The sequence below is a fragment of the Haliotis rubra genome, unplaced genomic scaffold (assembly GCF_003918875.1).
Source record: "Haliotis rubra isolate DU_JTF1 unplaced genomic scaffold, ASM391887v1 Scf141, whole genome shotgun sequence".
NCBI lineage: Eukaryota > Metazoa > Mollusca > Gastropoda > Lepetellida > Haliotidae > Haliotis > Haliotis rubra.
This window is the reverse complement of record NW_025765348.1, coordinates 1,217,838-1,289,926: the sequence shown is the minus strand read 5'-3', so window position 1 is coordinate 1,289,926 and position 72,089 is coordinate 1,217,838. Positions and strand designations below refer to the sequence as shown.

The following is a 72,089-nucleotide window of genomic DNA, read 5'->3' as shown; positions in this document are numbered from 1 at the left end:
AACTGAGAAAGTGACTCGGTAAGAAGAACGTGTGGTGAAATAGACAAATGAAATTATATAAACAGTTAAATCGGTAATCTACTGTAATAACATATAAAAAGCTTGCGCCTGTGAAATATCAACAAAACATTAGAAAAATAGCTCACACCAAAGCCTTCACCGAATATTCACCGGACAACCCGCTTCCAAGCTCCGCGAACCTATTTCATTACGCATGTGCTATGAGCGCAGCCCAGCTGTTGAAACCACTTCAATTCCCCCAAGCTCTGGGGGAAAGTTAGTGAATCATTTGAACTATGATTTCGCGCTCGCGTTATTTTTCAACTTTATAAGTTGAATTTGCATTTTTGATGATTTGTTTCATATGGATTTTGTCCATAACGAAAGGTATCAGAATCTGCAAAGTTGTGTTTTACGTTGCATGCGACCTTTAAGTGTCACTGGCCCACACTGATCAAAATCCATCAAATGACAAAAGTTTACAGTAAAACATAAAAGTTATGAATATTTATGGGCTGAAATCATCACACATTGTTAATAGTGTTACTAAACAATTGTTTACACCTGTATGTTGTTGTATGTTTCATTCAGCAACAAGCCACATGTGATGATGGCTCTGTAAATATTCACATTTAGAGCACACAATCCTATGATCAGGGTGCCGTTGTACAAAGTGACCTTAGCGCTAAGGTGACCGTAACTCCCATAGCTTAGCATAAACTTAGGTAGCCAGAGTGCTAAGATTGTTTTGTACAACGGCACCCTGGTGATTGCTATCATGAACATTGATCTACACAATGAGATTCATCAACCATTCCCCACTTCTTTCTTCCGCAGATTAACAGGTAACGCAACTTGGTTTGACCCTACATATTGTTATTAATTTTGGAGCTTTAAGTTACTTTTGTGAGTTCTCTAGTAATTGTTGTGTTAGGTTTTGTAATAATTTTAGTGTACCATGCCGTCATATGATTCCGTGGTACTTATATTATTTGGGATGGGGGAACGGGAGGAACTCTTACCCCAAGATCTTAAATATTTTGTATCTGCAATGGAAATAAGTCAATATCATTTACATACTTTGTTTGGTCCTTTGTCCGAAATTTGGGAAACATTATGAGGATCGATGGGGAACGCGCAAGATCTGTCATTCTGTGAAGCATCCGAGCCCACTGTCGACAGACTATGCTTATTGATGGTATATATTTATAAGCTGCAACCAACTGTATTGTTGCTTTAACCAATATCAGACTTAAATCTTACCAATTCCATTTGTGCACGCGTTAATGATTCCAGTAAACATGTGTCAGGCTGCAAAATGCAGAGAGCTCTCGGCCGAGGTGGTTGGGTACAGTACAGTTTACTTCACAGGCTCATCTGAAACGAAAATGGATTTCCGCGTATATCGTTTGAAATTAGCTTGCGGACATTGGTTTTAGATCAATGTGTTTTGTTTACTTAAGAGGGCTTTAGATATCCGATGCGGGATAGTTTTTAATGATCGATACAAATAATGGATAATTTGGTATAAATGTTGTGGCGTCTCAACCTCTTGTCAAAATATATTTTTCGTCACAAGCTCCCCACAACGATTAATGTTAAGCGCTGGGATGGAGCTTGGTTTCGCCAGGCTACGATCTTAAGAGTTCCCTCCCTTGTCCGTAATTGCGCAACGCCCCATGTCAACACATATTTGTCCATTTTTTCAATCGAAACCAGTTAATTTGCCAGTGAATTCGATGTTTGGATATATTCAAATAATATTGCACCTTGATCACAGTTAAAAAGATCTATGTCTGTTATACTCTCGATCTATTTGGTACACAGTTTTTTCTATTGTGTTCAGGTATGTTAAGTTAGGCTATTACAGGACAAACATTTAGTCCCAGATATACATATTAAAGGTCACATGCAACGTAAAACACAACTTTGCAGATTCTGATACCTTTCGGTATGGACTTACCGAAACAAAGCGTCAAAAATGCTAATTCAACTTATAAAGTTGAAAAATAACGCGATGAAAAAAACGCGCGAAATCGGAGTTCAAACGTTTCACTAATTTTCCCCCGACTTTTCTGGGGAAAACGGGTTTCAACAGCTGGGCTGCGCTCATAGCACGTGCGTAAGTAAATAGGTTCGCGCAGCTTGCATGGAAGCGGGTTGTCGGGTGAATACTTGGTGAAGGCTTTGGTGTGAGCTATTTTTCTAATGTTTTGTTGATATCTCACAGGCGCGAGCTTTTTATATGTTATGACAGTAAATTAACTGTTTATATAATTTCATTTGTCTATTTCACCACACGTTCTTCTTACCGAGACTCTTTCTCAGTTCGATACTTAAAAGCAATGTCATTATTTAGCGTTGACAGAATTTCTAACTGTGATATAGATATGCCGTTGTCACAGACAAAACTCAATGTCTTGTTTTATTGACACCTGTGTGTCTGCCTGCCTGTCTGCTAATGACAATATTCAATACACAGCTGCTATCACTGACCACATGCAATTTGAACTTAACACCAATCAGGCTATACACCATAAACAAAATGCATTGATTTATGGCCCGAGTTCGGTCTCTGTCACATTATGTAATTACACAGACAGGCAGGTGTGATACTTGAACACATGACATGTTATGATGTCTGTTGATTGCAAAATGTTATACACAAAAAATGAGCATGTATTTACAAAACACAACATCTCTATATATACACACACAATTAGCCGTGAGGGCATCTGCAAATGAACCAGCCGTTACACTTGAGTGCACACCCACCCGCTCTGACTGGGTTCGGTATCCCGGCTGCTTCGTTTCTTGGGAAGTAAACCCAAGTACACAATTTTGCACTTTTGATTTGCGATTGTACGCTTATAATTTTGTTTATATGTTTTTTTATAACCAGCAATGTATATTATATGTCATGAATAAGTGATAATTGTGTTTTAATTATGTTTGATTTTTTGGTTGCATGTGACCTTTAACCTTTTTTTTAAAAAAAAGATATTGACAAAATGACTTTTTAAATAATAACCTAAATGGTGCACAAAACAATGCTTGATAAATTCTAGGGCTGGAGCAATTTACACTTACCGAATCATTCTTGGCTTCAGTTACACTGTACATAACATATGTTAGATATGGGATTACACTTTCTTAGTAAAGTACAGATTCTAGTTCTTTTGTTGAGTTGAGTCCCATGCGGGATCCGAACCCACACCCTCAGTGTCAGGCACCTAATCGCCAGCACACAAAGTCAGCCGCCTAACCCGCCCAGCCACCGCGGCTTCCAGCCTGTACTATACTAATACCCCCTTCGCACTTGAAGCGGAATGCTGTCGGAATGAAAATTCCCGGAGATTACTGCATTCCGAATGCATTCCAACTATTCGGGTCAATTCTTGTAACATGCCCGAATGTTTTGAACATGTTCAAGACTTTCGAGGTACATTCGAAGTGGAAAAATATCGAAAGGCATTTGAAGTGCATTCTAACTGCATTCTAAGTATTTTTTAATAGTACTGTATCGTTGCTACAAGACATTCCTTGTCGTAAGAGGCGACTAACGGGATCGGGTGGTCAGGCTCGCTGATTTTGTTGACACATGTCATCGTATCCCAATTGCGTAGATCGATGCTCATGCTGTTGATCACTGGATTGTCCGGTACAGATTTGATTATTTACAGACCACCGTCATATAGCTGGAATATTGCTGGGTGCGACGAAAAACTAAACTCACTCACATGCTAAGGTTTGAGAGAGGATACGGACTAGATTCAGCACATCAACCACTTCAACAAATTACAATATGTTGGCAAAGTTCGGCAATGTCTCGATCTCTTTTCATAAATTGCTTGCACGTTGCAACCCCCAACCCCTCTTCCGCCAACAGACACAGATACACAACACAGACACACACACACACACACACACACACACACACACACACACACACACACACACACACACATTTCAAGAGTGCAGCTTGACACTGCTCAGTTCGAACATAGCTCTTCGCAGGCTAGATCTACGCGGTCAAGAGAAGTTTTGTGCTCCTGAATACTGCGAAGTACGTACCGTTGATCATCATGGACATGAGTTTGCAAACAGCTCCATAATTGGTTAGTGTCTATGTAGTGTATACGCGAAGTTGAGGGGGAACCCATCATTTGTTACCTGTCAACGTACACGAACCGAAGAATGGTAACGATGGTGATCCACAGGACCAAGATCTCTCGCCTTAGGGGCATCATACAAATCATGGTAAGCAATGACATGTACTGAACGTACACACGAGGATTGGATATGCCATCGATATGCTTTTTGTGCAGCTTTTTTAGAATAAGCTCATTTTTGCTGACGATGTAGTTCATTTGGTACAATAAATTTACGTGCATATATTTCATAAATGTGATTCCAACAGAAAATAAGTTTTCAATTTGTTGTACGTGACATCATCAGTAACAGTAATAAATGGTTGAAATGTATAACTGTTGGAAATGTGTAATGAATGAATTTTCTTATGTATCATGAATGAATGAAGGATATGTCATAAGGAATGAAGGTCTGAAATCTATAATGAATGAATGCTGACAATGCACAATGGCTCAATTCTCGAAATGCATATTGAATGAATGTTTAAAGTGTAAACAACATACAGAATCAGTGTTAAACCTTTACTACCGTAAATGAAATGTTACATGGTAAAGACAAACGATTCAAGGTACGGTAACGATCAACAGTCCATAACACCGTCAAAGGTCGATGTAAGTCCTGGGGAAGATCCTGCAGGTGTTATCCCAACCCAGATCACGAGGCCCCCACCTCCAAAGGATCCCCGTGCAGAACACGGGCCTGATGTAACGTCCACCAATGTGGCTGTAGACACGTGTCCTGCCGCCAGCTCGATTAATAGAATTCTTCTCCACTGACGCTGCCCATCGCATGTGTTGTCTGCTCCTATGGATGTCCTGGCGTCAGAACTGGCCGATGGTCTGGCGACTTGCACGGACGCAATAGACGCGTGGACATTATCGAACTGTTCCCGCCGACAGTTGCCAGGTATGATACAGACTGTAGGGGCTGCTTGCTGGAAAATGTGTCAGAGTTACGTGGTTCGAATCCATAGGTCTTGGATCGTGGGATCAGTACTGGTGAGCAATGTGGCAACGATCTGTAACTTGCTTGTTTTGCTGAAAACGCCACCATAAATATCAAATGGTGGATGAACGTTGAGTCCACGAACAAGGTAACAGACTGAAGCATACATACAGCTCTCCATCTGCCATCCCGGATATCAATTCTGTAGCTGGACCAACCAAATACGATTGTCTAATTGATTAGGGCGGATATTTTTTTAACACCTCTAAACGATGTGGCTCCTCTCAGAAAAATATTTGCATTAACATGTTTACCGTATTACTATTCATTACTTCATGTTTATGATAAACTCTGACTGATACGTTATTTCTGTATCACAACCTAGTGAGCGCCAAAACCATTACACGTTTCTTAGATCAAATTATTGTACAGCTGCTATAAGACACGCTTCGTCTTACACTTGATAACATGCCTCTGTACCCATCTATGTGATAACCATGGCAACAACAAGCTTCACTTTGGGATGAAGCGATGTACCAAATATATAAGATACGTATTGTCATACACAGGCCACAATACGATATACACGTCACGATCGCACTTATTCATGTCAAATCACATTGGAAAATTTTCACGAGATGTATTTCAGAGCAGGTTCCAGGGGAATAGCTGCTGTATACGAATATTTTGGCAAAAATATCGATACAGAAAAAGAACTCCCTGAATACATTAAAACCGTATTCTTTGACATGTCTGCTTTGTCACGTGTATTCAACAAAGAATTGTTTTGTAAAACAGGAACGACTTTCACACTCTTTCTAACAGTTTACTTCCCTTTTCTAGCACTGGTTCTACTTTTTGAGTGTTTGGTCATAGCAGTTTTGGTGATGATATTCTTTGCAGGGGATGCACAGACGTAAGCTGGTCCTCGTATTTGGTGGGCCCGCAGACCAGAAGAAGCAGCAAATGCCTTTTCACACACTTGACACTTGTATGGCTTCTCCCCTGTGTGTCTGCGAATATGTATCTTTATGTTGTCCTGTTTGTCGAACTGCTTGTTACAGAAGCTGCAAGAAAATGCCTTTACATGTTTCAAAAACACTTTACAAGTTTTAGAATGCTTGTTGAGGTCAGAAAACAGCTTGAACATCTTGTGACACTTGCTGCACTTGTACACATCACCACCCAAATGTTCAGTGTAGTGGGAATTCATCAACTCGTGGGTCTCAAAGGACCTGTTACAGACGTTGCACCTGACTTGAAAGGATTTGTTGGTGGGTGCCCTGTGTTCATTGTCATGCTCCATCTCATGCTCCTTCGGGTGTTGAAGAGAAGAGCATGTGAACCTGTATAGTGGACAGGGAAATACCTTTGGTCCTGTAAACCAGAGAACATTATCACATAATTTTCAATTTCCAACTTGTATCACAACCAAAATAATACAGGGATTTATTTCTGTTCCTACAGCAAATAACAGGGAAAAATCATTACGTTTTGTTATATACCACTCAAAAGAACTTAAGGAACATACACACAAAAGGCTAGGTACTGCATTGTCCACCAGCCATGGCTGATTAAATATAGTCACTTGGTGTTCTAATTGGTGTTCTCTGATTTGAGTTGCATGAAGTGGGATCTTAAAAATTTCCCATTTGCGTAGATCGATACTTATGCTGTTGATCACTGGACTGTCTGGTCCCCGATGCGATTATTTACAGATCGCCACCATATAGCTGGAATATTTTTGAGTGCAGCGTTAAAAACAACAAACAAACAAAACAAAAACAAGAAGAAGTGGTAAGTTGTCAAAGTGACAGACATGGCGATAGGTCCTGGGAATTAATTTATCATTTTATGATAGTTGTCAAATGCATGATATACATGATGGAGAGGAAATACGAAACTCTGGTATTATGACTGTTGACTTGCATTTATTAATTGTGAACCAAGATACACTACACTATTGGAATATTGCCAAAGAGCCGAATAAAACTAGGCGTACCTAAAATATCAGGTAAAATATCTAGTGTACTTATCCTTCAGACTGGATGTATGGTATATCCTAAAGTCTAGACTGGATATATGGTATATCCTAAAGTCTACAGATATGGTATATCCTAAAGTCTACAGACTTACCCTTATGTTCCAGCAGATGCAGTATCATGGTGGAGAAGGATCTGAAGGTCTCCTCACAGGATGTGCAGCTGTTTGTGGTCTTCTGCTTGTACCATTCCTTGGTCTGCTCTCCATCTGTCTCAGAAACAGCTTCTGCACCATCTACATCATCCACTACACCATCCAATTTATCATATGATTCATCCAAATCTTCCATCTCTTGAGAATCAAATATTTGTTGGTCCTCATCCTCAATATCAGAGCCAGGTGGACTGCATGTGATCTCAAAACCTTCACAGGTGACTGTGACCTCTGGCTTCTCTCTCTGTTGTTCACCTCTGTTCCTTCACAGTTCCCACTGTGAATTTGATAAAGGCGATCATTGGAGAAAGCTCTGTTACAATTGGGGCACTGGTGCTCATGGGTTTTCATATGTTCATGCAGTGATTCCTTGGACTTCCACTCCAACTGGCAGACATCACATGGGTAGGTAGGCAAATACTCTTTGTCAGAAGGCATCAATTTGCCATGCAGAGCCAGTTTCCGTCCCTTCAGATCTGATACCAACTTGTCGGGTTTGTCATAAACATCACCCTGGGGCAGCTTCTCATCCATGTGAGTCATTATGTGCTTATGATGAGCATCATAATGAGCAAAACGTTTGTTACATGTCCTACATTTATAAGGTTTCTCACCGGTGTGAATACGGATGTGTTTCTTCAGCCCAATCCGACTAGACAAAATCTTTGGGCAAAGTGGACAGCGAACATCATATTTTCTGGCTCTCCTGGTTGTCACAGCTTCAGGCTGAATGTCATCCTTCTGCTCTGATCCATTATTCTTTTGTTTCCTCATCGGTACATTAAAAACATGTTTGGGCTTCTTGGGGATTTTGGTCAATGTTTTTAGCTGATTTGCATGCTTTATCACAGGTGTATTGGAAACTTCTTTGGAGCCCAGACAGTAGGTATTTGCCTCCATGGAAATATCCCCCTCAGCTCTTCCTGTCCTTGCCAATATCATCTTTGTTCTTCCCTAACTTGGAAATGTCCTTTGTGTTCTTCCCCTCTTTGGCAGCATTTGTAATGATATCAGGAGTCTGTTGGTGATGTGACTTGTAACAGTTACCCTTGTCCATTCCTTTATAGCAGTTTCCTGGTGTTCTGTTTCTTCCATGGTATTTCAGTCCAGCTAATGCTGTGAACCTCTTATCACAGATTCTGCATTTAAAAGGTTTTTCACCAGTGTGTGTCCGAACATGTGACTTTAAGTTGTATGACTTAGCAAATAACCTGCCACAATATTGACACTCATACTTTTTCTTCTTCTTCGTGAGTTTTACAGTGTACTTGCAAGTCAGCTTCATACATGAAACCAAGGCCACATTGTACACACCCAAATAGAGATTCTTTGGGATGAAGATTTTGATGTGTTCTTATTGTCTCCTTAGTGGTAGACTTTAAATTACAAATGATACATGAAAAATACATCTGAATGTCCTTCATTATTTTCCACAACTTATTTTCCTCTTCAGGCATGGTGAAACTGTGTTTTGCAGGCTTCAAAGTGTCGCAGATTTTGCTGACAGCAACAGCTGAGACATTGCCTGCAATTTGTCCAGAACTGACACTGTCCATTGAAATCACAAAATCATTATAAACGTTGGAACAAGACTCGGCAGGTTCAGTCATTTCATTGTTTTTGTTGTTGACCTTAGTTCCAAAACATCTGGGTTTAGGGATCTTCCTTTTATTCCTCCATACTGATGTGCTATCACGTATGGGTGTGTCTTGTACAGGGGCTGTGGATGGACCATTTATATTCCGGTAAGGATTACTAGGGGAACACTCTCCACAGTGGCCAATGGTAGCATGAAAGGTGCCTGGCTACTACTCTTCGTCTGTTCAGAAAGAACATGCAGGGCAGCAGCCTCTGACCCTCCTTGTTGCTCTGCATCTGTTAGAGTCTGCATCACAAGAATATCATCTGGATCTCCATATTCCATCTTTATCTTTCTCACTGTTACAGGAGAGTTCCTGTGAGCTTCCTCAGATAACTTACTTAGTCCTCTGGGGCCAACTTCATTAGCTTCATTGGCAGAAACATTACCAATATCAACAATACTTGTATCTGAATTCTCCATCTTATTGCTAAGATTACCATTGACATCTGTGTTCACTTTGTTCAGTTTCACATAGGAGTGTTTGCTTTTCATGTGAAACTTCAGCCTACTGCTGGTGATGAATCTCTTTGCGCACAGAGTACAGGAATAGGCACATTCCCCAGTGGGTCTTCATATGGTTCTTCCAATTGACCTTTCTCATGAATGTTCTTGCACAAACACTACATGTGTATTTGGCCACATTCATATGTCCAGGTTTATTTGTCTGTTCACTGCAGTGCATCTCAAGTTCAGAAACTGAACTGACAATCTTGTCACAAGATAGGCAAGTAAATGCTGATGAGTCAGAAGGTAACTCATCATCATATTGTTCATCCATCATGTCAGTTACTTCAGTAACATTTTCAGTTGTAACATGTGCTTGTTTGTCTGCTAACAGATTAATAGATGTTTCACATCCCACAATGTTTAATGACTGTCTTTCTGGAGATGATTCAGATCCTAAAGACAGAGCCATCTTCTTCTTGATAGCTTGATGTTTCTTCATATGGCGTTCCAATACAGCTTCGTCTTTAAACATGTTGCCACACACTTCACATTCCAAAGTAACATCACTGCTGCATTGTTTTTCAACATTAGTGATATCATCAGCTGGGAGGGTCATCAGGTGGAGGTCTCTTTCAGAGGAGCTCTCTTGGTGGCAGTGTCCACATACAAATGACCTCTTGAACTGGTGATTGACTCGATGCTTCTGGAGAAATTACTGAGAGACAAACTGTCGATCACACTGGTCAAAAGACAAAAGTGGTTTATTTGAGATTTCAAATGTTTCTAGACAAGCTGGTACAAATCTCTCTGATTTCTTTTCTGAATCATTCTCGCTGGTGTCTGGAGTGGGTTCATAGTCTGGATTGATGAAGATTTCTATGTTCATGGAGGCCAGGTTGCATCAGCTGCATCTGATTTCACATTTCACAACATTTCATTGCACAAGACAATCAGGCATTCCCAACAACTTGACTTGACTCTGAGAAATCATTTGCATGACAAAATATGTATTCTTCAATTTTGTCATTTTAATACAGACTTTAATTTCCAAACTGTATTAACATTGGAACTCTGTTCATATCATATATTTCATAATGTAACTGAAACAGAAGTGTATCTAGTTTTGAAAGTGAATTCTGAACATTTTCACTTGTCCTTGCAAAGCTGCATTCAAGAAATGGCTATGGCAAGACCAATGAGTAAAGATAACTCTTGGATATTTAAGGCAGATTCACATTCTAATTTGCACTTGACACACACTTTCATGACCAAAAACATGACCAAATTAACACATATCCTGTTATATAGGATTCCCCCTATATTGTCTGCAAAACAAGCATTGTTGTCTGCAAATATAGAGAATGACTGTATGATATCATGATGAAGTTGTGTTCCTCATTGTTTCTAACACATACTGACTAGGAAAATCTTATTGCATAGTTTCAAACACAAAAAGTCTCAAATATGTACATTCATTGTGTTTGGATGACTTGACTTATAAGGCTAGTAGTTGACAAGCAATAGTATGATATTCCAGCTGAATTGTGTCCTATGGACCTGGATCAATGAATCATATTGTGATATCATATGCTTGCCGCTATTGGGGATTAATTCTAACATCAAAACTTCTTGGAGTACTGCTACTAATATGATAAAGATTCTTATTGGTTACTGGATATCACACTCTAGACAGTTAAAGGACCATGTTGCATGCATATATTTACATTGATCACATATATACTGTGTTGATGGTTATCATACCCATGGAGATCTGGGTTAGAAGTGATGCTGGCAGAAAAGGCAACAAACAGGATCAAGTGGTCAGGCTTACGAACTTGGTTGATGCATGCTATCATAGCCTAATCAACACTTATGTCAGTATCACTTGATTGTGTGGTCTAACCTTGAATGTTTATAGGCTGCAGCCATATAGATGGAATGTTGCTGAGTTCAGCATTAAACAACGCATCATGCTCATTAAATGACGTGAGTAAAATGAGTAAATGGATACAAGTGGTTCCAAAAGACACATGACATCGGTGGGACAGGACACGCTCACCTTTTCGTGAGCACCTGGTATCATTACGGTTTCATAGTGCTTCATAAACACATGCTCTGTCATCGTATCGCATGGTGGTTGTCTGGTCCAGACACTAGGGCTGGGACGGGACCAAATTTTCTACCCGGGGACCCCACACCCTATTACCCTACCCTACCCGGATACCCGTTATGCTAATTCCTGACATCAAATTTGTAAGAAATGGCAATATATTCTTCTGCTCGAAGACTAAAAATTTTGAGTTTTTCATTATGTTAACCATGTTTTATATTCAAAAGAAGTGACTGTAATTATGTTTAAATCTTCAAAGACAATGCAACCTTTTAATCATCAAAGGATAAAATATTACATTTTCTAATCTATTAGTCACATGATCATAATGGGTCCGGGTATTGTGGACGGGTACCCGAGTCCAACTCATTACCCACCCGTCCCGGGTATATGGGTTTCCCGTCCCAGCCTTACCAGACACGATTGTTTACAGACATGAGCTGTAATACTACTAAAACAAGTACATACTCATGATATAGTCTTCAATGATTGATTTAGAAAGGAACTGGTGATTGAATGGAAATCCTTTTCTTATTGTGAAACAAGAATTTGAAACAGACTGCCACTGCATCTAAAGATTTCTCTGTTTCGTAATTTGGACTAAAGACATATGCCTACTTCAAAATTTTCAGCAATCTGAGTGAACTTTCAGTGGCACTATATACATAATATATCTCGGGTTTTTACCCTCATCTGTTGTGTATCATTATGAGAAAGCTCTTGGTTAACAGAATGGAGCACTTAATAAACAGTTATTTGTAGTATATTGCTCAGGCTACCATGGTCAGCCTGCTTGACTTGATCAGTGTAACTGCTAGTTCCAGCCTGATAGACCTCCGGGACTGTTATAAGTCATAAGTTATGTCATACCTTATGGCTAGGGAATGTGATGATGATTTTTATGGAGAAGCATGTACAATGTGAATGACACCCTCGTAAAACATAGCGATAAGTGACAACAAAATAATGATTGTTTGTTAAACAACTTTTTATTTTGGTGTCCAAAATTGTGAGACAAATCATCAGAGTTGGTCTGTCGATTTCCTGTGACTGTGCAAAATATTGTTTTGTTGCAAATATTAGATTTTGTGTTCGTTAGCAATTCATCAGTCTCAAATGAAATCAAACGGACTGTACAAGCAATTCAAATTTGGGGTACTGTAATAATATATCCATATGCTGGTTTAAATAGGTTGGAATTTAAATGTCATACTTTCTTTTCAATCCTGTTTATAAATATGGCTATAATATTTGCATTTGCAAAAATATTCTTGCAGGTGAACTTATTTTCTGACCTGTATCAGCACTATAATTTATGTAATATATAACGTCAATGGCAGTGTAACCAGTCTCTCCAAAACAGTTTAAATTAGGCGTAAAAGTCAAATAGTGACAAATGAATGAATGCATCACTGAAAATCAGTGATGGGACAGAGTGGTCTGGCAGCACTACACACTCAACTTGCACACGTGTGTTTGTTGCCTGATCCTGCACAGCAGTACTCCTGCCTTGCAAGTAAATCATGAGAAAACATAAGGACCCTTTGGTGTTTCACAAGATTACCTGGTATAACAATTGTTGCCTATGGCAATAATTGCCTTCACCTTTATCACTTATGCATGTATCTATTAATCCACTTATGCATGTATCTATTAATCCAATCCTAATTTCAAAACTGGTCCATAACAATAATTACCATCACTTACTCAATATCATTACTGAAAAAAAGACCTGTTTCATCCAGGGTTTAACATTAAAGGGGCAAATATGCACTACATACAGAATGGATGCAGGCAAAAATATATATTGTTTCATCAGACAAGCGCAATAATATCCATTGTACCAGTACTTCTTGACCAGAAATATAAAATGCCTGCAATTTAATGAAATCTTACATTTCAGTACACAGCACCATATGATTACCTTATCGTAATACCCTGTTCACGTATCATGAACCGTATTGTAGTGGCACGTGGTCCTGTGCATAGAGCTCAGGTCACATCAGGTGAAGTTAAGCAACGGTTGGTGCGAACTGTGCTTTGATGGGTGACCGTGCTTGGCAGCTTGACTCCTGAGAGTTTCTAGGACTTTAGTCCTGCCCTACAACAAAGCACATGTGATACATGTTGTCTCACCTTAGGCAAGTGAGTTTGTTCAACAACGTGGCGTTTGCACATGCGTGACTCGGGTCTGCAGGGGCTAATTTCTTCAGGGCTATTTCCTGTCATAAACCACGTGTCGTGCATTCAATACAATGCCCCTTCATTGTAAATTAATTTCCGTGTCAATAACTCATTATGCATCCTCAAGTAAATTATATAAAAACAGCATTTTTTTTATTCAAATAGTTTATTTTGAAATTGTAAAATTTGACAAAAGTGATCATGTAAATAAATATATCTTCATGTAAAATATGTGCAAATGTAAAAAAGTGCTTGCATGAAATGAAAGACATGATTGTATGAAACAAATATGTTTCAGTATTGACAGATAACCCGGAGGTGATAGTAAGAATCTGTAAGAAACATGAACAGTATGACATTAACCAAACCTGTAATCAACATCTACATTGTAACAGCAACTGTGTACTCGAACAACCCAGGCCTCTGTCCCTCACAGACGCCTTGGTTCCAGGTTCCTTGTTGTCTGACACCCGGGAACCATACAGGTATACAGATTTACCTCACATATACACAATACCCATACTAAAACTTATAACTTGCGTCAAATCAGAAAGATAAATGCCTTATCTGACTGGTAAAGGTAAATCATGTATTTTTTAAAATTACTTAACATCAGTGATGAATGACCAGTGTCAGTCTCTGAACCTGAAGAAGTGATGCGGTAACCTATCCCCCAAAAACATACCATCACCGGGCTTAAAGAACCAATAAACTTTGTTTTTTGTTACTCTTTTAACCATTACATATGACAGATTTGTGGTTAGTCTTATGCGGAACACCAAATTTATTCTTTAAAAACTTGTGGTTAATTAATACCGAGCGATTAAAAGTGGCCAAAAAGTCGCCTGCTTCCCTCTCGCCCGCCAACGAAACCACAGACAGGTTACGTAACTCTGTCGCCAGAGCACTGCAGTGACGTCATATGAGGAACGATTTTCAGTTAGTCGTATAGAAAGTGTGTAGCACGCTCATCATTTTGATGATTTCTTGACATCAACGACGACATGCCGAATCGTTGCTTTGTCGTCAATTGCTCCTAGGGGTCGGGCGATGGTGTCACCATGCACAGATTTCCACAGGACCCCGCAGTTCGTGCTAAATGGGTTATGTTTGTGAGTGCGAAGCGAGCGTTGTGGAAGCCTGAAACGATATCTTACTTGTGTTCAGATCGCTTCACTGAATTTAAAGAACCAAAACTACTAACTAGTTGTAGTAAAATATGTATATGATTGATGACCATAAAGATTTTCCATGACACAACTTGTAACATCACGATTTCTTCCTCGGAAGTGAGGTTGTGGTCGAAGTGACAATAATATTGTAAGTAGTATTATATTGACACCCACCTCGCTGCCCGGATAGAAATTGTTATGTTATACGCTATGTCATGCAAAATCCTATTGGCCATCAATCAAATACATATTTTACTACCAGGACAAAGTAGTTTTGATTTTGTAACTCGGTGAAAACAAACCTAAATAGCATTTATCCTCAAACTGGCGGATGTTCCCGACAGGGCGCAGCCATTTTTGAAAATCGTAAAGTCTGTTAGAATTAATGAGATTATACATGTAGTTTGTTTTCATCAAGTTAGAAAATCGAAACTACTTTCTACTCGTAGTTAAATATGTATTGGAATCATAACCAAACGGATTTTGCATGACACAACTTGTAACATCACGATTTCTTCCTCGGAAGTGAGGTTGTGGTCGAAGTGACAATAATATTGTAAGTAGTATTATATTGACACCCACCTTGCTGCCCGGATAGAAATTGTTATGTTATACACTATGTCATGCAAAATCCTATTGGCCATCAATCAAATACATATTTTACTACCAGGACAAAGTAGTTTTGATTTTGTAACTCGGTGAAAACAAACCTAAATAGCATTTATCCTCAAACTGGCGGATGTTCCCGACAGGGCGCCGCCATTTTTGAAAATCGTAAAGTCTGTTAGAATTAATGAGATTATACATGTAGTTTGTTTTCATCAAGTTAGAAAATCAAAACTACTTTCTACTCGTAGTTAAATATGTATTGGAATCATAACCAAACGGATTTTGCATGACACAACTTATAACATAACAATGATTCTGTTGAATGCTACGACAAATGAATAAAAACAAAATGCAAATATTGATTGATTAAAGTTATAGGAACAATATCAGGCTATTACCTTGTTCGAGGAATGTATCCATCAATATCCACAAAACTGTTCCAAATGGTGTGTCTTTTAACAGTTTAATATACGAAAAAGTGATAAATCTTTTCAGGTATTTGTGTATAGTCTCGCTGGTCACCCAAGATAGCACACCTGGCAACTAATTGCATAATGTCCGCCTTTCTTTTAAAACAGTAATTTAGTTAGCCAATAATGGGCAATCAATCAATGTATTGCCGATTAATCCTTTGAAAGAAGGACGTTTTTTTTACGCAGACACCGACACGACAGAGTGTATACAGTATAGATTAGTAAATCTACATACATAAACACTACCTTTTGACAATTCCGCTGTGTAAGATAAAAGTAATTAATCAATCAGCGTGTTATCGGTTAATCCTTTGATCGATGTTTATAATGTTGAATATTTACTCCAGACACAAGAAATGCCAAATGGGAACCTTTGTCGGGTAATCCACTAATTATTCTTGTTATAAATTCATTAACTGACCATCAAGTGAATGATGACAAATAACATGTGTAGGTTTATACCACCTAACACGGGTTACAACAAGGGAGTATTAATTGCTGTATTGCACGTGAAAACTTATGGGCCGACACTGTTTTGAGAATACAAACAGATTTTTATTTGACATGATTAAATATCGAGGTAAAAAAACACAGAAATGGGATCAATTTGGATCAGTCATTATACAAATAGGGCCTAACGACACCAAGCGATTTTGTCAGAATCGTCTATGAAAACAAGTTGTAACTCGGAAACTGGGCAAAGCAGGAGATAAAGTTAAATGACAGTAGATTGTGAGAACATATAGCTTTCATTTTCCACAACAATTGTCACGATTTCAGGTTTATACAAGCTTGTAAACAAGATAATTTTCCCCCCTAAAATGTAGATGGATTCTGCATCGGCCCTCAAAGCTATTCCTCATATGACGTCACAGAGACGCCCCGCTCTGATTGGTTGAAATTTCGTTTGCGGGTGAGAATTGTGCACTGTTGTCAAAAAGGTCGATTTAAGTCAATTAAAGGTCGAAATGAGTAGTTTTAATGACGGGGTTTCATTTATAACGATGCCAGTTAGTGATTTATGTATTTGTACCCCCTAGGGTTTATGTGATCTTTAAAGGATTTTAAAAAAGGTTAAACACTATGCATTTTTATTACATAATGCCATTCAAACATGAATATATACCACATCTGCACCCTCCATTTACGAAAACAAGTCGAAAATTTATAAATATGTACCAAAACTAAAACCACTTTAGCCCCGCCCACTCGTATGCATATTTTTATTTTTAGCGGTCTGCCGTCTGTGGGTGTGACGTCATACCCGAGAGTCCGCTCAATGTGTTGACATTTCAGTAGTGTATACGCCATCGAGTTGAAAGTGACACGAAGCGCAATATTTCGAATGGAGCGTTGTTGTGATTATGTATTGAAAACTGACAACTGCACTTCGAGTTTTGATGATTATCCAACTGCGTAAACAACACAGATGTACATTTCCTGAAAAATTCTATTTGACAAGAGGAAGGGCATAGATTGTTTACTCTCGTGGTGCTAATTTTGTGAACCCCTCCACGCACGGTCATCTGTGTTCGTTACACTTTTCAAAGAAGTGCTATGAAAGAGACCTAACCTCTTGCGAAAGATGGATACGAATAGGCAAAGCTTGAACTTTATAAGGATGCTGTATATCGGGCATTCCTTTCGACATTCCAAACAAACACAGAGGCCGAAATGTCAACTTGGGACTGAGATCGAGAGAGTTGCATTCTGGACGCGACGTTGGTTGCAGGTGAGTTTTAAGATGTAGTTGTTTTGGAGCAACATAAACACTCCAGTACTAGCTAGCTGTATAAAGAAATAGTTGATGGAAAAGTACGTCATAATTTGCGCTCATGTCCTATTTTCGATCAGAGATATATTTTCACAGCCACTGTTACTGTTACCCAGTAGGGCCAAGTCATCTATTTCCCGAGACGGTATGCTGGGTGTTTTGTGGTGTGAGTGTGTGTGGAGGGATTGGGATGGGGGTGGGCATGGACAAATGAGAACTTCCAACATATGAGTGCGGTGGTGAGAGAGAGCACATCATTATTAAAACATAATAAAAAATAAGTCATATCAGATAATTATCCACCAGGGACTGGTCCCCTACCATGTTAAAATAGTATGTGAATTGTGTGTGTGTGCGTGTGTGTGTGCACGTGTGTTTGGGCATGATTAAAATGTTGAATCTCACTCTTTCTCTCTTTAAGGCAATGTACAATAAATAAAATGAAAATGACTGCTCTGCACTGGCATGAAACTTAGGTATCTATAATATGGACCCGTTGTAAAAACATGGCAGCTGTATATATATGTAACTTTTAACCCACTTTCAAAAATGGGAAATCAGGGAAATATGTTCATTATAATGTATTTCTTTGTGGGTTTTGTTTTGGCAAATGTAAAAATGCTACTTTAATGCTATTTTTAGGATGTACATGGCAGCATTTCACATAAATGAAAACAACCTAAATACCCTAGAAGTGACCAAGACTGGAGAACCCACCTGGGCAATCAGCTACCCCTAAGCCTAAACCAAGAGGCCAAGCCAGTGAACAAGAAACCAACACATGGTAAATATAATTCAGACAATCATTAATCTTTTGTTGAACTGGTGCACTCCAGTTTGAAAAAACCCACACTGTTCCTATTACTGCATGTTTTTCCCTAACTAATGAGTCAACACTAAGTCTTATTTGCAAAGACACTGGTTTTTAATCATGTCTATTTTCCCTCTCAGCAAGACAAAAGTACTTACTTTTTTAGTGCAGATTTCAAAGAAAATTATTATTATGGTTGCCAAAACAAAAAATATATATTGTGTTACAAAATGTCTCTAATTTATTCACAGAGTTTGTGGAATTCCTATTCAGGGCCATTCTCGAGAGAAGAAACATGTTTACTTCCTACAGCCTTGCATGACACAACAGCCTATTTTTCCTGGATATTCTGCCAGACACTTTCATTAAAACTAGTAAACAGGAACTGGTGAATTCACTGACATTAAGATATAAAATGAAATCATGTTATGTGTCTAGGGTGTGAACTGAAACCAGTTGTGCCTGATGTCTTAAGGTCTATTGTATTCGTCTGTTTGAATCCTGGGACTTGTTCAGGGCCTCCTTTCACAAAGCACTAAGATGATCGTAAGTCACTAAGGTAACCTTAGTACAATGTTAAAGAATGGGAGATAAGGTTAACCTTAGTAAAGGTTGCTTCGTGAAAGGAGCCCCAGATGGTAAATGTTTCCCAATTGCAGTCACCACTGTGTCACATGGTGTTATTGGAGATCAATCTTGTTTTCTTAGGTTTTTACAAGTCCATCCAGTTAATTATAATTTACACGCAAGTCTTTGCCTTCATGATGTTGGTGTACACACTGTATTCATTAATTTGTCATAAACAGTTTGTATGCAAATAAATTATTTGCTTTAATTTTTGTGTGCTGCTTTCTTGATTTGATCGATCGTCTTTCTTTGGGACTGATCACACTTTACGCATTACTACTAGAACACAATGAAGAATTTTCTTTTTCACTAGCTGACAGTTAAAGAGATAGATAAAGATTTGTCAGTTCTATTTTTTCATCTATATATATTTATTATATCTATTATCAGCTGTTAAGGGGGTTACAGGTCTTTATCATTTTATGTATATTTTGCAGATTTATATGACTAAGTATCACGACAAATAACCGATGCTTTACACGTGAATGGAAATCGAAAATGTAATAAACCTGATGTTTGATGCACCATATCAGAGACGATACACCGACTTCTCCGAAAACATATACTGACGAATTTAGGGTACTTCTGTACTGTATACAGTAGTGAGATTGAACTTATCGACTTCCGTAACGGTACGTATTTCATCACCATACTTAATCCTTTACGGACAAATTTAGCAGAAGACGCATTTTATGAAATAAAGCTGAAAGTTACTTAATAACCTTCATAAAATCATGAACCTTGAACGTACCTATTTCAGTGTTTACCTTCCCATACTGATGTATACCGGAAGACAGGCTCAACACATTGATCGAACATTGCCGTTATCATGACTGCAAATGTTACCGTGACCGCGGAAACATTAATTCATTATCTATCAGTTTTCCATGAACATGTGATAGGCAAGTGGCTTGCATACCAGTCTGCAGTAGCTCTATTCAAAACATAGTCATGGTCGGGATCGTCCCACGGCTGTATGTTGTCAACTGGTGGAATCGTCGTTAATATTCCTCTCGGTCTTGCCGCTAGAAATACTTTGAAATTGAAAATGTTGCATGTATGTGATATTATCTGTATCTATTTTCTTTGAGAGGCATTTTAGAAGTTGTGAAGATGAAGGGAAACTGATTTGTATGGATAGTCAACTTCTTTATTGCAATGAGTGCGACGTTTCGGTGTAGGTACTAACACCGTTATCAAGCAAGTGATACAACAACTGAAGCAAGGAGAATATATACATAGCTGTATAGTGAGTATATACAATTAACTAGGTTGATGCACATTGGATATCTGATAAGTGATTACAGCAGAGGAGGTTGATGTACAGAGTGATTGATTGTGATTAGAGTTGAGTTTATACAATTGATGAGTTGACGTACAATAGTTGTGATTACAAACACAAAGGAGGGAGCATGGAAGCCAGATGGACAAAGGAGGTAGGGAAGGATTACTGGTGGTGGTCTATGCCCGCGCTACCATTAAAATACACAAAGACCCCATCAAGGCCCGCCTACTAGTCTGCTCCAGAAACACCGTCCACTACAACACCGCCCAACACAGTGCCCGTCTCCTCGCCCCCCTTGGTAAATCAGCCACATCCTTTGTCTCCGACTCCGCCGAATTCTGCACCAAGATCAGCTCAATCACCCAGCCTGGCAAACTAATTAGCTATGACGTCGTAGACCCAGAGAGGAAGCCCTTACCATTATTCGGAAAAGACTCCAAGACCTCCACCCTGACCTAGACACCCACCTCAGCATTGATAGTATAATCCGCCTCATCAACTCCTGCATCAGCTCAACCTACTTTACCTGGTCAGATAAGATTTACCAGGCTACCCATGGGTTCTCCTCTCTCCCCTATCATCACTGAGATATACATGACGGAACTAGAAGACAAGGCCCTGCTGACATCACCCATTGCACCAATTTGCTGGTATAGAAAAGTAGATGACACCTTTGTAGTTCTCAACCCCAACGACAACCCTGAACACCTCCTCAACCACCTGAATTCCCAACATCCCCGTATGCAGTTCACAATGGAAGAAGAATCTGACAACAAGCTCCCTTTCCTCGACGTCCTAGTAAAGAAAGAAGACAACAAGCTCTCCACTACTGTCTAGAGGAAACCCACCCATACCGACCAATACCTTCACTTTACCTCCAACCACCCGCTACAGGTTAAGAAAGGCATCATATCCACTCTCACCCGGAGAGCTAAGAACATCTGCTCGACAACGGAAGCCCTAGAAACCGAACTTAACCACATCCGCCATGTCTTCGTCCGTTATAACCAGTACCCCCAGAAACTAGTCAACAATATCATCACAACCACCCTCAACCCAAGAGATAAACCACCCCGCCGGCAATCAGCACCCTTTGTAATAAGCATCCCGTATGTCCCAGCAGTCAGCCACCAGATAAGACGACTCCTTCAGCAGCAAGCAAGCATAGACGTCCTGTTCCAAAAAGGCAAATCTATCCAGAACCTCCTCCAAGCCACAGGCAAACCACCGTCAACAACAAAAGATGACCCCTCGGGAGTAGTCTACCAGATTCGTTGTCAATGCGGAGACTTCTATATTGGTGAAACATCCCGCCCGCTCCCACTACGAATCAAGGAACATAAAGCGTCAGTCCAGAAAAACGACTCCAAATCCGCCATAGCTGACCACACCCAAGCCAACCCTGACCATGCCATCCTATGGAACAACATCGATATCCTAGAAACCAACCGACAAGACTACAAAATTAGGAAACTCCTTGAAGCCATAAACATCCAACGCCACAACCCCACCATGAATCGAGATCAAGGTTATTTCATCTCGTCAGCCTATCACCACCTAATCAAAGACCACCACCAGTAATCCTTCCCTACCTCCTTTGTCCATCTGGCTTCCATGCTCCCTCCTTTGTGCTTGTAATCACAGCTATTGTACGTCAACTCATCAATTGTATAAACTCAACTCTAATCACAATCAATCACTCTGTACATCAACCTCCTCTACTGTAATCACTTATCAAATATCCAATGTACATCAACCTAGTTAATTGTATATACTCACTATACAGCTATGTATATATTCTCCTTGCTTCAGTTGTCGTATCACTTGCTTGATAACGGTGTTAGTACCTACACCGAAACGTCGCACTCATTGCAATAAAGAAGTTGACTATCCATACAAATCAGTTTCCCTTTATCTGTATCTAGTATGCCATCCAAATCTAGGTTTGACTTCGTGGATTGATTTAATTGCTAAACTAGAAGCAGATCTCAGTAAGCGAACAGGGTCTGCACCACTGTATTTTCCGTGTGTTGATGTAGCGACTCTCGGGTATGACGTCACGCGACCACGTGACCAGCTACCTCATTATCTTGCGTAATCGCAAAATGCTTTCCAGGGAGGTGCGTTTTAGATTCCTAATACAAGCTGTATAATGAAATATTACCGTTTTTACTGTATTTTGTGAATATTATATATACCCAGGGATTAATTAAGACCGAAAATAGACAATGTGAAGTGACCTTTTCAAAATTCCTTTAATCTTGTACGATACATCAGTATATATGTTATTGCAGGGCGTGTCACAAACGATAAATACTTTTGTTATAGTGGTCGTTGGACACAATTAACAAAGTACCCTTTCAACTTGTAAATAAAAGGACCATATTGCCTTGCATAGATGTTATTGCCGAAATGTGTTTGCGCATAGCTTCCCGCAAACCTTAAAGACACAAATCGACACACAGTGACAACGTAAATATCTGAGCAGTATTCATTAATGAATTGTTGTAGATGGTTAAACAATAATAAGGATGATGTATGTATAGACAGCTAATAAGAATGATGTATGTATATACAGTTTTGTGGTTATATCACAAGACAAGTAGAGACATGATGTGATTATGATCACTGATAATCATTTTTGTCTCTCTTGTTTTTGTTGCTTTGTGACGCCGGTCGAAATTGGATTGGACATTCCAGTGGTTGACGTCATGAGCACCGCTATACTCAACTAGGATACAGTTACACGCCTCAACAAAGTCAGCGGACCTGATGAGCTGATCCCGTTACTCGCCTTTTACGACAAGATTGGGTTGCTGAAAACTAACAATAAACCGGAACATTAGCATGAAATGCCTCTCCCCTTGATACATATTTGTTATGAGAGATAAATACAACCATAACTATTACTTAAACCTGTTTGTGATGGACATTGCGTTTCAATAAGTTCAATCTATGTACAGTTCCACTTTGAATTCACTCACGAGTATCTTAATAATTCTTAATCTACAGCATGAAGACTGTTCTGAGTATGTTACTCCTATAACCAAGAATCTGACCCTTTCTGATGCCACAGCCGCTGTGTAACTGAAATATTGCTGAACGCAGCATAAAACTCAACTCACTCACTCAAACGGGACTTTAATAACAATGTTTTGGCCTTGTCTGGAAACAGGCACGAGACATTACGTCATAGTTACTCTTTAACAATAATCAGCATCAGTAAACAATCCTATTTACAGTGGTAAAATAACATATGATTCACATTCATCATTAACATATGATTCAGGCCATGAACGTTCATTTGTAATCCGAATATGATTGTCACTGCAGTGATAGTCCTCCCACCCATCAGCCACCATTACAATAAAACAACAACTCTCACAACAACTGAGAAATAAATAATAATGTCGTGTTTAAGGTTACACAAACGGATGGTGATTTCACACAATGTAAGCATGGTTGGTATATTCCTCGCGTGGACTGCTTCTCCCAATGCTTCGATATAAGTCTTGACGCCTTTGGAAGGCATAGTCTCTATAATTACGCGACACAGTTGGTATCTGAGGTCTTGGATGGTATCGCGTATTGTGATTAAAATGTCTTCGAACAGTTCTAAAATTCCTCTGAAAGTTCCTTTCATACTGGGACACATGGGGAGCAGGTTCATCGTCATCACTTGGGTAATCTGGTTCCTCCGCACCTGCTAACGACTCTCTCCTGGAGTTCACGGAGAAATCGTAGTCATCATCATCGTCGTCGTAGTCCGGCAGTAGGTCATCAGCACCCACAAAAGGTGTCTGAAGCTTCTGAACCTCCTTAATAGCTTCAACGGCTTTGCGTTCATCATCATTTGCCCTGAACCAATTGATTCTTGTGCTGGCAATCAGATGCAGGAATGTTCCCCACTGATGGGCGACGGAGCCGGTGAACTGGATCAAGAGCAGGAGGGTGAAGGAGCTGAGGAAAACCACAGACACGGGCTCATATTTCCCATCGATGAAGAATGTCTCCTTGAGAAGATCCTGCTTAAGTTGAAGCTGGAGGATGACCAGAGTAAACATCAAGTTGAGGAGGAAGTAGGCGAACACAACATTGTTCCTTGCAGAAAGAAGATCAGCCTTTATCTTCTCCTGTTGTTCTTTATTGGACTTCATGGGAAGAAGAAATTCGTTGATGATATTTTTCCAAAAACGAACTTCATTTTCGTCAAGGTATTTCGGTTCACTTTTCTTGGAGTCAACATCCAGTGCTTTTATCCAGTATGTTGGGTCCTGAATGACCTTTTTCTCCTTTTCCTTCTTCACCGGTCGCGATGGCCTTGCTGCCTCAATTTTGTTCAGGTTGGTTGTTGATGTCTGTGGTGTGAGACCTTGCAAAGGAGTTGCCCTCTCATTTTTTGAACCAATGATTTGAAACATGAAGGATTTCACGTCTTCTATAAGTGATGCAATGCCCAATGAATCGAGGAACTTTCTGATCTTTCCTTTCTTAGCCTCTTGCAGCTGGAGCTCTTCTTCCACTGGGTCCACCTTCTTAGGTCCTTCTCGTGTGCCCCAGGAGACAACATTCAGATTGCACAAGAAAAACACAGTCAAGAAGACAAATGTTGAAGGCACTGTCAGATAATACAGGATACCATGGAACAGGCACATGAACTCCTTAGGATGAATAATACCAGTGATGACAAACACAACTGACAGTCCGACCATGAAAAGAACATTGGGCGTGAAGAAGTTTTCGTTGACTATGTTGATAAGAGTTCCAACTGTGACTATCATCATGACGATAGCATAGAGGGCAGACATCACTGCGGCCACTTGAACCTGAGTGCTGGTCTTTGCCTTGAGACAGAGGAGAATATAGGCAAGCACTGGAAGAACTGACATCAGATAGCCTTGCCACATATTCACACCCAAAACAGCGTTGTAAGATCCAGCTATCATGAAGACCACTGTGCCAGGGGCGACGATGCTTGAGGCCATCAGGAAGAATTGGTAGCCCATGAAGAGTGTGCTGATGTTGTCGTTCATCTGAACTGTTGTCCGCCAGGAGCCCAGCAGATCCATGATGTTGGCCATTGTGGAGGGAGACCAACGTCGACGCTGGATGTAGAAGTCGTTGAAGGTTTCAGGGGCGTATGTGAAGGCGTCTGAACCAGCACAATAGTCAATTTTCCATCCTTGTTGAAGAAGGAGAGTACACAGCCACCTGTCCTCACCTGTGTAATGTAATTTGTCAGAAATAACTTACTTTTTCGTAAACTAACCCTACATCAGATATCAATGATCATTCTCATTATCAAAATTACTGTTATCACCACTTTCATCATCATCTTTCTGGTGTCCTCCGCCATGATATTGCTGGAATATTGCTAAAAGCGGCGTAAAGCTAAACTCAGTCAGTCAGTCAGTTCATCATCATCATCATCATCATCATCATCATACTCAAACCACCACAGCAACCCACCCTGCTCGTACTGAACGTTACCTTGCTTCCGTGTGTTTCGTAGTATACACAACCCCTACCTCTGATAATAATGATAATTCTCATTATATCTATTACATGTACCATCATAACCATTTTCACCCCCCCCCACCCCGTCATCATCACACACAAACCACTACAGCAACCTACCCTGCTCGTACTGAACTTAGTGCCTTGCTTCCGTGGGCTCCGTAACACAAACGGTCTTTCCCCTTCTCCCACCATGATAGTTGTCATTATTACAATTACAATCATCAGTGCATTCATCTTCATCATCAACCATCATCATCATCATCATCATCATCATCATCATCTATCCACTACAGCAACCTACCCTGCTCGTACTGAACGTAGTGCCTTGCTTCAGTAGGCTCGGTAACATAAACAATCCCTCCCCTCCTCCCACCATGATAGTTATCAATTACCATCATCACTGCCTTCATCATAATCATCAGTCATCATCATCATCATCATCATCATCAATCATCATCATCTGGCCACCACAGAAACCCACCTTGCTCGTACTGGACGTAGTGCCTTGCCTCCGTGGGCTCTGTGGCATACATCCTCATCACGTTGTCATCCATAAGGGCGGAGCCACGGAACAGACTGAAGCATCCTGGACAACACATGACACACCCAAACACGTGTTCCGCTGCCTTTTGGAGCCAGTGACCCACTGAATACTCAAACTGTTGGTACCACACCATGGGACCGTCGCCAATTGGGTGGATTCGACCACAAACTGCTGCAACCTTTTTGTTCTTCTTCATCCGCTCGATGAGCAGGCGGACGGCGTCTGGCCGGAAGTCAACATCACCATCTAGTGTCATTATGAAGACATTTTCCGCCTGAAATGAATATGCGACATTTCCAATGTACAAATAGGAGGAGACATAATTACTACGATCAGCATGGCCATTGCATGACGCGTGTATCAGCACCATACAGTTACTGGTCGCTTCCGCCATATAGCTGGGATATTGCTGAGTGTGGCGTAAAACTAAACTCACTCACTCACTTACGTAAATGGTAAACGTACGTTAGAAGAGGAAGCCAAAACGTTTGTTTAATACCATAACAAGAGAGTTATCTCATCAATGACACCTGAACATCGACGAAAAACAATTCCTGCATTGTGACCAGATGTAGAGAATGAGAAGGACTCACGTAAACTGATCTTGCATGTTTCAGATACAATAATAATAATAATAATAATAATAATAATAATAACGTGTCCATTTATATAGCGCCAAACTCCACACTCCACGCTCATAGCGGTGATAACCTGACTTTGAAAGGCATGAAATAGCACATGCGTACGAGGAATACCAACAAAAGAGAACTGGATTGTAGCTAAGATTGCGGCTACAATGACTTAAGGTAAGAGCGGGGTGGAAATATAATGTATTCGTTCATCATTGCATATTTCAAATGATCGAAACTGTGAATTGAAATACTAACGAAACCATTTCCTTCTATTTCCCCACCGTAATATGACCACAAAGAAAATTGCATAATCATATCTGGATATACTGAAACTACCAAATATTTTCTGCACGTATTGCAGTACAGTCTTTAAAAACGAGGGCTTCCTCCAGTGTATACGAAGGTATTCCCTTACCTCAAGAAATCATGAAATCAAATTATTCAAGAGAATGCTCCTGCACAAGAAGCTTTGCATATGCTACTAGACAGTGATTAATGAAACAGCAAGTCATCCTTGTCATTGATTTAATGTTAAAAGGATTAAGGCGTCCATTCTAATGATATTGAAGGGGACCATTGTACTATTGTAAGGAGAATCTGATCGGTGAACACTGAATAGAGAGGATTCAGTATGTAAAACTCCTACGCATGGTCAATAGTAATTAACATTATCGGTTCCGCATACCGATTTTCCGATATGATAATATTTTTAACTGATCCCTTGAACTTTGTAATGTTGCGAACATAAGGTATATCATATGTCCGAAGTTGTGTGACCACGGTGATTATGCTGGAGTCATTTTAAGGAAATGTACAACGGCTTGGAGAGCACCCTGCGGAATGTACATATGTGTGAGAGAGAGAGAGAGAGAGTTGAGTAAATTTGTTGTAACATCTTACCTCGTTATAAATTTAATTTCTCATTTTAAAACATACTCCCACATTTCTATGGAACAATAAATGGTCACCTTTTGGTCAATGTGAGACTTCCTTTCTCGTGTTAGCCATACCACACTCTTATACAAAACCCTTTGATAACGGTTATATTGTAGGAGAAGTTGGCCAGTCATTGACCAAATTAAATGACAAGCGTGAGTATTAATCGTAACATGACGATCGTGAGTTTGTTGTGTACACCGTAAACCTGAGGGTCAAGAAACCATTTCCTGTAGCAAGGAAGCAATTTTTCACAATGTTGTTATTGGCACTAAATTAAGATAAAAAAGCAAATAAAACTAAAACGCAACCAAATCGTAATTTCGTCACTGTAAGAAGCACAAAGTCTACGATTTAAGCAACTAAAAAAACCCATCTTGACATATGCCAAGCAAATGTCACACCCTACGAATATGAGATGTTTCACCGTGTAAAGTTATCGACAGATTGTTTACCAAAGCTTAACATATTGACCCTTTAATACATTTGTTACACACAATCATTATACCCAGGTCAGACTGTAGCATCTGTGGCACCTCAAAGACCGTTTAGTTACGATTCAAATGCACAAATCAATCTTTTCGCGATCGCTACGACCGTGAGTATGAAGTAGTGTCAGATAGTACGTTACTCGCAAGCTGGGAGATGTACCTTTCCTGGTGGAAGTTAAAATATTCTACGCACCTTACGAACGACTTCGTCGGGGAGGTTGTTGAGCAATGACGTGAACGGCCGAACACGAAGCGTGTTCCTCTTCTTCCGTTCCTTTGCCTGGGCTTTGCTGGAGGTAAGTTTGTCCTTGATGAGATCTTCCACTGTGCTATATCCCTGCCCTACTAACTTGTGCCCGAGCAGGTAGTACAGATACATTATCTGGTGAAATCAGAAATACATATAGTGGTAGTCAATTAAAATAAAAATAATTTATTATCCATATGGTGGAACAGCAGTCATGTCATATTTTCAATACGTCATGTTTCTGTATTTCGTCGTCTGTGACGTCATTAAACAATTGAACGTGACGTCAATGAACAGGACCGTCACACTTGCTTACTGTGTTTTACTATACAAATGTACATACATAAAATGGATAATAAAGAAATTATTACGCTCGCAAGGGTGCCATACGACTTAAACGAAACTCGTGCGAAAGTATGTATTGCCCGAGCGAGAGCCAAATTTCACACTCATTTCGTATAAGTCGTATGACACACTTGCTCGTGTAATAATCTCTATATATGTTAAGTCCTCTGTATTGGTTTATTCAATATTTTATGCAAATAGTTAAAAAATGGTTATGGATGTTTGACATTTACACATTTACAAATATTCAGGATTAAACTGTTAGTCATGGCGAAAATTGCTAACTTTGTTTATAGTCTTTGTTATCCCTTTATTGATTAGCTGGTTCACATATTGTGACCTAACTCTCATATAGTTTTGTGATTTCGCTCATTCACCTATGACCATCTGCTGCGATTCCGTTGGCTCGATCGTGACCATATTTTTGTGATGTGGTCAGCTTGCCTGTGACAATCCCTTTTTGTGATTTTCTATCTGACCCACCACCATACCTTTAGTGATTTTGGTAGTTCAACCCAGACTATATTTTGTGATTTAGTTAGCTCACCTGTGACCATCTCTTTTTGTGTCGTATTTTTTCCTTGTCCTTCATATGGACATGAAACATCGTTCCCCCGGGCATCTCGAAGGTCAGACGCCCGCCGTACGGGGTAATGATGTTGTCAAAAGGGTTCAGTTCCATACGCCCTTTGGCCACAGACCTGAAACCATGACAAGTACTATGCAATGGTAGTTTTCTGAGCTGATGCTGATGGGGTTAATACTTTTCACTGTAAATTTCTTCAACTCTCGCGAAACAGATCCCGATTGTGGAACACTGTGTCGAGATAAGCCTGCTATTGGTCAGTAGTTTTTCCTTACTGGGCAGCCTGGGGCAGAACGTCCAACAGTTGCTGTACATAGGAGTTGACCACACGCTGTTTGCTTTCCGGATCCGTTAGGAATGCGTCATCAAAGATGATGTGAACTGCAATTAACATAGTATACGTCTAACTCTGAGGACAAAGGAAGGTGGTTTTCTTTGTTAAAGTCATATTTGTTTCATTACTCTTCATAGTTAAAGTCATATTTGTTTCACTACTCTTCTTTGATAAAGTCATATTTATTTCCCTACTCTACTTTGTTAAAGTCATATTTCTTTCCCCACTCTTCATAGTTAAAGTCATAATTGTTTCGCTACTCTTCTTTGATGAAGTCATAATTGTTTCCCTACTCTTCTTTGTTACAGTTATATTTGTTTCACTACTTTTCTTTGTGAAAGTCATAATTGTTTCCCTACTCTTCTTCGATAAAGTTTTTTTCCAGTATTCCAGTAAAAACATACTTTTTTAACAGTTATATTTGTTTCCCTACTGTACATTGTTAAAGTCATAATTGTTTCGGTACTCTTCTTTGATAAAGTCATAATTGTTTCACTACTCTTCATAGTTAAAGTCATATTTGTTTCCCTACTCTACTTTGTTAAAGTCATATTTCTTTCCCCATTCTTCATAGTTAAAGTCATAATTGTTTCGGTACTCTTCTTTGATAAAGTCATAATTGTTTCCCTTCTCCTTTTTGTTAAAGTCACATTTGTTTCCCTACTCTTCATAGTTAAAGTTATAATTCTTTCCCTACTCTTCTTTCATAAAGTCATATTTGTTTTGGTACTCTTCTTTCATAAAGTCAAATTTGTTTCCCTACTCTACTTTGTTAAAGAATGGGAGTTCAGGTTAACCTTAGTAAAGGTTGCTTCGTGAAAGGAGCCCCTGGTGTGCATTGCATGTTTCAACAATCATACATAACAACGTTGTAGCGTGTTAATCTGGAATCACGTGAGAACAACTGGGCAAACCGAACTTGTTTAAGTGGGCAGAGTAACTGTACACAGCACAAACACACATACACACGCACGCACGGACGCACCCACGCACATGCAGAGATCTTTCATAGGGGCACAACCTTGCACAACCTCGTTCTGGATTCGCCAATGCGTATCATGCATCTTTCAGGGAATCCACGGTAAGAAATATCAGAGAGAAAAGCATATGTCAAACATGTTCCCTTCATGTATGAGGTGGGTTAAATTTGTTGTAACATCATACCTCGACATAATTTCATTTCTCATTTTAAAACAAACTCCCACATTTGAATGGCACAATATATGGTCACCTTTTGGTCAGTGTGAGACTGCCTTTCTCGTATTTAGCCATATCGCTCTTCGGATGGACTAATATAAAAAAGCCTTTGAAAACGGTTATATTGTAGGACAAGTTGGCCAGTCATTGATAAAATTAATTGACAAGCGTGAGTATTAATCGTGACGTGATGATCATGAATTTGTACACTGTAAACGTGAGGGTCACGCAACCATTTCCTGTAGCAAGGAAGCCATTTTACACAATATTGTTATTGGCACTAAATTAAGGTAAGGTGAGGTGAATTGGGTTTATCGTCGTGCTTGAGAATATTTCGCTCATATGACGACGTGCATGCGTGTGTATGTGTATGTGCGGCTGCTTGTACTAGCCGGTTTTATAGTGCTAGCCCACTGAGATACCATGCCGCAGTGAAGCAGGAATACCCCACTCAGACACATTATACTGACTCCGAGCCGACCAGTCCTTGTTGTACCCATTAATGCCGAGCGCCAGGCAGGGACCAACAAGTACTATATTTTAACGCCTTTTTGTCGGGGATCGAACCCGCGACCTTCCACTCTCCGGGCGGACGCTCTAACCACTACACCACGGAGGCGGTTAAATTAAGATAAAAATGCAAATAAAACTAAAGCGCAACCAAATCGTAGTTTCGTCACTGTAAGAAGCACAAAGGCTACGATTTAAGCAACTAAAAAAACATCTTGACACATGCCAATCAAATGTCACACCCTACGAATATGAGATGTTTCACCGGGTAGAGTTATCGACAGATTGTTTACCAAAGCTTAACATATTAACCCTTTAATACATTTGTTACACACAATCATTATACCCAGGTCAGACTGTAGCAACTATGGCACCTCAAAGACCGTTTAATTACGATTCAAATGCACAAATCAATCTTTTCGCGATCGCTACGACCGTGAGTATGAAGCAGTATCAGATAAGGTACGTTACTCGCAAGATGCAAGATGTTCCTTTCCTGATGGAAGTTAAAATGATCTACGTACCTTACGAACGACTTCGTCGGGTAGGTTGTTGAGCAACGACGTGAACGGCCGAACACGAAGCGTGTTCCTCTTCTTCCGTTCCTTTGCCTGGGCTTTGTTGGAGGTAAGTTTGTCCTTGATGAGATCTTCCACTGTGCTATATCCCTGTCCTACCAACTTGTGTCCGAGCAGGTAGTACAGATACATTATCTGGTGAAATCAGGAATACATATAGTGGTAGTCAATTAAAATTGAAATAATATATGTTAAGTTCCTCTGTATTGGTATATTAAACATTTTATGCAAATAGTTACAAAAAAGATGATGGGTGTTTGGCATTTACACACACGGTAATGCTCTTTAATATACATAGGGTAAGGTTCTACGTGAATACATCTAAAATATCATGTCGCATACATATACAAATCAATGTAAACCCTCTACTCTTTACTTCCCGTTCTCACTATATTCTATTCGGTATCATGCGCAATGTCTCACATACTGTGAGTGAAATATGTTAAACCATGGCAAATTATTCAGGATTAAACTGTTAGTCATGATGGAAATTGCTAACGTTGTTCAGTCTTTGTTATCTCTTTTTAGATTAGCTGGCTCGCATATTGTGACTTAACTCTCATATTCTCGTGATTTCGCTCACTCACCTATGAGTCTTGCTGCGATTTCATTGGCTAGATCGTGACCATATATTTGTGATGTGGTCAGCTCACCTGTGACAATCTCTCTTTGTGATTTTGGTAGTTCAACCCAGACCATATTTTTGTGATTTAGTTAGCTCACCTGTGACCATCTCTTTTTGTGTCGTATTTTTTCCTTGTCCTTCATATGAACATGAAACATCGTTCCCCCGGGCATCTCGAAGGTCAGACGCCCGCCGTACGGGGTAATGATCTTGTCAAAGGGGTTCAGTTCCATACGCCCTTTGGCCACAGACCTGAAACCATGACAAGTGCTATGCAATAGTAGTTTCGTGAGCTGATGTGGTTAATACTTTTCACTGTAAATTTCGTTCAACTCTAATAGATCCCGATTGTGGAACACTGTGTCCAGTTAACCCTGCTATTGGTCAGTAGTTTTCACTTACTGGGCAGCCTGGGGCAGAACGTCCAACAGTTGCTGTACATAGGAGTTGACCACACGCTGTTTGCTGTCCGAATCCGTCAGGAATGCGTCATCAAAGATGATGTGAACTGCAATTAACACAGTATACGTCTAACTCTGATGACAAAGGAAGGTGCTCTCTTCTTTATTAAAATCATATTTGTTTTGCAACTATTCTTTGATAAAGTCATCTTTGTTTCGCTACTCTTCTTTGCTTACTCTTCTTTGTTAAAGTCATATTTGTTTCGCTACTCTTCTTTGTTAAAGTCATATTTGTTTTCTTTGTTACTCTTCTTTGTTAAAGTCATAATTGTTTCTCTTCTTTGATAAAGCTTGTTTCCCTCTCTTCTTTGTTAAAGTCATATTTGTTTCCCTACTCTTCATAGTTAAAGTTATAATTCTTTCCCTACTCTTCTTTCATAAAGTCATATTTGTTTTGGTACTCTTCTTTCATAAAGTCATAATTTGTTTCGTTACTCTTCTTTGTTAAAGTCATATTTGTTTCTACTCTTCTTTCTTAAAGTCATATTTGTTTCGTTACTCTTCTTTGTTAAAGTCATAATTGTTTCGCTACTCTTCTTTGTTAAAGTCATAATTGTTTCGCTACTCTTCTTTGTTAAAGTCATATTTGTTTCGTTACTCTTCTTTGTTAAAGTTTTTTTCCACAACAATAGACTCAGTGTTCCAGTAAAAATATACTTTTCTAACATTTATATTTAAAATTGACCTGTTCAAAGAATCGTTCCCAGTGGGATAAACGCGTATATTCCAAATGTACTTTCTTCTCATCTGAAATATTTTAATAACTGAAATTATGGACCTAAATATAGATATATAGAAATATATATTTAACTCCATGATTGGGTCTGCGTGGGTCTGCTGAATAGTCTAAGTGTCACGCAGTTAAGTCAGACCAGTGTGTATGTACACGAAGACATCTTGTCCAGTATGGATCTCCTACTTACTCTCTGCATCGTAGTTGTCCTTCAACATGGCGTTATTATCCGCAGCGAATTTCTGAGTGGCTATCCTTCTGGCGCAGTTGTCAAAATCTAGTCTGTGAGGGAAGAACAATATATTTAAATATTAAACACATGCAATAGATATTTCTGGTAATAACAAAACTACTATGAGAAAGTTGTCCTTCTAATTAGTATAATACGAAAACAGACAGAAAATAAACTACAGCGTTCTTATAAGAGGCTTTTTAAAATGTTATTGTGGGTCACGGCTTCGAATAACAGAATATTTTTGTTTTTGGCTGCAGTTGTACAAATATCCAGTCTCCATACAAAACCCCAGTCTCCCCTCAGAATATCAGATTGTCAATTCCACTGAACGCTTCATTAGGTAAAGGCCTCAATGTTGTTGTTAACATTTATAGGTTTGAAACATTGACAAAGTTAACCCTGGAGAGATGGTACAACGACTTACCTGAAGAGTGACTTGAGCAGCTGCACCATCTCCTGCCTTGTCTCATGCCACATCGTTGCGCAGATGTGCACCAGAGGGCGCTCTGTCTCCTCCTCTTCCTCCTTCTTCACCTTGTGCAGTCTTTCTTTCTTCACCTCACTGTCCTGCCGTCTTAGCATTGCTAGACTCTGGTAGGGGAAGATGGCATCGCGGTAGTTGAAGACGAATAACCTGAAAAACACATCCCGACTTACTTATACACACTCATGACCAGGTGCAGATTACTTCGGCAGTTTCGACTGAGTCAGTGAGTTTAGCTTTACGCACTTTTTAGGAATATTCCAGCAATATCTTGGCGGGGGACACCAGAAATGGGCTTCGCCCAGTGTACTCATGTGGGTAATCGAACCCGGGTCTTGGCTTTAACAACTAGGCTACCCCACCGCAGTTTAGAAGTGACGGTGGTGCACCGAAGTAATGAATAATAAAATAACGCCGAAAGTAGATAGTCATACAAAGAAACAATAAATAAAACGAAATAAACAATGTACGACCAAACGATTACGAATTGCCTTTGCTTTCATTGAATGCCGGAAGAAGTAGTTTATAAAATTAATGATATTTTAGACAAAACAAATATCAACAATAAATCAGTTATAATTAATACATCAGTAAATTTGAAAGATGAGTACAAATAATTGAATTAACTACACATGTTGGTGTTGAAAACAGAATGAGTTAGACTGAGTGTGGTTTTACGCCGCTTTTAGCAATATTCCAGCAATATCACGGCGGGGGACACCAGAAATGGGCTTCACACATTGTACCCATGTGGAGAATCAAACCCGGGTCTTCAGCGTGACGAGTGAACGCTTTAACCATTAGGCTACCCCACCGCCCCGAAAACAGAATGAACTGGGATTGATGAATAATATTGTAAGAAATACTCACCTGTCAAGTTTAGCCATTCGTTCGCAGTCTGGTTGCCAAATGTGGTTGGAAAATATGAGGTAAGACATCCATAAGGCTATACCAATAGCACACATGAAGTACATATCTTGTCCGAACTGGAGAGAGCTTGGGTCGCAGATGTCAGGGTTGGACCAGAACTGGTGTTTATCGGTTGGTTTGCACATTCCCGCAATCACACCCGAAGCGACGGGGATTATAAGCAAGCGGAAGAGCGAAAGCGAACTTCTGTACAAGAAGTCTACAGGCTACACTGGAACTGTAAGTACAGATAAATGTGCAGACAATATTAATGTACAGAATACCAAATTTGGAGAAGTGAAGTATCATGTAATTCTCTCGGTACCACATGATACGGTAGTCTATAAACATCTGCTCCAACACTGAGAACACATCCACTGGTTCCGAGATCCACACTTGCGGTAGGACGGTGATCAGCACGATTTGCAGGAGCCCGGAATAAATAAAAGTGGTTTCCCTCACACGGTGAATATTCCTCCGGAATCGTCCTGCATGTACATCTCTATTCCCAAAGATAAATACGCCGTAAACATAATTTTCCCACCAGCCAACTGTTGTCAATGCAGCAAAAGCGAACACTGGCCAAATGTCTGCAGGCGTTCTGTATTTGCTTGTTTGGGATTCCGTAATGCTGTCCCTAAACACCAGCACTGGGATCGCTCCCAACTGAACAAGAAAAGCGGCTGTGTAAATTATTAAGATAAACGCAGATTTCACTTGTTTCCTTCTTTTAGTTTTCAAGTCATCCACGTGCGCTTTCCCTTTCTGGAAACAGTGAGTCATTATTTTGAAAAACCCGGGCACTTGTAATACTGCCATGCTGAGAATGACCCCCCTCGAGGGAAGACATGCCCGGTAATACCCTATACAGGAAGAGAGACCTCCCCACGCACTGAAGGGCGTCCACGAAACATATCTGTAACACAAAAATAATATCTGTGAATAGATTGTTTGGGGACATAAACTGGCAAGACAAATTAGATTTTTCAGAAAAAACCCGCCAGAGTTATCTGTATTGATTATCTGGAGAAACATATGCATATTCCCCAGCAAACGGTAACATAGTGGCATGGTTTGAAGTTGGATTACAAAGGGAACCCGAATAATTAATTTCAATTTCAAATATGATGGATTTGTAAAGTAATGTAGTTTAATGTTTAAAGTTTAATGTGGTGTATTCTGTGCCTATTCTATTCGTGTGAGCTCTGTGGACGCACATTTCTGTAATCCTGTACTGGTAAATAATAAACAAATGGATCATTGAAAATCTATGGTGTTATCACCGTTATCAAACATGTGACGTTTCGGTGTATATACAAACAAGAACGCGATACAGTTATCTGCACTGAAAGTCCTCTGACGTTGACGCTTTCTATCCACAACACTACCTTTCAGGTCGAGTCTAGAAAGATCCTGCAAACTGCTGTTTATTGCAAGCAGTGACTGAATATGATCGGATGGGGACGCTCGTTGATTTAGTTGTTGTCATCATGACTGAAGGCATCCGAAGAATGGAGATGAGAACAACTGGTTTGGTCCAAGTCTAGAGTTTCTGGAATATTCCTGATAACGGCATAAAAGCTTACCCCAATGATGGCGCGGATCGTGGGCCACTCCTTCCTTCCGAAACAAGACTTGATGAAACAGGAGATCCACATGACGATGACGGGGAACAGCTGACACAGCATTGTCATGGTGCCATTGTAAGACTTGTCCTCTCCCTGGAGTCAACAAACAAATATACCAATGGATCACATGAAAAAAGGACAATCTCGCAGAACAGGAACAGCTGGGAAAAGGGGCACCGCATATAAATACCGTGCTCTGTGCAATATGAAGTGTGCAATATTGCTAAGACAAACCCTCAGATGACATGTGTAGTTAATGGATTAGTCGTAGGTAATGTCACTTTCAGCAATACTCCAGTAATATCAAGGAAGGGGACACCAGAAATATGCATCACACATCTGGGGAATCGAACCCTGGGCCGTGAAGAGCGACCGCTTTAACCACTATGCTACCCATCGCCCCAAATGATATTAAGCTGCTATTACAAGATGAAACACGGGTATTTGATGACTGACAGAGTGGCATGATGACATCCTGAAGTTAGAGGATGATGCAGCTGATATTGAACTACTCATATAGGTGTCTCCGTCCAGGAGTCCTGGAGAATCCATGAATATATGGAAGGAATATACGTAAGAACCTGTGTCAAGGAAGCACCGTTACAGGGATGACAATTTAGACCCACCGGAAGTTAATAAATGTTAAGGTTATTCCCTAGTTAAAGATGAACACGAAGCCCAATGCAGGATCCAAAAACGTTTCACTTTAAAACGGTTCTCATGTTACCTTTGCATCTGCCTGAGCTATCCAGATAGCGCTGATGACAGTGGCGATGCCAGTGGTCAGTATGGTGCTGGACAAGATGATGTACAGGATGAATCGACACGCTCGCCTCACTTTCATCTCGAAGTCATTATTGTGCTCAAAGTCCCTCTCAGTCATTCGGAACGCCATGTATGATCTGAAAATGACGAAAGCCACAATGTTCATAAAGTCATGCGACTGGTAACATACTTTCTCGCTTGGAAAATCAGAGTTCCATTTTACCTTGGTTTGTAAAGACAATAGTGCACTGACATAGTAAATATTTAACGTTGGAAGACAAAGCAGACGTTATGGAGATGGCAAATATTTACAACTATTAAAGGTACATACGGTTGATCTTTGAGATTGTCTTCAGATGAGGCTTTTTTCAATTCATTATTCTCCTCTTCTTCCTCTTCTTCTTCTTCCATGATGTCACCTAGACTGTCTTGGGTAGTGGATTCAGTGCCTACACCTGATTCTGAGAAGGTGTCGTGCATAGTGCTTCCCTTAAAAGAGCCATACACGGAGGTGTCCATGTCGGTAGATTGACCACTAGGTGTCCGTTGGGCATTTCTGGCCCTCTTCTCCTCTTCGCGCCTTCTTCTCTCCTCCTCTTTCGCGGCCTTTGCTGCAGCCTCTTTTTCGGCTTTCTGTAAATATTTGTATTCCATTTAAGGAGGAAGTTCGACTCAGGCAATTGGCAGTCCAAAAAAGTTTACAACAAGCTATAAAAACCTATTTTTGCTTCCGCTTTCTGAAAGTGCATGAAATATGTCTATCTAACAATAACTAACCTAATTATTAAGAAATGTCTTGGTTGACAAACAAGGCACAAGACTTAAAGTATCCGGGGGTTAAACCTTTTTAGCCGGTTAAATACTGATTTGATTTTCTATTGTAAAACGTCACAAGACATATTTAGAAATTACGTCAAAGTTCATTAGATGATTAAGGCGCTTACTAAAAGTTCTTAATATTTGTTGATATGTAATGATGTCTAATATAAGAAGATACCGAGAGTTTGAAGAGAGATTGAAATACTTTTGCTAAAAAATGGCATTGCACAAATTCTTCTTGATCATACGATAAACCTCTCGTCCATGGCAACAAAGTATCAGGCTGTGATATTTACCTTCTGAGCGACTATTCTCTCAAGGTCATCCTTGTGGTACATCTTGAGGAACATCTGGAGTGAAGGCATATGAAACATTGATAAAGACAAACACAGGTGATTTAAAGCAGTTATACCGTTATATCTACTATACATATGAACAAAATATCCTTCTTTAGAAGCTGAATAGTGAGCTAGTGCACACCTTAGTCTTGCCGAACTGATGGTCTGTAATCCTGGCTTTATCAACAATGGCCTTCGACTGATGCATGGCACCCCCTTCTATCTTCATGTCCTCGATGACAACCGCATACCTGTTGACATATAACCATGGCAACTATTTACACTGTATTGACAAGCAGCATATGATTATTTGAATCAGCTACACTTTTAGTTTCAGCTAAGGTTTTGAGCAGCAAATGAATGAGTCAAATTTCTGCAAATTTCAAATTGCCATTTCGATGTTATGCAAGAGACTGACCTTTCAGCGAAGTCGATGTATGGGATCCTGATAGGATAACCTGCCTTCCGGACAGTGGCCACCTCCAGGAGCCCACTACACTGCAGCTGATCCCGGACAAGCCCACTGTCAAACTTGTTGGGTTTCAGCGCCAGGTTAGGTTTAATACATCTGCATCATACAGGATACAACATCGATATTTGTCATTCCAAATTCATGTTCATTATAACGTACAAAAAAACACATAAACGAATAAATTTATGTGAATACAAACAGTTTAAAGAAATTCAGTTTGGTCATGGTAATGTTTAAGAAAGTATTTCTCTGTGAAAGTTACAGATTTCCGTAATGAAATAATCATCGTATACATGTTTACGTTATTGACATGTCGGGATAACGGTATACTACTGTAAACATTGACAAGAAACTGACTAAATATTGTTTCAAAACAAAATGTCCGAGAAAATGCCTGAGTAAGTAATTACGCTTGGTCAAACATTTGTCTGCCACAAACCTATTTATTGTTGCAATATGATTCAGAAAACTGCCCCTTTAATCCCCATTCTATTATCACTACAGTGTTATCAACTAGAGAGCAGAGAGATGAAATACTTGTCTTTCCTATAAATTTGTCTTTCCTGCTGTAAATTCAAACCCTTTCAATACGATAACTACACATCTACAAGCAGATAGAAATACATATATGTTACATTCCACGCTGACATGTGTCAATGCGAGATTACATCTCATTGTAGAAACATAATACCTGATCAGTTTTCAATAGGACTTTATATGGGAGTGGTAGCAATTATACTGTAAGGCTTTATAAACTCCCTCGGAGGTCTCAACAGGTGTTCAAAATATAATCCTTATCCGAAATCTGTATGGGAAGTCATCAGACATCATTTATCTGTTGAAATACTGAGAGCTCTCTCCTAGTGTCAGATTACCGCCCACGTACTGTTAAAATCCCGGTGGTACCCTGCGAGGAGTTTTGTGTTGTACTCCATACGGATATGAATATGAACTATGTTTAAACTGGCATATGTCAAATATGATGATTCATGTATATATGTCGTTCAACTTACCTCACGAACACTGGCTTGGCTGTACTCAGCTTCGTCATCATATGGTCCAGGGATGTCTGGAACAGAGGAATCGTTTATTTTTTAAAAACATTAAAAGTTTCAAAATTATTCTACGACACTATAAACAGTTCGAGTTTTTCTTTTGGAAATATCTATCATTGGAAACTCGTTAAAACAGACTCCTTTAGTCCGGCACCTACCCCCGATGATTACAGTTGGATTTACCAAAGGATATTTACTCTTTATAAAGATCCGTTAATCTGGAAGTTCATTTATCTAGTTTAGAAGGGCAAACTTATTGTCCGGATTTACAGCTAGGTTTTTACTGTAATTGATACTGTTAAATTAAATATTGTTTAATATACCATATTTAATATTAATGTTTTGGCACCAAAATGATTTAAGAGAGACAGGAATATAATGTGTAAACGTGTAAGAAATCAGGTTAACATAAAGATAAAGAAACAATTGCCCATCTTTGCAGTAGAAGAAATGATCTGTACATTGTTTTTATGGGAAGGGATGTACAACAAAACTGTTAAAACTTTGTAGTTCATTGTGAAATATGTTTGGTTTTTAGAAAACTTTATTTCGATGGGGTGTTCTCGGAAATTCGATCGCAACGAGGGCACGGTGTCCTCTGTACGTGGATTAGATTGAAGATTACCACAAAAGGAAATAGTAACAGTGGATTTCCTATTTTCAATATTGCAGGTGTTTGTAATCGTTATAGACAACGAATCACGCCCTCTACAAACACCCATTGAAGGACATACCACTAAAGAAATAACCGAAGAAACATAATCTAAACCTGGATTAATTCAGTGTCGTGTGTAAAGGTGTATTACTCATACCAAACATTACAGGTTATTTATTCGGGGTGATATTACGTGAAGTTAGATTTTAAGCGTCATACATTGATCATATTGAACTATTATGAAGATTCAGTGTATTGAACTATTATGAAGATACTGTCTTGGATTTTCAACCCAGTTACTTAAATTTTCAAGGCAGCAACTTTCAATACCAAAACGGATAATAGTTTCGACTTCCCAGCTTGAATAGTATCTTGAATATTCTAGATAAAGAGAGTGGTATGGCCGTTGTATAACAACAATATTTATATTATATATGACGGATCTGATAATCTACCCATGGATCTGAGTGGCCAACATATGAACCAAAACTGGGCTACCGCCCTTCTTTAGAACTATTTTGTAAGAGGTATATGCGGTAATATTGTCAATAATAAGTTATCTCTCGGCTCTCCGAGGAATTGTAGGTGTGTATTGCCAAAGACAGCTTGAAACGGCACTATTGCGATGCATCGCGAACCTTAAAAATGAAGCATTATTATAAATTACCAACCTTGAAGTGTTCCGTCACCCGGCCTGTCAAGCGCCCTGTACTACTGCCAGAACTGGGGTTGGTAAACCTAGAATCATACGTTCACGTAAAGAAACTGTGTATGTAACATAGAGCAAGTTTGCGAATATAAGAGAAAGCTCTGATGTATAAACTGCCGGTTAAAGGAACGAACAAAAAACAACAACAAACAAACAGAAAAAAACAACATCTATGAATAGTCAACACAAGTATGACACCCCGAGAATAATTTTCTTGTTTGTTAGAGTTTTAGCCACCATCTAATATTGCGGTGGTATACCTTGTTGTGCTTGCCAGCGTTGTACATTATATACCTGCGAAAAGTCGCTTAAACACTATCTGATCCAAACAACCAAGGACTACATTTCGCCTTGCAGAGTTGCCTCCCTTAGGCGTGTTAGCACCATGTGGTAGAAGGTTCGAATCCCTGTTTGTCCTGAATATGCAACTAACTGACACGCCGTGTGCTAAAATACTGTTCAAAGTGCCTTTAAACCAAACCACTAACTATCGCGATAACGCGTTATTGTAGCCCACGTTATGTACACTCACGATGATGGGATAGCGCCTCGACTTCGGTTTCCTTTCAGGCGCAGTGAACTTCGCCCCCCTCTGAAACAGTCACAAAAAATATAATTGCAAAAAGCCCCAAAATGTGTATGAAACTGAGGTTGTTAAACAACTAGGATTCGTTATTTGTTAATCATTGTGAATACCCCGACATTTGGTTCGCACACCAGACTTACCTGGTTGTAGACAACGTCGTTCTGCTGCCGAGGAGAAAGTAGTCCCGGACAAAGATATTGCTGCTCTCCTCAATTGCTCCTTTAAGATTGTTGGGAAGGGTGTCGCTGTTCTTCTCCAGGAACCCATGGGCGTTGTACATCACCTAAAATTAATTACTATATTAAAGATTTAACCTTAACATTACTTCGACAAAATGGCATTATGGCAAAATAAAAATACTTCACACAAATTAAAAAAGAAATGGCATTATGGGCCTGGTCGCCCTTAGGTATCGTATCTGTATGTGTAGAGTTGTGCTATGAAGGAGCCGCTGGAAATGAGTACGAATCCTAGAATCGTGATACACCAAATGGAAATGTCTACTTAGTGCCTTACTGTGAGAAATCCTTCAACATGAATCTTCTACCCCAAAAAGTGTCTGAAATAGCAGAGCAGCACCGAGACCCTCACTCGTATAAAGGGGTGCAAAGGTCAGTAAGAACTGTCATTATTTGCATGAAGAACAAAGATATGTCATCTGGATGGTTCGGATTCAAACAGTAATCATGTCTTTGAAGGGTCCTACCTGTCCAGCGTAGTGCTTGATTCCAAAAAGTAGTTGTGACTTCACTGAGGTTGACACGACGTACTTGTCGTTCTCGTTGTTGTAGCGGTTTGCCGTCTCCAGGAACGTCTTGTCACTGGATTGGGGGATCGACAACTGGTCATCAACGAGGGGGAAGATTCCGTGAGGTTTCTGGATAAATAATGCCAATCATGAGAACGTGTATATAAAACTCCAAAGCTGTACTGCTCAGTGAGGTGAGTTGAGGTGAAATTGGGTTTAACGTTTTGAATATACTTTATGGAAGTTTTGATGAAAATGGGAAAGAAATGACTTTCAGTGGAATGAAATTCCAACATACTCATTGCTATTCACGCCCTGAGGGTTCGAATCCCATGTTCACCAATGATTCGTCAGAGCCGCAGTCATGCTCCGGTATCACGCAAGTAATAGAAGTTCGTCCCTTGTGTAGCTTTGGGCTATCCCCAATAATCCTGAAATCGTCTCAGTCAGTAGCCTTGGCAGGAGGCTGACTTCCTGTCAGTGGAAACGTACCTTGAATATGAGTTCAAGTATTGGTGTGTTGTCTTTGAAGCTGACGTGGATAAGGTCAACTTCCTCTTGCTCGTACTCATCCCTCTCTCTACAGAATGTGTGCTTGAGGAAGTAGGAGTGTAGTCGCTCGTTGGCAGCGTTGATGAGGAGTTGCTCGAAGCCGTTGTGGGCGACGTTTTCAAAACCTGAGATGTCCAGGATACGAATGCACGTGTTCTTGCTTTCTCTGAAATGACAAAATGTTCTGAAGTAAGACAAGACATTTGGCACTTTTTTTACTCTGGGGAGATTCTGGGTTAGAATTAGTTCTTGGCTCAGTAGTCTGTTCATGTCGTTAGAGACAACGTATTAGCGTGCGTAGTTTGAGGGGTGACATTTCCTGGATCTCACTCGATTATTTACATACCGCCATCATATATCTTGAATATTAAGCAGCGGAAAACAACAAACACACACGCCATATCCTTTACACCTAATTATGAATATTATAGTTTGTTACTTTCGAAATGAATGCGTCAAGATAAATTAATTTAAAGTTTTAGGGGGGCTTTGTGACTCAAAGACCTGAATCTGAACCCACCTTGTTGTCTCTTCGAGAATGCAGTACTAGGCTTGTTAACTGGACAATAACATTTTATTACTCATTAAACATAAAGCAGGGACCATTAAAAACAAACATCTGTATGAAGAATGGATTGATGGTAATTTCTTAGCTGACGAAAGATAAAATAGACATGGGGCGGTGGGGTAGCCTAGTGGTTAAAGCGTTCGCCGAAGGTCCGGGTTCGATTCCGCACATGGGTACACTGTGTGAAGCCCATTTCTGGTGTCCCCGGCAGTGATTTTGCTGGATTATTGCTAAAAGTGGCGTAAAACCATACTCACTCACACTCAAAGTCGACACCAGTTTATTTACTGTACTATAACAGCGACGTTTCAGTACAGATCCGTATACCGTGGTCTCACTTGATAGTTTAGTGAGGATAGTGTTCACCATTAAATTTGTCTTTATTTGTAACGTCTATGGATACTTACAAATGGTAATATGTGTTCCTCTGAGGCTGGACACAGCCCGCTAGCTTCTGGTTGATCTTGTCGATGATGCCATAGAACAGAGAGGAATACAGCTCCCTGGAGACAGCGTCCCGCCCGTCGTTAGCCTGGCGTGGGGACTTGTATCGAAACATTTCCTCGCCTGACAGATGAAACGGGAACATTCAGTCATATGATGGAGTTTGTGCCTCGCTGTCACACCTCTAGAGCATTTAATCGACTAGCAAGGATTTAGATGTAAACGTTATATCTTGAAAACGACAATATGATATGAGTATATTTCGTGGTTGACAGTTACTTGGCGATAGACAGTGCTGTCCTGTAAATCTTAGATTATACTAACACTTATATCAGGTTCAAACGTACAACACGGTTCTAGATCTAGATATAAGTGAGTTGAATTAAATGTTTTGGTGTCTATTACGACGAATTGTGATGAGGGTTCCTTGAGGCAGCTGAAATATCAATATTCAAATTAAGATTGATTGTCGAAAGCGGTTTTTGAACAATGATTTAGATTTATAACGGGATGTCGGCATGTGGAAGAAAGACTGATGAAAGAAATTTATCACTTTCGTGAAACAACCTAGCAAGATGTTCAACACCAACAAACAGGCAAATGTAAACGTTTGGATAACAAATATTTATAACAATATATATTAGTAAAACGTATGATTTAACATTATCTAAACACGTGATGCATTGGTGACACAAGATGCTCAGATCTTTGCTCTGTATCTGCATCCTGTGTCTACCACTGAACACGGGAGCCCTACAACGTTAGAGGTAGGGTCTGTGTCGCTGACTTCACCCACCTCCAGCTCTGCTCTTCACACAGGTCAGGGCTTCCTGCAAGTCGTCGTATTCCTCCCCGCTCAGGCCGAGAAGGTCCGACGCTTTGATCAAATCGTCCTCTGAAAACTCTGAGATGACGGCGTGGCCATTGCCATCCTCATCCTGGTCGAACTCAATGTTGGCGATCAACAAGATGGCGGCCAACACCTTGTACAGTTGGTCCACTTCCTGAACAAAGGACATGTCAGTTGTAGTCTCACTTCCCGATACATGGGATAGAATTTATGTAAAGGTATTGCTTAAATAATTCAAGTTAAGTACTTATCACTTTCCGAAATCATTTTAAACTGATGTTCAGTGAGTGAGTGAGTCAGTCAGTCAGTGTGTTTGTAAGTATAATTTTATTCCGGAAATTGACTTCATTGTAACCATGTGGGGAATCGAAACTGGGTCTTCGGCGCGATGAGTGAACGCTTTAACCACTGGCTACGCCAACGTCCAAAATTGGTTCAGGAACTATGTCTAACAGAGGGTTGATAACTGTGAATCTACTTTACCTCTTTTGTGAAGCCGACATCGTGTAACATGGCTTCAAGCTCCAGAAAGTATTGCTTGTATTTTTTCTGCTCCTCCACGCTGTTAAACACGTCATCAGAACCATCATCCGACCGGAGTATCCTGAATTTTCAATTTTTTCAAAGTTTGTTCAAAGAACGTAAACATCTTTTTCACACACGGAGAAAAATAGACAAGTCTGTGCAATTATGATCAACGACGGTAAAGTATAAAAAAAAACATTCAATGGTACAAGAAAGTCGGATCCACATAGACCAAAAGCCTTTGAGACGAATACGATACATGACATACAATTTATGTTGTGTTAGTTAAATACTGATTTGTCTCCGAAATCTGTTTAAAGTGATGTAGCGAGTGGAACGGACTGACTAGTACAGGAAAATGGAGTAAGATCCACGTAAACCACACACCTTATGAGACGAAAAAGGTTTTGGTTTGATCAGTTTTCTGTTAAATGACTTTGTTGTGATTATTTTAATTTACTTACCTGTAGAACGCAGCGTTAGCTTCAAGATTGAGGGCATCAAGTCTGCGAGAGGGCATCCCGGCGAAAACGGCGTAGAAGGCGTGGAAGTTCTTTTCATGGCGGTTCCGACTTGTTACTCGGAACTTTTCGAGGATAAAACATTCTATTTTAGCTGCAAAATAAAAAAGGTAGTTGTACAATATTATTGAGAAACCTTCCAAAAAATCCCCAGATATGCTATTTTAATGGTCTCTTTGGTCTTCGTGTCTGATCTCATTTTTAGACATTCTTACCATAATGCCGTATCACCCATTATGGTGTAGTTACTAGAAGGTAATATACAATCGCCCTTCAAAAGAAAGGATACATCGAAAAACTATGTTTTACACATGTCTTCCAAAAGTTACTAGGCTTGAAACAGTCGTCGAAATACTGCAATCTTAAAGCAGAGGACACAGCTGTGACACTCGTATCCGTTCTCTTCCCACAGAGGTTACTTGTCATATCTTCCTACGAACCTCAGTTCTAACACGGCCATATTTCCCAGTCCTCGTAAAATCCCTTACCGGCAAAAAATCGTAAAACGAATTATCTCCCTTCTTTCTATCCAATCAGAACACATGTTACATCGACTTAGATCCAACTTGACTAATGCAAGCAAATATGGGGCCACAAATATCTCTCCTCTGCCGATGACTTATGTTGATGTGACACACAAGACATTGAATGGCTAGCTTGTCCGTTGTCAACGAGGGCGATGGAGACGCCATTGATCCGCCATTACATGACTGAGTTCTGTCTAGAAGAAACGTTTGAGCATCGCGCAGTCGAAGAGGTTCTAGTTTTCCCGGAACATACGGATATTATTCGCCTTGCAAATGATAACTTTTGAAACAACGTCGCTGACTGCACAACTAAATCTGATTGCAACCAATCACGAATCCTGAACACTCGCACCATGAAAGGGCCGTATTAGAACAGAGGTTCGTAGGAAGATATGGCAAGTAACCTCAGTGGGAAGAGAATGACCCGTATTAAATACATCCAATAAAATAAGTACTTTGTGTTTGTTGCTTTCTAGCCAGAATAAGAAATGGCAGTACATGTTCTTTTGTCCGGGAGGCGGTGGAGTAGCCTAGTGGAAAATGCGTTCGCTCGTCACGCTGAAGATCCGGGTTCGATGGGTACAATGTGTTAAGCCCATTTCCGGTGTCCCCCGCCCAGATATTGCTGGAATACTGCTAAAGGCGGCGTAAAACTGAACTCACTCACTCACTCGTTTTGTATGAAGCAATTTAGTGATACTACACAACTTTCTTCTTAAAGTTTTTGGGGAGTTTAGTCTCACCCCAAACCTCATCTCATCACCCCACCTCTTACCTCTCCCTCCAAACACCCCCACCCAAAATATCAATTAGGGTGCATCTGGAAGTGTCAACAATTTTTAACCCTTTCAAGTAACTACTATCTGCAAACACTCCCTGTTGCGTGACAACGCTATGCACATGTAAAAGTAGGTTATGAAGTGACGAGGTAAGAGCTCTTGCCACCAGGTTGTGATAACGTTACAATCTCTTGAGCCTTTGAATGACTTGTATATTCCGCCATTCGCATGTATTTGATAGTTATTCATACACATAAGCTTTTTTGGATAGGGAAAGGATTTTGTTGCTTTATTATACGGTTTGACTGGTTTCAAATGTTAAACGGTACACTGAACTAACTTGCAGTTAACATGCATTATTAGGGGCGAATTCGGAAGTAAAGCAGCTTTCTCAAAGAAAAGGACACATAATTCACCTCTTACTGCCACCATTATGTATGACATTTTTTACAGTATATTTCAATTTTCAAGAGTAAATGTATTCTCCCAAGGAAGATGAGACATGTTAACCATACCTGGCAGGTTTTTGATATGTGACGACTGCTATGAATATCTTTAAAGTTTGGACATCTCAACGCAAGTTGAATAGTCGTGTGGGTGTAAGTGTCACGTAGTTGACAAGGTTTGAGTTATTGGTAGTAGGCAAAAACTGCTTCTGACACCTGCTTGGTATAACAACTAGATAGAAAACAATTTTTTTTTAAATCCTCTGTAGTGTTGGTTGGTTTGTTGTTTTACGCCGCACTCAGCAGTGTTCCAGCTATATGGCGGCGGTCTGTAAATGATCGAGTTTGGACCAGACATCCAAGTAATCAACAGCGTGAACATCGATCTACGTAATTGGGATACGATGACACGTGTCAATGAGCTTGACCACCCGATCCCGTTAGTCGCCTCTTACGACAAGCGTGGGTTACTGTAGATCAATTCTAACCCGGACCTTCACGGGTTTTTCTGTAGTGTCCTTTTTCTGTTGACGTGAAGTAGGTTGCAGTCATTAACAAATCCACACTGACCTATCTAATTTCCTCACTTGTGACACATGCATTTTTCATTCTTGTATCCTATCTAAGTCTTATTGTTATATATTACTTTATATGACTATTTACAGCAGACTGACTGCATGCTACAATCCTTTAAATGAAGACTGTGACCACATCTATACCCCTGTCCAGTCTAGCCTTGGAAGTACACCACATGTCAAAACGAAAACTTGGGATTGATCTCTACAATAACAGACAAAACCAATGTAACGATGATGTTAAATTTCAAGAGAATTTCGATTATCGCCAGAGGCAGGTTGGGGCGTAAAAGGCTAAATTGAGGTAAAAGTTCTGTAGATAAAAGCACTGGCCCACCAACAACATAATTCCTACACCCTAAAATATACACTCAAGGAGTCCAAGTCTAGTCTAGATTACTCGAGCTAGTATAGACTTCCCCAATTATATTGATATTAACAACTGTTCATGGCTTCATTTGTATATCGTTGTACTTTTTTGTGGATCTTTTTCATATGTTAAATGTTTTCTGGGACTGAATGTGTACCGGTCCGATTACCAATAGACTTCGTTCATGCTGCACTCCCCTTTAAGACAACAGCATCCACATGCTTGTTGCTGTGTTAAGAAAGACCTCCTTCTCATGTTATACTAAATCACATACAGGCACATTGTATGAAGCCCATTCTGGCGTCCCTTGATATGATACTGCTCAAATATTATTGAAAGTGACGTAAGCCCACCTCACTCATATGTAGTTGAATTATGTGCCTATTCGACAGTGGAAAATGTAAGCGGTATTTGGTGTGTGCACCCATCCGTCCACCCGTACGTACCCTCTTGTCGTGTATACCTATCATATCATATACCCACTTCTAGGCCTTCGCTGCTTACATAGGGGTATTGATTCTGGGTGGACTTATAAAGCATTTGTAATGTCGGACAAAATCAACAGGGATACATACCACTAGTCGCTGACATACTGACCTAAGACACCCATATGCATAACTTTTACTTGTGGTGTTTTTGAGGAAACATACACGATGGCGTGTTATTTCAATTTAAAATTTAAATTTAGTTCATCTGCAGGTGGCTAACACAATGAGACCTGTCACGTGGTAGAGCGACACAGATTGGATTTTTTACAGCACATTGCTCCATGTTATGTTAGGGTTAAGTAAAACGCTTTATTACAAAATACACCGAGTACCAATCCGGGGTCTTACAGGGGATAATTTAACCCGGTAGGGTCTGTTTACATTCCTGAATACTTATTTCTAGAGTCACATCCTGGTTAACTAAATACAGTGAAACTCCGCTTACTAGAAATTCTCTGGAATGATTCTCTGGAATGTCATATATGTTTCGCATTATGCAGTTTGAAACTGAGCATCGATATTAGATCATAGTATCACTGGGATAGTTAATTGTCAAAATTAATTGTTGTGGCGATATTTTATTGTAGAGAAATTCTGTTTCTGATTTTAGAACTGTACGTCGTTGAACGCTCAAAGAAATAAAAATAGTAATGTGTCGTTATAAACAATCTGGATAAATATGAGGCTTATAAAGAATATTGAGGAAGTGAGTATGGTTTTACGCCGCTTTTAGCAATATTCCAGAAATATCACGGCGGGGGATATCAGAAATGACTTCACACATTGTACCCATGTGGGGAATCGAACCCGGGTCTTCGGCGTGACAAGCGAACGCTTTAACCCCTAGGCTACCTCGACGCCCATACAGAGTATTGACATTTTTTTCTTCACGGAGGTCTGGATTCTTTCCGAATTGACGAGATTTGACAGAATGTGATAAACACTAAGCAATAAACACTTCAGATAACAATCAAACAATTTCACACAATCACGTGTCCCTTAGAAACGTATAAATCGGGACAAAACAAACAGAATTTGAAAGGTGAATTAACTATAAAAATCCCCAAGTTTAATGTATTACCACATAAATAATAGTGTCCAAACATGCCGTTCGGAATTATAATGAATTTAACAAACTCTTCAATAGAACATGGCTTACGTGCCTAGAAACATGACAGCGGCCACGTAACCGGCCACGTAACGACTCACGTGTTGGCGTAATCGGAGATCAGGTCACGGGGTGTTGAGGGTCAGGGAGAGTGGGAAAGTAATCAGTTATAACAAGAATTTTTTTGTTCGTTGGCGTTCAAATGTTGTTGGCAACATTCACTAACAAGTCCGCGTGACATTGTTTTGTTAGTCACAATTGTTCTCTTATTAGAAATGCAAATTTCCACAATGTATTCTATCCACATAACGATACTTTCACGTTAAAAATAGTGTACTGAACGAGTTTGTGACTGGTCATTGTATACGCTGTTTAGTTGATTTGGTAATAGTGATTTAAAAAATGCGAATCGCAGTTTAGATGCAGTGATATCATAGAAGACACTGTCGACGTGTACCCAAACCCCGCATTTAAAGAATAGAGAAGTTTGAAATACAAGTCAACCCTTTTTGCGAAATGCTTTGCAATCATAAATGGTACAATTGTTATTAATGGATTTTAAATAACTAAAACCGGACCCAGCCTAAACGTAAGCTCGATCCCCGTTGTGTTATAACACAAAACTACATTAAATGTCAAATCTAAATCCCATTTAACTGCAAAATTGAAAAATCTCAACATGTTGACACATTTCAGAGAAAAAGTAAGTAAAATATTCCAATAATATTTCGTCATATCAGAACAGATCAGTATAAGTCATTGTAACTCAGGTTGTGTGAACTGACAGGTTGAACGTACTTGTTTAGAAAAAGTATCACGGTTCAATGGCCAAACATGTTGGGATTTTGTAGGGAGCTGTGAACCAGTCGATAGATTTCGGTGCGTTGGTTTTAACATATCCGATGTCCTTTTATTCCCTTAAGTATGTACTTAACGGTGATTATCGTTTACATAATATTTACAATATAGACTTTCCGGCAGTAAGGGCAGCCCGGTGTCCCACTAACTATTTGCCATTAAGATAAGGTTTGTATATATTGTCAGAGCAATGGTTTGCTATCATGACAAATTGACATCCACAAACGTATGTCGACTATAGATATGTAGAAGCATTAAGACAATGTTATCTCTGATACTACAAGGTAATATCGTCTTGACCTCCCCCTGGTACTCACCGGCACTAAGGCAGCCCGTCGACTCATATTCCAGCTCAACAAGCTTTCCAAAACGGCTGGAGTTGGAATTCAGAACAGTTGCTGCGTTTCCGAAGAGTTCCAGAAGAGGGTTGACCTAAAATCAGGAGGATGATTAGCTGTGTGTCACGATATTTGTACATGTACAGGTTAAAGGTTGTTATCGTGATATAGGTTTTGACTTAACCTATGCTCCTTTGATGTCAGTTTTGAAAAGTAAAATGTACAATGAATTTGAATCGGGTTTTGCTAAATGTATATATATGTTTATATATAGATGATGCATTTCAGAATCTTATATGTGTTAGATCAACTTTGACATTGGGTAATATAACCATGGCAACCATGTTTTTTCAAAAATAAAAATTCAGAGAAAGAAAGCGTGGCAATCTGCGAAATTACAGCATGTCTCGAAACCCGTGAAGATCGGGGTTAGAATTGGTCTTCAGTAACCCATGCTTGTCGTAAGAGGCGACTAACGGGATAGGGTGGTCAAGCGTACATCGATGCCCATAATTCTGATCACTGGATTGTCTGGTCCAAACTCGATTATTTACAGACCGCCGCCGAATAGCTGGAAAACTGCTGAGTGCGGCGTTAAACGACAAACCAACCAATCAACCAACACTACGGAAGATGTTAAAAAGGTTGTTTTCAATCTAATTGTTATACCAAGCAGGAGTCAGAAGCAGTTTTTGCCTACTACCAATAACTCAAACCTTGTCAACTACGTGACACTTACACCCACACGACTATTCAACTTACGTTGAGATGTCTAAACTTTAAAGATATTCATAGCAGTCGTCACATATCCAAAACCTGCCAGGTATGGTTAACATGTCTCATCTTACTTGGGAGAATACATTTACTCTGGAACATTGAAATATACTGGAAAAAATGTCATACATAATGGTGTCAGTAAGAGGTGAATTATGTGTCCTTTTCTTTGAGAAAGCCGCCTTACTTCCTAATTCACCCTTAATAATGCATGTTAACTGTATTGTTAGTTCAGTGTACCGTTTAACATTTGAAACCAGTCAAACCGTATAATTTAGCAACAAAATCCTTTCCCTATCCAAAAAAGCTTATGTTTATGAATAACTATCAAATACATTTACACTGAGATACCTAAACTTTAAAGATAATCATAGCAGTCGTCAGATGTCAAGAAACCTGCCAGGTATGGTTAACATGTCTCATCTTACTTGGGAGAATACATTTACTCTCAAAAACTGAAATATACTGTAAAACATTTCATGCATAATGGTGGCAGTGAGAGGCGAATTATGTATCATTTTATTTGAGAAAGCCGCCTAACTTCCTCATTCGTGCCTAATAATGCATGCTAGTTCAGTGCAAGGTTGAACATTTGAAACAAATCAGCTATATATGGCTGCGGTCTGGAAATAATCGAGTGTGGGTGCGGCCTTAAACCAACCCTAGCCTCCATTAACCACGGGTGCATGTTTCCCTGTGACCGGAAGGGTTATCGTGGTATACAACCACCCGAATCCTAGCGTAGTAATCTCGTCTCCGCGGACTCAACACGAGAAAACTATAAATGTCGTGCGTGCGTGAGTTTGGTTTAGCCACACTTTGAAAAGTATTTCAGTTTAACACAGTCTGATTCTTCGCGGGGAGGTAACCCGGAACAAACACAGGTCGTACAAACTTCGATGTTGGGATAAAAACCAAAAATAAGAAAATATAAAATAATAAAAATAACAATGATAAAGATAATTAAAGAAAGCCAATCCCAAACAGCCCCAACCGAGGGATGATGATGATGACGATGATGAAAGTGGTGATAATAGTAAATAAATTTTGATAATGAGAATGATCAGTGGTAATTAATAATGGTAATGAAATTACCCGTTCTAGTCTTTCCACAAGGTCTGACTTGGTGCTCTCCCGCCTGACCAGATGGCTGAGGATGTATTTGGTGGACTCTGTCTTGCCGGCGCCTGAGTCCCCGGACACCACGACGCACTGGTCATCCTGACTCTCCACCATGGACTGGTGCACGTGGTCAGCCACCCAGAAGATGTGAGGGGGCTGCTGGCTCCGCACCCGCAGGTTGGTGTATTTCTCATTGTCCTAGGAGAATAACGGAATGATTTAATGGCATGTATTCATTACCTTACAACGTGTCTGCTTAATGTTTCAGAATAGAAACAAATGTTCTAAAATTCAAGGATAGTGACACTGGGAATATACTCGATAACATTCGGCATACATAGTTATATGTGCAACAAACGAATATACGAACGTTATACGTTATAACGAACATAAAGGTACTTCTATTTTAGTTCCATGTAACCGAAGTTTGTTTTGCGCATTTTAACTAAACATACAAAAACCGTCCGGGCCGAAAAGTATTACAGTTCGTTATATTCGTTATATTCGTTATAAGAGTTTTCCCTATGAAAGTAGTTTAGTCTACAAGTAAAAACAAACACAGACACTTTTTCATATCGTTAGAGAGTTTAACATCACAGGATGAATTAGATTTTAGTTATTTTTCAAGCGTGGGATTTGTCCAAAATATCTAAAAGATTTTTGTTGATTATTTTGTGATGAACAGACAAGCAAGAAATGCAATTTACCACAGCGACTACTTATTCTGCTATTCAATGTTAGAACATCCGCCTGTCTCTACAGGATATCTAGTAATAACATGGTTACTTAAACCCACCACCACTGTATGGAGCTTACAAACTAGTGTCAGGGACAATAATAATAATAATTTGAACTTTTTTTAGACATTTAATGACATGTGTTATGAAATCCTCACATAAATGGGTCGAAGAGTTGTTAATCATTTCCATATTCTCTTTCACGTAGAATACAATGTAGTAGTTTGTAGCAACTTCTTGTCTACTGACAAAATAGTATCACTGTTAATACTGCTTTTTCAAAATATTTGAAATAAACGGTGAAAAGCGAGGTTGACGCTTACGGAACCGTAACCATTTGGACAGATTTGTATACAAGTTCATGAACAGAAAATAATTAAGATATAGCGAAGGAGTTGAGAAAGAGTGTATATAAGAAATAGCGAAAGAGTTGTGAAAGAGTGTATATGTACAGAAAATATGAAGCTCTTATGCTTGGGCAAGAGCATGTCGAACTTCGGGAACGCTTCAGTGTAACATAGGTGAAAAGGAACGGCATGTCACGATTTTCGAATTATCCGAAGATAGATAGCCTGTAAGTACTAACTCAGATATGAATTGACCATTTACAATCAAAATGCAGCAATTGCATACATTCAGTCACCTGAGAAGGATGATGATGATGATGATGATGATGCAGAGCAGCGTCGTGCATAACAATCAGCTTTTCAACTTATTGAAGTTTCAACATAGGAGCATCAGAAGGATCCCTTTAACTGACTTCTCAACAAACGAATTTGATATCCCTTTGAAAGTATATTCAATGTTCACTGTTTGAAAAGCAAAAAAAAACGTAGTTTCCATCTGTAAGTCTAGAAATCGTCTTGACTTGAAAACGTTCATAAAGCCCGTTCGTTAGAGCGCTATGCTCATATAGCTGTTAAACGATGGTAGTTGTGTTACCAACTCCTAGAGCGCTATGCTCATATAGCTGTTAAACGATGGTAGTTGTGTTACCAACTCCTAGAGCGCTATGCTCATATAGCTGTTAAACGATGGTAGTTGTGTTACCAACTCCTAGAGCGCTATGCTCATACAGCTGTTAAACGATGGTAGTTGTGTTACCAACTCCTAGAGCGCTATGCTCATACAGCTGTTAAACGATGGTAGTTGTGTTACAAACTCCTAGAGCGCTATGCTCATATAGCTGTTAAACGATGGTAGTTGTGTAACCAACTCCTAGAGCGCTATGCTCATATAGCTGTTAAACGATGGTAGTTGTGTTACCAACTCCTAGAGCGCTATGCTCATATAGCTGTTAAACGATGGTAGTTGTGTTACCAACTCCTAGAGCGCTATGCTCATATAGCTGTTAAACGATGGTAGTTGTGTTACCAACTCCTAGAGCGCTATGCTCATACAGCTGTTAAACGATGGTAGTTGTGTTACCAACTCCTAGAGCGCTATGCTCATACAGCTGTTAAACGATGGTAGTTGTGTTACCAACTCCTAGAGCGCTATGCTCATATAGCTGTTAAACGATGGTAGTTGTGTTACCAACTCCTAGAGCGCTATGCTCATACAGCTCCATATGCAGCTGTTAAACGATGGTAGTTGTGTTACCAACTCCTAGAGCGCTATGCTCATACAGCTGTTAAACGATGGTAGTTGTGTTACCAACTCCTAGAGCGGTATGCTCATACAGCTGTTAAACGATGGTAGTTGTGTTACCAACTCCTAGAGCGCTATGCTCATATAGCTGTTAAACGATGGTAGTTGTGTTACCAACTCCTAGAGAGCTATGCTCATATAGCTGTTAAACGATGGTAGTTGTGTTACCAACTCCTAGAGCGCTATGCTCATATAGCTGTTAAACGATGGTAGTTGTGTTACCAACTCCTAGAGAGCTATGCTCATATAGCTGTTAAACGATGGTAGTTGTGTTACCAACTCCTAGAGCGCTATGCTCATATAGCTGTTAAACGATGGTAGTTGTGTTACCAACTCCTAGAGAGCTATGCTCATATAGCTGTTAAACGATGGTAGTTGTGTTACCAACTCCTAGAGAGCTATGCTCATATAGCTGTTAAACGATGGTAGTTGTGTTACGAACTCCTAGAGCGCTATGCTCATATAGCTGTTAAACGATGGTAGTTGTGTTACCAACTCCTCTTTGCACTGGGCCCAGGATCTGAACTCAGCTGAAGAACGCTTGTGCTGTATAAATGTGTCTGTGTGCGTACTTCCTGGTTAGCTACCGTTCATAATTTATGGCTAGGGGTGGGGTGGGGCTGGGGTGGGGTGTGTGATGATGATATTTATGGAGAAGTATGTACAATGTGAATGACCCTCCCCTTCAATTTTCTGAACGAAGTAAGTGCCCCCACCCCCATGTACAAAATCAATGACGACCACCTTAGTTAATGTGTACAAACCTGATGCCCCCCACCTCCTCAGAACAAAATGGGTGACCCCCCTCCTTAAAATCATCACCATCCCCCACCCCGACCCGCCATAAATTATAAATCGTCCCTTATGGCCGTTATAGTGGATGTGATACATGTGACTATTGCCTGTTTGTTTCGAAATATATCATAGTACAAATACTGGACGCACCTCTTGACTATAGATATCCAGTCGCTGACACGGATTCACTGCCACGAGTGAATCTCCAATGTAACCCTGTTCGAATGGAAGGGAAAAAAGATAAACATTCATACACAAATGCATTTATTTGTCACATATTGAACAGCATGAGACTCAAAACCAATTAAATCGGAATACCGTTTAAAACGAACCCTACCGACACTATAGTCTAATATAGATATTGAAGTGTTTTGTTTACGTGATATTAAGTGTCCAAATCATGTAACCGACTTTTTTGATGTAAGAGATAAGTGGTCAGCAAACACGGACATTACAACTGCGCTTCGATGTAATCATATTTTTATGTCAGTGATAAAGTGTCTTCATGGAGAAGTTCAGTTCACAACAGATTTCACAATCAAATGACGCTAATGTAAAATTCTAAATTTCCGACAAGACGTACGTTTGGTATTAAACGCGACAAAACCAGTCTGTTTTTATTGTCCGACCATACCATGTTTTAAATCACATTTAAATAGTAGCGATACCAAGTGTTTGCGAAAGGGGAGCGTAACCTGCCCCTAACCCAAACCAACCCAGGGGTCAATTTATGTCAGACCCAATCCATAATATAATCGCTAGCTATAACGGTTATTTAAAAAAAATTAAAAACATCAAATTAAAGGTTTCGACCTTTCATACAAGAGACATCCAACGATGGTCATGCTCGTGGGCTTCGATTTTTAGAGACTGCTGGAAGCTTAATTAGCCAGAAATAACGCCATGAGCGGAAGTGAGCCAGAATCTCCATCGTCATACTACTACCCCGATGGCAACAGGCACATACAGATTAAAGAAAACTTTCACAAACGTTGTTCATACAACATTGTGCCCATATACATTATGTCGAACATTTATACGTCATTTCATGTATCATTCAGTAGCTTGCAAGGTATTCTATATCTTCTCATTGCATGTATTCTGATGTCTACGATTCAACTATTATAGCTTATACATTTTATATTTGTACATCAGTAAGCATCAGTGGAAAGATGACTCAAAGAAAACTGATTCCACTTACATATGGGCGTTTATGCTTATGTCTTTGAGTCAGCCATTCCAGAATGGTTTCTGTGTCCAAACATTCGAACTCGGCAGCATCATGTTGATCTGCCATCTGTAAGTATTCTTGGCCTTGCATCACTTCCAGTATCCAGACGTTCCACTTTGTGTTGTCATAGTTTAGAATATATCCCCAGTCCCACAAAGTGTCATCACCACGAGTCAACTCAAACTGAAGCGCGACTTGGTCTGTAGAAACATATAGCACAGCTCATTTGAATATCAATTTACATATGACGGCAGCACTGCTGCGGATAGACGGATATTGTGAAGTCCGGGAGTTTCCATAGGCCCTATTTTTAGCTCAAGGTGTGAGTGACATACCTGTGTAAGGTATATCCCTGATTTATCACCCAGCCCGCACCACTATCAGCAATAGGGTTCGAGCTCGGCGACGAAGCCCGCCATCAGCAGGCTTGGTCATAATACATTTCAAAGCTTGGTATTTTTTTCTTAATGACGTCACTTTGGCCCTTTATGACATTGTGACGTAGCGTTTTAAGTTGTGTGGGGACATCCGAACGAGCTATCAGCGGGAGCAGACCCATTTAATTGTTTTTTTTGGTAGTGTTCATTGTCAGTGTCTAACGTTATGTATAGAGCACCCATCCGACTACTTTAGCAAGAGAGTAATGGATCAGAACTATGAGATATAGAGCCAATCATGAGATATAGGCTTCGTTATCCTTACCCTCATTTAAAAGCAGATCCACTGTAAGTAAGAACCCCCGTGGGGTAGCCTTATGGTAAAGGAGTTCACTCGGTCACCAAATGGGTACAACTTTTGAAGGCCATGGTATCTTCATCATTGTCATTGGTGAAACCACTCTAACCCACTGGACATACTACGACACCCTGCAGTTTGTATGCGCCCTGTTTATGTAGTTGACACATGTCATCGTATCCCAATTGCGTAGATCGATGTTCATGCTGTTGATCATTGGATTGTCAAGTCCAGACTAAAATTATTTACAGACCGCTGCCATATAGCTGGAATATTGCTGAGTGTGGCGTAAATCTAAACTCATTCATTATTTGGTTGGTAGTTACACCCCGAACTGTGGACCTTTATACTAGAACTTTCTGTTTGCCAATCATAAGTTTCAAAAAAATATTTTATCTCATGCGAGAACACCACCACCGTGCCTTTGCTACTCTTCTAACAATTAACTACTCTGCATGGATAGAATCATGTCATATTGTCCCTGGGTAATATGAGTAAGTGTACACGTATACATCATATCAAAACATATTTTAAAAGGATGCTCACTAGCGAGTCGAATGTGTGTACATTACACAGCGGGAGGCTAACATTCCGCTTTCTCACTTTTTAATTAAATCAAATCATCTTCAGGGGAATATCAACTTTTTAACTGACAATATCTTGACTAACACAAGATACAAAAGTATCTTGTTGCTCAAGTATGCAGTTTGTAATCCTAATGGTACTTAAAATCAGTTTAGTGTTTTTAAAATTCTTTATTTTGAGCCGCCGCCATATAGGTGGAAAATCGCTGAGTGCGGCGTAACACTAAACTCACTCACACACTCTATTTTGCGCATGGAGCGACATCTAGACGCTAGGTACATGCACCAGTACAAGCCACGCTTTACATGCCACAGATACAATCTCGAGTGGCTGACAAAGGCGACCTATCCTATATGTCATCTCTCGAGGGTTTATTACCTCATGAAAGTACCCACAGCCGCCAATCACGTTCACGCGCCATGCAGGCGGCCGTCGTATGTCCAGCATGTTCTCGGCTGTGCCAGCGTGGCTGAACAGGACGTTTTGTCGTTCGTGGGTGTATTGTCGTGATAACTATAGACACTTAAACACCAGAATTTTCTATTACTACTCTATTTGAATTTCTTGCGTCTGGTGTGTTTCTGAGTGTTAATGCTGTTTAATGCCGCATTCATGTTGGTTTGTAAATAACTGGGGCGAATACAGGCACTCCAGTGGATGGTTGTGTCAGAAACGAACAGTCTGTTCGGGTACGATGAACCAGTCCACACATGGATACAGTGAACCAGTCCGAAAGGGTACGGTAAACCAAGCCGTATGGCCCATGGGTACGATGAACCGGTCCGTATGGGCACGATGAACCAAGCCGTATGGGCACGATGAACCAAGCCGTATGGGTACGATGAACCAAGCCGTATGGGTAGGGTAAACCAAGCCGTATGGGTACGATGAACCAGTCCGTATGGGTACGATGAACCAAGCCGAATGGATACGACGACCCAGTCCGTATGGGTATGGTGAACAAAGCCGTATGGATATGACGACCCAGTCCGTATGGGTACGGTGAACCAAGCCGTATGGATATGACGACCCAGTCCGTACCTCTGTGGTGAACCAGTCGGTTTTGGTAAGGTGAATCAGTCGTCATGGAACCAGTCCGTACCTGTATGGTGAACCAGTCGGTTTTGGTTTTGGTAAGGTGAACCAGTCTACATGGAACCAGTCCGTACATGTATGATGAACCTGTCGGTTTTGGTAAGGTGAACCAGTCCGTACCTGTATGGTGAACCAGTCGGTTTTGGTAAGGTGAACCAGTCGTCATGGAACCAGTCCGTACCTCTGTGGTGAACCAGTCGGTTTTGGTAAGGTGAACCAGTCGTCATGGAACCAGTCCGTACCTGTATGGTGAACCAGTCGGTTTTGTTTTGGTAAGGTGAACCAGTCCGTATGGGTACTGTAAATGGATATCACACAGTCATTTGGAACCCTCTCATCATTCAGTCGACTCAGAGGTATCAATTGTGATAACATACCTATGATTCAAGTGAAGACATCGCCAATACAGTCCAATATGGGTTCTCTGAAAAGAATCAAATATGTAGTTTCTGTAGTTCATTTCATACTCTTGTTGAAAACTGTAGGAAACACAAGAAAAAACCGGATGAGAGTTATACAAATCAGGAAGTTAATATTCTTGTCTTGTCAGGAATTGTGACGTCACGCTGGTGGCGTTACAGGGTTCAAACGCACATCCTGTATATTTTCGTATGTACCTTATTCATAGTTATTGTCGAGCTTGTCAAAACCAAGGAACATGTGCTGTGTTGTAAGATACGCATCCGACATGTTGCATTGTTTAACACAGGTTTTATCGACTCTGCACATCTTGATACATGGTACATGGTAACATTTTGCACACTATAATTCGTACTTTAAAAAAACTATGGGCGGTGGAAATTATGATTACAAAAACTATATTTTTGGAGATTTACTTGAGCGTATTACTCTTTTGGACAAATGGACCAGTTCGTGTGTATTGAGCAAGATGTTGACTGTCATTTAATCCCTCGAATCAGCATAATTGGCATATCAGTTTATCTGGCCATAACATTGTATGTCGTATGGTATGATAATTATGAATATAACATAAACAACGTCATCGGTCTCTAAATACCAATACATTCTATCATAGATAACGTGACTTAAAATATATGTTGTTTTTTTAAAAAAACCATACAATCAAGCACCTGTTGGGTGAATAAATGAAGAAAGTGTGATCGGTTTAACACCAACAACATCCTTGTACAACAATAAACCCAACATGTATTTCAACATCGACCGCACCTTCATCAGTTGCTACACTGGTAACACATATACAATGTATATTAGCGATCGGTATCTTTTACTTCCTAGAAAACATAGAATAGAAACTATAGCGGCGATTACGTGCTTGAGTTACACTTCTCTGACGGTCAGTGTCAGCTTCATATAGGTTTTGTGGTGCGTGAACACCGCACATCCGGGTTAGAACGAGATAATGGGAACATCAATGGAGTATTTCATAATGTCAGAGGAAAGGAATGTTAGTGTCTACACCGTTCAGAAGGTGGTAGTAACGCTGTGAGATAAACTGTGACCATTGACCCATACTTGCACGCATTCTTGCAGTTTGTTATCAGTCAATGGTAATACTATCGAATGTTTCTCATGGCGTTATCAATCATCTCAACACACACTTCATCACCCATCCATCCATCTCTATGCATCCATCCATCCATCCACCCACCCAAATCCATCCATCCATGCATCACGCATCGATCCATCCATCCATCCCACCCAAATCCATACATCTGTATGTTTACAGTATGGCGCAAAACCTCATGAGTATTGAAACCTGTCTTTGGTAATATCTGTTCACAATTCAAGTCCCCGTGATTAGTTAACGAGCTAAGTACAAAAAGGGGTGAAATGTAAGAATACCCGGTTTCTTTATGAGTCATTCGTTCTACCTGTCTCCAAAACTTTCCGTGCTGATTAGGTCAGGGTTTCCACGCCCTGGGAAGCTGATTACAACCCAGTGTGAAGAACAGACCCACCAGATCTCGGGGAGGGGATGGGGTGCAGTCAGCCGAAACGAAGGGTATGTGGCGGGTAGTGTTGTGTGTTACAACATGCTTGGTTAAGCCTTATGTTCGTCTACCACGAGTCCACCCAAGTTGTGTTCTGTCCTGGACAAAGGAAGCATCCTTTTGCTATGAGAAAAATATATACGTGTCGCTCACAACTGACAACAATATCACCAACAAATTAGCGTTTCTTTCATGATTTCGTAAAACTAAAATAACAGAAATTATCAAGCGAGAAATAATTAACAACTGAGAACTAAGGCTAACTCCAGTCAGTCTATAAACCATCTATTCATCCCTTTAATGAAATCTAACATCCTCCCAGTCTTCAGGGCACCCATCCAGTCACTAACAATCCATTATCCCTCTGATCTCTTCACCACCATCTTCCGACAATCAAGCCTCTGCAGGTTTCGTAACGTCCCACCAGCTACCCATCATTTTTCCATTAGTCAATCCATCGTCAAGAAGTATCTGTCCATCCTCCCATCATCCTTCTGTCCATCATCACCTAGTTTATTTCTCCCTTCTTACAATCTCCTATCAATCCAACAAACTGTAACGATGAGTGAGTGTCATTTTACGCCGCTTTTAGCAATATTCAAGCAATATCATGGCAGGGGACACCAGAAATGGGCTTTACACATTGTACCCATGTGGGGGATAGAACCCGGGTCTTCGGCGTGACTAGCGAACGCTTTAACCACCTGGCTATTCCACCGCCTTTCAAACTGTCACAAATTTCTCAGTATGTAGTTATCCCCGTATGTATCCCCAATTACAGCAACGTCCCTTTAGTTGATAATTAGCTATTGGATATTTATTTTATTAACACAAACGGTAAGTGTAAGGCAAAAGTTCAATGTCCAAAGGTTACCTTTCTTTATAATATCACATTAGAACCAGCTGAACTACTGCTTGAATGTTAATATCATTTTAAGTAACATTTACCACGCGGATGGAAACACGGTATTGGTCGGCTTGTTTTTGTAAATCAGATTCGTATTGTCCTGATTCGAAAACCAGAAACAATGCACATAGTTGCACGCTTTCAACCATACAATCACATATCTGGTCATGAACGAAGTCCAAGTACAATATACTACAGCTTAGAAGTGCATTCCTTGCATGAGCAATGGCTGACGCAACCCGTGTGCGTCACATTGGTCACTCGTGTGGATCGCGACTTCAACACTGGTGTGTAGCCATGGAAGAGACCAAACGTTGCACAAGTACGACATAATTAAAGCTGAAATTAGAGGTAGGACTAGGACAGAGGTTTTTATTTTATCCTAAGGAAAGGGGTAAAAAACATTACGATATGTGCTTGGTCATTAAGTTTTATACGTGATTGTGCATGAAGATACAGTTGCATTGTTCGATCCATCTTATATTTATACGAAAACTTTCGTCGACATGATATTTAGCGAGAGTGTTGTACGAAAAGTAATTAGTTTCGAGAGTTTGTATGATTTGACATTAAACGTCCATTTGCCCGGTGATTATATTTATGAGTTTATATAATTATTAGTTTTGACTAGTATTGTTTTTGTGACTTTAATTACTTTATGACGTCAATGGCCTCTTATCCCAGCTTCGTGTTGCTGGCACGAAGGTGCAATATATTCATCAGAGTAGGATATATGACAGAGGATACGTTTCTACAGGTGCTAGAGCCACAGGAAGACACCAGTTGACATGAGCGTGGGGTTGTGTATAAGGTTGTATTGTTCTGGCCGACTGGAAAAGTATAATTGAATTTCAATTTCGGGAGTTACAGATTTGTGTCTTCACAGATATTTTGATGAGCGAGTGGGTATGGTTTCACGGTTTTTAGGACTATTCCAGGAATATCCTGGCGGGGGACACCAGAAATGGGCTTCACATATTGCAATATTTGATGAAACACCCAGCTCTAGTTTCAATATTATTCTACCCGATCCTCCATACATGATTTGAAAATCACAACCATATTTTGACATACGTAATTGTTATCTCTTGCAGATATCTTAAACATATGTATGCTGTTGATGATAAACTCTTTCTTTCGAAAAGTCAAAATTGAAACTACCTCGCCGGCGAGAATATTCAAGTTTGCTCATGGGCGAAAACATTTGGTTGATGAATAAAATGAAACATATAGAAACCTGAATAAGTTGACCGCAGGATTACAGTAAGTGAGTGAGCATGGTTCACGCCGCTTTTGGCAATATGCCAGCAATGTCATGGTGACCCCACCCCCCAGAAGTGGGCTTCACATATGGTGCCCGTGTGGGGAATAGAACCCGGGTTTTGGACTCAATGGACAAACGCGTTAACCACGAGGTTACCCAATCACACCACACCAGAGGATTACAATCTTAGACATGATTGCTTTCGTTCCCACTTTCTTTACCAAAAAGGACTTCTATTATACAACGGGTTTATACAATTTCAAGGTTGTAGTAAAGTCGTGTGCGATTTCGAGGATAAATAAAAAATTATACTCTTGGTATTACAATATCCTCTGAACACAATATCACGACATGCGTTGGCTGCCATGTTGCCACACACAGGAGATCAATATCATCAAAGTGGTACAATCAGTCTACCTAAGCCAACTGAAATGGTTATAGGATAATGTTTTTTAATCAGCAAGCAACTGTACGGGTAATAAAACTGTGATATATTTACCTTGTAACAATGCTCACGTTCAAGTGACCGATGACGTGCATCTGTTAAAAGCTTGAGGGGGGCCATCGTAAATCTCTCATACACGTGAAAGTGCACACTTTTGAAACATTCCATACCGTGTCATATAGAACCCTTTGTAAAAACTTGTTCTCACAATTTGCAGAACCCGATTATTCGATAAAGTGGGTAAGAGTTTGAAGTTTCTCTTCTACGACAGCTTTTCATGAAAATGGTCTACGAAATGTCGTTGGCTAATATAACAAACTGACTTCAGAATCAATGTGATGTAATGGCAGTTTTGTGCTAAGGTACACAATATTTTCTTTGTTCATTAGACCCGTGAAGATTCAGGTTAGAATTGATGTTCAGTGTCCCACCTTTGTCGTAAGAGGCGACTAACGGGATCGGGTGGTCAGACTTGGTTGACACATGTCATCGGTTCCCAATTGCGTAGATCATGCTGTTGATCACTAGATTGTCTGGTCCAGACTCGATTATTTACAGACCGCCGCCATATAGCTAGAATATTGCTGAGTGCGGCGTAAAACTAAACTCACTCACTCACTCCCTCTTTGTTTATTAAATACATCACGTCAGTGCTTCTAGAATCTCCTAAGAAACAAATTCTGTTTGGTGCAAAGGGAAAAATAGCTGTGAAAATTATGAATGGATCACTAACCCTGAAAATCAGTGATGACACCAGGTGTTCGCGAAATTAAAATTACGCTTTGAATTTTCCAATGGGCGTAGATTGTCTAACGTCGTCCCATACACGGACTGCTGTGTTTAAAGGAACCGATCACTTTCCTTTTTGTCTTTTAACTGTCTGTACAATGTCTTTACAATGTCTTTACATTGTCTTTACAAAAAATAAACACTTAAACAGAGAAACGTACCTTGTGATGAGGAAATCTGTGCATATTTCTCACATCTAGGTGAACACAACTTACATGGTGGATGTCACCAGACAAGTTTGTTTTCTTTTTTCACTCAGAAAGTTACCCGGATATGCTTTGGTCACAAACAGTGGCCTCTGTCTTCTAGCATGGTCCGCCTATAATTTAACAAATTGATGAAAACACTGAAAAAAGGTACTTAACACTCTGATTCGTTTATGAAGGAAATATTCTGATGTAAGGCACACTGTGTGTGTATGAACGAGGTCTGATAGTCTTGCGCTGAGATGAGGATATTAAGAGTTTTGAACCACATTATGTTCTGATACACTGATCTTCATCGAACTCTCTGACCAGTGAGCAATCAACTGCTTGTGTGGTGTCCGCCCGAGAAAGCCACAGTTGAAAAATACGAATTGTGTCACATATGTTGCTGTTTAAAAGAATATTTGTGCAATAAATGGTCATTCTTCTAAATTGTTTTTTTTTGTTTGTTTTTTTGGAGGTTTTAGCATGAAAGTATACATAATAACTGTGGCATCAATAGCTCTGATCCCAAATCAGAAAGGATAAAACAGTGAATGCCTTTGGTGCTCCCATAAGTTAAAATGCTTCAAAGAAATAATTGGTCGTATAATCATAAATAATTCGTAAAAGGTGTTTCAGTACTTACGTGAGGCAGCTTGTTTGCGTGATCTGGACTTTTCTCAATTCAACTGGATTTTTAGATTTTTCATAATGAATATTTCAATAATTGATACCCATTATATACGGTAACACGGATTACCTGATAGTGCATGGCCGGGAGAGCCACATTCATACGATTACTCAACCATGCCCATTGCCGGCTGAGCCACACCATTTTCAGCTCTGTTTTTCATAAATGTGGCTTTCCCGGGCTATAACCTCTTGTGTTTAGAGGGGAGTAAATTGAATCTGGCAGTCGTGTTAGGTGACGTCACTGATTGAACGTTGCTCATTAACGTCTGGTTTGTCTGGCCCAGGCTCCACCTTTCACACATCAACCTGCTCGAATATTGGTGACTGTGCTTAACAATAAAACAAATATATACATACAAAATATATTAATAAAAGTGGAAAAAGGTACGTTGGTACCCTGTTCTATCCCCTACATGCGTAACTGCGAAGATCATATTTGGTTTTGTCTGCAGTATCATGGCTGGAACATTGTTTGTTGGGTCGGGAACTCAACTCACCCCTAGAACATTTGTTTACAATTGGCAACTTCTGGTTTCAAGCTAATTACTGTAAATCATGAAATTAATGCGAGCATTTCATTAATGCGAAAAATGCGTCTGTACTCTTCTCGCATTATTATAATGACGCATTTCAGTCTGACCATGTCTACTTTTGAGAACTTAATAAAAGACAGAAAACGTAAATCTGTTGACAGTACACATTACACCAATACAGGTGACTCCCTCATTACAGGTATCTCAAGCCACATGTAATTATCACTGGTTACAATCACTGGTCATTGTTTAAAGACACTCAAGCACATCAGCCAGACCGGACATTCTCCAGCCACTCGTTTGTTGTACCTGGGTAGATAACGAGAAAATATATACACGAAGGAAGGACAGAAATAATGAGTGAGTGAGTTTAGTTTTACGCCGCTTTTAGCAATATTCCAGCAATATCACGGCTGGGGACACCAGAAATGGGCTTCACACATTCTACTCATGTGGGGTTTCGGCGTGACGAGCGAAAGCTATAACCAATAGGCTACCGCTCCCAAAAAGGGACTACATTATTTTGGTGTCGCTTTAAAATGAATAACTAAATGAATGAATGAATGAATGGCTAAATAAATCAATACAATCCTTTCAATAGTGTGCAAATTGTTGAAAAGACGTGTCTATGAGATTTTAAAGCGAGAAACTCATTTTCATCCTGACAAGTGATCTTACAGAAGCCACTGCACGTCTCGAACTGTATCGTGAACATGTGTTTTCGAATCGTTATCAAATAGTATTGATACCACGTGTTTGCGGAAAGGTTTGTGGTATCCAGCGTCATCGTTCTCACTCGTCACAAATACATGAAACGCCAAGTCAACTGTTCAAATGAAACATTCGGAACATATGGTACAAGGCTAAACTCCCATCAGAGATCATTTCTGCCATCGATGTGTCAAATTTAGACATGTACATATGTCCACCATAAATATTCTGACAGCTGCACCGATGCCTTGAATGTTTTAACCCTGTTCAAAACTACTTTTGAGCAACAATGAATGAAAGCGTGCTTGATTGTTCCAATGTTTTTAATGTATTCACAATGGATAAATGTAGACCCCTTCTGACGTGGCGTTAATGGAAACGAACTATTTCACAAACAATTATCAGTATAAAATAACTTAATCAAGTGTTATCGCATTTATTGATAATCGTCCTGGGGACATCGAATGCATTGACAGTTCGATAAATCAAAACACCCCCCATGAATATCCTTCTGCTAGTGGGTTTCACTAAATTGGTGATATTTAAAAACCGCCGCCAAAAGCTGGAATATTGCTGAGTGCGGCGTAAAACTAAATTCACTCACTCACTCACTCACTTGGTGAACGTATGTGACCTGCCTCATCCGGAGCCTCCCCCAGCATAACGCATACATGCTGTGAAATAACTGGAAAACTGTTCAAAGGGGCGTTAACCCCAGTCTATTTCACTCACTCACTCACTCAAGCACTCCTGCACCAACTCTACAGTTTGACAAACCATCTCGCTCTTTTTTCCTTTTTATAATCCATGGTATCTAAAATATCTAAGCACATTAAGAGTGCAAGTAAACTGTTGGCTTATTCTATAGCTTTCACAATCTTGATAAAGATCTACATATTAACTACTCTTATCCATATAATCCCAGCATAAACATCAATCTCAACGCCAACGCATTTGGAACAGCATGTTTGACGTGCGTTTATCGCTGTTAACTTCAAAGAGACAATGTAAAGATTTACTGTGTCGGGGAGACCTTTCACTTACGCATCAATGCATTCATACAGGTACATTCGCATCGAACAATGAACAAGACACCATGTGTCAGCAAAGCAGGTTGCAATGTCATTCAAAAACCGTCAATTGTAAAGTTTCAAACATGAACAAAGTGACAAAAAACCCAGCTACATTGACAGTTCGGGGTTTTCTTTTGCCATTAAGTTTTATTATTTTACTTTGGTGTTCGGAACCATCCACGCCCTCTTGCAGGAAAAACCTGTCCATTATAAATATTCATAACGTTTCCATCCATTTGACACATCAAATTTGTTTCGGCTACAATAAGATCTCAATGTTCTTAAAATATTAGCCTGTTTCATAAACATACTTACAGATCATCCTAGATATTGTAACCCGTGAAGATTCGGGTTAGAATCGATATTTGGTTAAGCCCTGTCTTAAGAGGCGATTAACGGGATCGGGTGGTCAGGCTCCCTGGGGTTATTGGCACATGCCGCCGCATGCCAATTGCGTAGATCAATGCTCATGCTGTTGATCACTAGTTTGTCTGGCCAGACTCTTTTATTTACAGACCACCGCTTGAATATTGTTGAGTGGCGTCAAACAACAAACAAACAAAATCCCAAAAGTAGTAATTAATGGCTTAGTAGGGATCAATAGGGAACCCACAAGGTCAACATCCGCTTGAAATAAATATACAATTCACCCTTTTCTTCCATTTTACATCAGTTTACCTGCTATGTCATTACAAGAGAATTGTAGAGATATGAAACAATCGGATGTTTCTAAATCTTTTTCAGTAGTATACGTAGGGAGAGCGATGGATGTAGAGATGCCCAACTGCTGCTTACATGATGATGATGAGCATGATGATGACACTAGAACAAGTGCATACGCACCAACATTTCATGCTGCAGATGACGTTTGCAGGGGTACAGATACACTTTGTTTATCATCAATAGCTTTTATCAGCTGTCTGTTTAGCAACACGTTAAGTATTACACGTTGACGTGATGTCTCCAATATATCTAACTGTATCTGTTATCACTGTAGTGCATTTGATCAATAAAATGAATTTTATTATCAGAAGATATGACCTGCGTTAAAAGAGAAATACAATTACAGGTGGAACAGTAGCACTGTAATAACTATATATTATTTCTAAATGACGTATTTTATGACGTGGTTAAGGAACAAGGTGGGTCGATATATATTGCTCGGTGCAAACATTTTGGTCGCACCCAGTAGGTACAAATTGTATTCAGATGAAACGAACTTGAACCAGAGAACTGTAAGAGGACATAAGGAATGATTATGTAAAACATAAAGCGAAAGTAAAAATAAACTTTTACAAATAGATTGTTTTATTATAAATCATCAGCTTTTCATTGAGAGGTTTCTTTACAGAGGTAAGATAATAATCTTTGTTGGCAAAGTCACAATCATTTCAACCGCAACGTCGCATTGAAAGAATTTATACGTTATGCTGTTACAACATGTTTGTTTGTCGTTTTGTAGCAGTTTTTTCAGTCATATCTTGGGACGGGTACCTTTCCAATACAATCAAGTGGTCAATAAAATGAACAACGTCCCATACCATCACAGCACGAAGAAGCCTAATCAACAAAGTCACCTTGTTTAACAATCTTATAGTCATGGTCTTCGTTCCCATTTTCTTGTCAGTACTTAAACTCCCTGATACTAAACAACGTCTCTTAAACATTTTCAAACCGGTTAAGTTGCATGCGTTTTCATGGGTTAAACATTACATAAATGCTTTTACTATATACACCGGTCGCTATGACAACATAAACTGGTCGCTATGACAACATACACTTGTTGCTATGACAATATACACTGGTCGCTATGACCACATGAACTCGATGCTCTGACTGACCATAATCTACACAACTCAGTATCGAGCACATCCATGCGAATGTTATAAATATAAACATACATTGGTGAGTAAGCAAGTCACAAAGATAGCTCCGAAAGTACAGGCGACGATTTTGAAATCAAATATATTTTTGTGTTCAATATGTCTACCAAAGTCAACTGAAATGTTTGAAAGACGATGATGCTATTTTAGTTAGCGAGACGATTTCAAGGGCAATAAACGAGTGATATATTCACCTTGCAACAATGCTTTCGTTTAAGTGACCGATGACGTACAACGAATTGTTGAATCTTAAGGGGGGCCACAATAAATCTCACAAAAGTTACAAGTGAAAGTGGCTGCTCTTGAAACAATCCATATTGTGTCATGGAGAACCTCCTCGTATATATTTTTTCCAACAATTTATTGTACCCGAATAGTCAGAGAAGTG

The 72,089-nt window shown here is 39.8% G+C and overlaps 2 protein-coding genes across 2 annotated transcripts in view; both read right to left on the bottom strand.

Annotated features, from left to right (window-relative positions):
• Positions 1-8,343, bottom strand: part of LOC124269014 (zinc finger protein 62 homolog) — a 17,430-nt gene extending 9,087 nt beyond the window's left edge. Inside the window, 4 exon segments of the mRNA XM_046704044.1 lie at positions 3,091-3,115; positions 5,928-6,474; positions 7,234-7,424; positions 7,427-8,343. Coding sequence (XP_046560000.1) covers positions 3,091-3,115; positions 5,928-6,474; positions 7,234-7,424; positions 7,427-8,235 — 1,572 coding nt within the window. The 5' untranslated portion in view covers positions 8,236-8,343.
• A 15,110-nt stretch (positions 8,344-23,453) lies between these two features.
• On the bottom strand, positions 23,454-59,060 carry LOC124269013. Its single transcript, XM_046704043.1, has 29 exons — positions 58,798-59,060; positions 57,747-57,812; positions 54,388-54,612; positions 52,498-52,612; positions 46,973-47,123; positions 46,467-46,587; positions 45,930-46,137; positions 45,097-45,256; positions 44,062-44,287; positions 43,528-43,698; positions 42,962-43,104; positions 42,768-42,827; positions 42,198-42,264; positions 40,830-40,885; positions 39,763-39,912; positions 39,487-39,595; positions 39,303-39,356; positions 38,519-38,820; positions 38,150-38,324; positions 37,381-37,515; positions 36,540-36,710; positions 35,756-36,021; positions 34,826-35,035; positions 34,357-34,448; positions 33,375-33,480; positions 33,071-33,224; positions 32,294-32,482; positions 26,429-26,765; positions 23,454-25,648 (listed from the first exon to the last, which is right to left on the bottom strand). Exons 1-29 carry the CDS (start codon positions 58,915-58,917, stop codon positions 23,871-23,873), a joined length of 6,117 nt encoding a protein of 2,038 aa, XP_046559999.1. The 5' UTR covers positions 58,918-59,060; the 3' UTR covers positions 23,454-23,870.
• Positions 59,061-72,089: the final 13,029 nt, after the last annotated feature.

Excerpts from the sequence above, each read along its gene's own strand:
- LOC124269013 (XM_046704043.1), bottom strand. The coding sequence starts at position 58,917 with ATGCAAGGCCAAGAATACTTACAGATGGCAGATCAACATGATGCTGCC. Across the intron at positions 39,357-39,486 it reads ATCAGTTCGGCAAGACTAAG|ATGTTCCTCAAGATGTACCA; the intron begins GTGTGCACTAGC and ends CCTTCACTCCAG. Across the intron at positions 36,711-37,380 it reads CGATCCGCGCCATCATTGGG|ATATGTTTCGTGGACGCCCT; the intron begins GTAAGCTTTTAT and ends TTTGTGTTACAG.